This window comes from Lolium perenne, chromosome 4 (genome assembly GCF_019359855.2).
Source record: "Lolium perenne isolate Kyuss_39 chromosome 4, Kyuss_2.0, whole genome shotgun sequence".
NCBI lineage: Eukaryota > Viridiplantae > Streptophyta > Magnoliopsida > Poales > Poaceae > Lolium > Lolium perenne.
Genome location: NC_067247.2, coordinates 111,486,904 through 111,558,992, shown reverse-complemented (window position 1 = coordinate 111,558,992; position 72,089 = coordinate 111,486,904). Strand labels below are relative to the sequence as shown.

Here is a 72,089-nt window from a genome sequence, read left to right as displayed (position 1 = left end):
ACTCAACCTTGTATCTTCACATACTCACATATATATATCTTCATACCGATGATCTTGATGCCAATACACAAGATATACCTTTATCTTCATGGCATCCATACTTGAATCCAACACATGGAGAGCAAGTAGCACCTATGGAATATTCCTTCATATAAACTCAATGAAAAACATTAGTCCATAGGGGTTGTCATTAATTACCAAAACCACACATAGGGGCAATGTACCCTTACAATCTCCCCCATTTTGGTAATTGATGACAACCACAATAAGAGGGTTTATATAATGAATATTAGTGACAAGTACGCAACTTATCCGAGAATAAGTTGTATACAAGAGGTTGTATTTGATATGGTCAAGTAACACAAAGCTACTAGACATATCAAAACCGGCTCTACTCACACAACTACAATAAATGCAATGGATGTGAGTAGAACCAATATATATAGAGAAAACTCCCCCACAATGTATGCACGTGTGATGAACATGAATTCATTTCATACATTGTCAAGATTAACCTTTGGGATAGTTTCCACTATATATATACAACCATGCAAGACATATAAATATGGAATGCATGAGAGGAAAAACACTTAAGCACAAACCAAACTTAAGTATAAAACCATTCCCTTAAACCCTCTAAACTTCTCCCCCATTGGCATCGATTGTCAAAATGGGTGAAAAATTTAGAAGGCCAATATAATGTGAGTTCCTCCCCAAAGTGTGCACTTCTCATAATTTGAGTGGAATCAAGTGCACATATCCAATGACGAATACTTGAAGGAAATCAAACTATATTGAGGATCAAAGATTGCATAAAGATAACATGGTGAGGTGAGCTTCAACAAATAAAGCAAGCAATCAAAGATCCAATTGGACAAACAAAGATATCATGATAAGAGAGATATAGTGCTCTAAAAATAAGAAAGCTCCCCAAGGTTCGTGCACAATTTATAATGTTTGCATTTGAATACAATATGCACAAACATGGAATCCTCACTCCCTATATATCATTTAGAACACAACTAAGATAAAGAGAGTATGCTTATCAAGAACAACTTTAGTCCAACAATTACAAGATATGAGTGCATGAAGAAAATAAATAAACCAAGCACTCATAAATTTTCTTTACCAATAACACTAAAATCAAAAGGATAAGAAGATAGTTGGCAAAGAACAAGGATATCAAGGTGATGGATTAACGCTCTTATGTATATAAGTTTCTAGAGTGGACAAAATGATCCATAAAGAAACATGCACACACAAGAGGTTAACACAATAAATAAAACAAGATATCCAAGATGAAGTCATAAAATATACCAAAGGATGTTTGCTTAAGAAGCATATATAGCCTATGGCTCCAATTTTCACTTATGGTATATGAATGAACTTCAACCAAGTTAAACCTCAAAAACATCACAACTAACAATAAGGGAAGTAGAGCTAGTTGGAGTGTTTTGAGAAAGGCAACAAGTATCACAAATACGGATTTATTTCACAAATTCATCAATATTGCACACAAGAGCTCTTTGAGGAATTGATATGCAATAAATTGCTAGAGGGCATATTTGGGTGGGTGAATCATACACATGATATATATATATATTCCCAACATATGCATCTTCTCAAATTACTCAAATGTACAATAAGAAGTTTTACTTTAAAGATGATTTTTCAAGAACCGCAATATTTTCGAAATAAATAATTTCATGCCATGATACAACCTACAAGAGGTTGGATGCTATATGAGAATGCATGAATAAGATACTTGTTACCGAGATAGCAATGGCTTGATGTAGTAGATAAGAGTTCATCGATCATCCTAGCTTGACTCCAATTCTCATATGGTGACAACACCTTCCTTATAGATGAGACAAGCCTCCATTGCATCTCCAATGTACCTAAAAACATCATTCAAGTACATCTTGGTCCCCAAACTTATTGGTCCACATGGTTAGACTAACCACAATATATAGGACACACTCCATATAAACATGTGCATATTTAGATGAAATTTGAATTTCATGCACATCTTAGCCATTTAGGATTTGATGGAGTATATCATACATAATGGATCAAAAGAAAGCAAGCATGCTACAAGTATAAACAAATTACATATAAGCATGCACCAAAACTTTTAAAGATCCAAGAAAGATATACTTTGGACAAAACATCAAAAGAATTAAATAAGGCATAGAGGTGTCACAAAACAAATTTGTTGTCCAAATTATATCTAAGAAGCAAATCACAAAGATTTGTTCAACAAAGTTCAACAAGTGAACTAAGAAGAAACCATTGAGCATAGAGGATAAAATAAAGCAAACATGCTCAAAGATTTATCTCATTCAAGCTAATAAAATATGTAAGAAGGAATGAGATAGCAAACTCCCCAAAAGAGCAAGGTTCGAACAAATAAACCAAACCCTCACTTTTCACAATGGCACAATGTACCGTAAAGAAAAGGTATGTATTCCAAAACAAACACTTGATATGAATCAAGATGATTTATCAAAAGATTTTTCAAAGGGACAAGGAAGACATATGGGAGCTATAAAGATTTCTTGGAAATAAAATAAGGAAGTAAGAAACAATCCAAGGTGAAGATGATCCAAAAATTCAACCACATACAAGGTTATCAATTGTCAAAGACAATGAGTATATTGGAAATAATTTCCGGTGGAGTATTGACAATGATAGTAAGGATCAACTACACAATAAAAAGCATAGGATAAGTATATAGAATTAAGCACTATGCACGGATGAAGATTCTTGATAACTTCAACTAGTCACACAATCACGCACGGCAATGATTAGAATAACTTGAAGCAAACGGTGTCCCAAATAAGATATAGAGATATGTATTTGAGGAAAAACTGCACCAAGAATTTCATATTCAAACAAGAGCCCACAAGATGAGTAATAAAATATTTTATTAGGAATGGAGCTTGTTTGAGCAAACATGCCACCTAGGAGCAAGATAATTAAGAGCATCAACTCTAAGTGGCATAACCTCATATGTTCACATTTTCTAGGCTTGTGATATGTACAAAACATATTACTCCCCCATAATGTGATAAAACATTTCTTCTAAATAAGAGGCAACTAAAATTCAACTAGAGATGATTAATGGATATTTAGAATTTGAATTTCTCATGAGTATGGCACACCACATAGTGACTAGATAATCTTGCACTATCAATACTAAGTGGTGGTACCCATGTACACACATTTTAAAGGAAGAGAGATGCACAAAGCATATCACTCCCCCAAAATGGGATGTTCCATTAATCACTTCAAAGAGAGCCAAATAAGATATCATCAAGATGCATTAGGCTCAAAACAATACACAAGTATATGATGAGTCAAACAAACATACTTGAATACACAAGATAGGCAAGTAAGACACAACACATACATACACATATTTGGTACAAAACCAAACATGCAAAGGGGCAAGTAACTTACAATAAACATGAAGAGTTGAAGTATAAGTTACCGCAAAGAGGAACATTGGATATAAGATATAGATGATAATTGATACGTCTCCAACGTATCGATAATTTCTTATGTTCCATGCCACATTATTGATGTTATCTACATGTTTTATGCACACTTTATGTCATATTCGTGCATTTTCTGGAACTAACCTATTAACAAGATGCCGAAGTGCCGCTTGTCAAGTTTTCTGCTATTTTTGGTTTCAGAAATCCTAGTAAGGAAATATTCTCAGAATTGGACGAAATCAACGCCCAGGGGCCTATTTTGCCACGAAGCTTCCAGAAGTCCGAAGATGAAACGAAGTGGGGCCACGGGGTGCCCAAACCCTAGGGCGGCGCGGCCCCCCCTTGGCCGCGCCGGCCTGTGGTGTGGGGCCCCCGTGCCCCCTCCTGACTTGCCCTTCCGCCTACTTAAAGCCTCCGTCGCGAAACCCCCAGTACCGAGAGCCACGATACGGAAAACCTTCCAGAGACGCCGCCAACGCCGATCCCATCTCGGGGGATCCAGGAGATCGCCTCCGGCACCCTGCCGGAGAGGGGAATCATCTCCCGGAGGACTCTACGCTGCCATGGTCGCCTCCGGTGTGATGTGTGAGTAGTCTACCCCTGGACTATGGGTCCATAGCAGTAGCTAGATGGTTGTCTTCTCCCCATTGTGCTATCATTGTCGGATCTTGTGAGCTGCCTAACATGATCAAGATCATCTATCTGTAATTCTATATGTTGCGTTTGTTGGGATCTGATGAATAGAGAATACTTGTTATGTTGATTATCAAAGTTATATCTATGTGTTGTTTATGATCTTGCATGCTCTCCGTTACTAGTAGATGCTCTGGCCAAGTAGATGCTTGTAACTCCAAGAGGGAGTATTTATGCTCGATAGTGGGTTCATGCCTGCATTGACACCGGGACAAAGGATGTAAAGTTCTAAGGTTGTGTTGTGCTGTTGCCACTAGGGATAAAACATTGATGCTATGTCTAAGGATGTAGTTGTTGATTACATTACGCACCATACTTAATGCAATTGTCTGTTGCTTTGCAACTTAATACTGGAGGGGGTTCGGATGATAACCTGAAGGTGGACTTTTTAGGCATAGATGCAGTTGGATGGCGGTCTATGTACTTTGTCGTAATGCCCAATTAAATCTCACTATACTCATCATGATATGTATGTGCATGGTCATGCCCTCTTTATTTGTCAATTGCCCAACTGTAATTTGTTCACCCAACATGTTGTTTATCTTATGGGAGAGACACCTCTAGTGAACTGTGGACCCCGGTCCAATTCTCTTTACTGAAATACAATCTACTGCAATACTTGTTCTACTGTTTTCTGCAAACAATCATCTTCCACACAATACGGTTAATCCTTTGTTACAGCAAGCCGGTGAGATTGACAACCTCACTGTTTCGTTGGGGCAAAGTACTTTGGTTGTGTTGTGCAGTTCCACGTTGGCGCCGAATCCCGGTGTTGCGCCGCACTACATCCCGCCGCCATCAACCTTCAACGTGCTTCTTGGCTCCTCCTGGTTCGATAAACCTTGGTTTCTTTCTGAGGGAAAACTTGCTGCTGTGCGCATCATACCTTCCTCTTGGGGTTCCCAACGAACGTGTGAGTTACACGCCATCAAGCTCTTTTTCTGGCGCCGTTGCCGGGGAGATCAAGACACGCTGCAAGGGGAGTCTCCACTTCTCAATCTGTTTACTTTGTTTTTGTCTTGCTTAGTTTTATTTACTACTTTGTTTGCTTCACTAAATCAAAATACAAAAAAAATTAGTTGCTAGTTTTACTTTATTTATTATCTTGTTTGCTATATCAAAAACACAAAAAAAAATTAGTTACTTGCATTTACTTTATCTAGTTTGCTTTATTTACTATTGCTAAAATGGCCAACCCTGAAAATACTAAGTTGTGTGACTTCACAACCACAAATAATAATGATTTCTTATGCACACCTATTGCTCCACCTGCTACTACAGCAGAATTCTTTGAAATTAAACCTGCTTTACTGAATCTTGTTATGCGAGAGCAATTTTCTGGTATTAGTTCTGATGATGCTGCTGCCCATCTTAATAATTTTGTTGAACTATGTGAAATGCAAAAATATAAAGATGTAGATGGTGATATTATTAAATTAAAATTGTTCCCTTTCTCATTAAGAGGAAGAGCTAAAGATTGGTTGCTATCTCTGCCTAAGAATAGTATTGATTCATGGACTAAATGCAAGGATGCTTTTATTGGTAGATATTATCCCCCTGCTAAAATTATATCTTTGAGGAGTAGCATAATGAATTTTAAACAATTAGATACTGAACATGTTGCTCAAGCTTGGGAAAGAATGAAATCTCTGGTTAAAAATTGCCCAACCCATGGACTGACTACTTGGATGATCATCCAAACCTTCTATGCAGGACTAAATTTTTCTTCACGGAATTTATTGGATTCAGCTGCTGGAGGTACCTTTATGTCCATCACTCTTGGTGAAGCAACAAAGCTTCTTGATAATATGATGATCAACTACTCTGAATGGCACACGAAAAGAGCTCCACAAGGTAAGAAGGTAAATTCTGCCGAAGAAACCCCTTCCTTGAGTGATAAGATTGATGCTATTATGTCTATGCTTGCGAATGATAGGACTAATATTGATCCTAATAATGTTCCATTAGCTTCATTGGTTGCACAAGAAGAACATGTTGATGTAAACTTCATTAAAAATAATAATTTCAACAACAATGCTTACCGGAACAATTCTAGTAACAACTATAGGCCATATCCTTATAATAATGGCAACGGCTATGGTAATTCTTATGGGAATTCTTACAACAATAATAGGAGTTCACCCCCTGGACTTGAAGCCATGCTTAAAGAATTTATTAGTACACAAACTGCTTTTAACAAATCTGTTGAAGAAAAGCTTGGGAAAATTGATATACTTGCTTCTAAAGTCGATAATCTTGCTGCTGATGTTGATCTTTTGAAATCAAAAGTTTTGCCTAATGAAAATCATCATAATAAAATTGTTACTACAGTAAATGCCATCCAAGTTAGAATTAATGAGAATATAAGATTAATGGCTGAACTGCGTGCTAGGTGGGATAGAGAAGAAAATGAAAAACTAGCTAAAGAGAAGAATGTAGCTAAAGTTTGGACTATTACCACCACTAGTAATGCTAATGCTACACATGTTGCTGCACCTCCTACTAATAATAATAAAATAATTGGTGTTAGCAATGTTTCCACTTCTAATGCAAAGCGCGAGAAACTGCCTGAAACTGTTAAAACTGCTGAAATTGCCTGTGATAAAGCTGCTAAAATTTTTTCCAACATTGGGGATGATGATCCCATTGCTTTAGATTATAATGGTTTGAATTTTGATGATTGCCACATCTCTGAAGTTATAAAGTTCTTGCAAAAACTTGCTAAAAGTCCTAATGCTAGTGCTATAAATTTGGCTTTTACACATCATATTACAAATGCTCTCATAAAAGCTAGAGAAGAGAAACTAGAGCGCGAAGCCTCTATTCCTAAAAAGCTAGAGGATGGTTGGGAGCCCATCATTAAGATGAAGGTTAAAGATTTTGATTGTAATACTTTATGTGATCTTGGTGCAAGTATTTCTGTTATGCCTAAGAAAATTTATAATATGCTTGACTTGCCACCGCTGAAAAATTGTTATTTGGATGTTAATCTTGCTGATCATTCTACAAAGAAACCTTTGGGTAAAGTTGATAATGTTCGCATTACCGTTAACAATAACCTTGTTCCCGTTGATTTTGTTGTCTTGGATATTGAATGCAATGCATCTTGTCCCATTATATTGGGAAGACCTTTTCTCCGAACTGTTGGTGCTACTATTGATATGAAGGAAGGTAATATAAAATATCAATTTCCTCTCAAGAAAGGTATGGAACACTTCCCTAGAAAGAGAATGAAGGTACCTTTTGATTCTATTATGAGAACAAATTATGATGTTGACACTTCGTCTCTTGATAATACTTGATACACACTTTCTGCGCCTAGCTGAAAGGCGTTAAAGAAAAGCGCTTATGGGAGACAACCCATGTTTTTACCTACAGTACTTTGTTTTTATTTTGTGTCTTGGAAGTTGTTTACTACTGTAGCAACCTCTCCTTATCTTAGTTTAGTGTTTTATTGTGCCAAGTTAAGCCGTTGATAGAAAAGTTCATACTAGATTTGGATTACTGCGCAGAACCAGATTTCTTTGCTGTCACGAATCTGGCTGTTTTCCCCTGTAGGTAACTCAGAAAATTATGCCAATTTACGTGAGTGATCCTCAGATATGTACGCAACTTTCATTCAATTTGAGCATTTTCATTTGAGCAAGTCTGGTGCCATTTTAAAATTCGTCAATACGAACTGTTCTGTTTTGACAGATTCTGTCTTTTATTTCGCATTGCCTCTTTTGCTATGTTGGATGAATTTCTTTGATCCACTAATGTCCAGTAGCTTTATGCAATGTACAGAAGTGTTAAGAATGATTGTGTCACCTCTGAATATGTTAATTTTTATTGTGCACTAACCCTCTAATGAGTTGTTCTAAGTTTGGTGTGGAGGAAGTTTTCAAGGATCAAGAGAGGAGTATGATGCAACATGATCAAGGAGAGTGAAAGCTCTAAGCTTGGGGATGCCCCGGTGGTTCACCCCTGCATATATTAAGAAGACTCAAGCGTCTAAGCTTGGGGATGCCCAAGGCATCCCCTTCTTCATCGACAACATTATCAGGTTCCTCCCCTGAAACTATATTTTTATTCCATCACATCTTATGTGCTTTGCTTGGAGCGTCGGTTTGTTTTTGTTTTTTGTTTTGTTTGAATAAAATGGATCCTAGAATTCACCTTATGGGAGAGAGACACGCTCCGCTGTAGCATATGGACAAGTATGTCCTTGGTTTCTACTCATAGTATTCATGGCGAAGTTTCTTCTTCGTTAAATTGTTATATGGTTGGAATTGGAAAATGATGCATGTAGTTATTGCTATTAATGTCTTGGGTAATGTGATACTTGGCAATTGTTGTGCTCATGATTAAGCTCTTGCATCATATGCTTTGCACCCATTAATGAAGAAATACATAGAGCATGCTAAAATTTGGTTTGCATATTTGGTTTCTCTAAGGTCTAGATAATTTCTAGTATTGAGTTTGAACAACAAGGAAGACGGTGTAGAGTCTTATAATGTTTTCAATATGTCTTTTATGTGAGTTTTGCTGCACCGGTTCATCCTTGTGTTTGTTTCAAATAAGCCTTGCTAGCCTAAACCTTGTATCGAGAGGGAATACTTCTCATGCATCCAAAATACTTGAGCCAACCACTATGCCATTTGTGTCCACCATACCTACCTACTACATGGTATTTTCCACCATTCCAAAGTAAATTGCTTGAGTGCTACCTTTAAAATTCCATCATTCACCTTTGCAATATATAGCTCATGGGATAAATAGCTTAAAAACTATTGTGGTATTGAATATGTAATTATGCACTTTATCTCTTAATAAGTTGCTTGTTGTGCGATAACCATGTTCACTGGGGACGCCATCAACTATTCATTGTTGAATTTCATGTGAGTTGCTATGCATGTCCGTCTTGTCTGAAGTAAGAGCGATCTACCACCTTATGGTTAAGCATGCATATTGTTAGAGAAGAACATTGGGCCGCTAACTAAAGCCATGATCCATGGTGGAAGTTTCAGTTTTGGACATATATCCTCAATCTCAAATGAGAAAATTATTAATTGTTGTTACATGCTTATGCATAAAAGAGGAGTCCATTATCTGTTGTCTATGTTGTCCCGGTATAGATGTCTAAGTTGAAGAATAATCAATAGCGAGAAATCCAATGCGAGCTTTCTCCTTAGACCTTTGTACAAAGTGCATAGAGGTACCCCTTTGTGACACTTGGTCAAAACATGTGCATTGTGATGATCCGGTAGTCCAAGCTAATTAGGACAAGGTGCGGGCACTATTAGTACACTATGCATGAGGCTTGCAACTTGTAAGATATAATTTACATGATACATATGCTTTATTACTACCGTTGACAAAATTGTTTCATGTTTTCAAAATCAAAGCTCTAGCACAAATATAGCAATCGATGCTTTTCCTCTATGGAGGACCATTCTTTTACTTTTATGTTGAGTCAGTTCACCTATTTCTCTCCACCTCAAGAAGCAAACACTTGTGTGAACTGTGCATTGATTCCTACATATTTGCTTATTGCACTTATTATATTATTCTATGTTGACAATATCCATGAGATATACATGTTACAAGTTGAAAGCAACCGCTGAAACTTAATCTTCTTTTGTGTTGCTTCAATGCCTTTACTTTTAATTATTGCTTTATGAGTTAACTCTTATGCAAGACTTATTGATGCTTGTCTTGAAGTGCTATTCATGAAAAGTCTTTGCTTTATGATTCACTTGTTTACTCATGTCATATACATTGTTTTGATCGCTGCATTCACTACATATGCTTTACAAATAGTATGATCAAGATTATGATGGCATGTCACTCCAGAAATTATCTGTGTTATCGTTTTACCTGCTCGGGACGAGCAGAACTAAGCTTGGGGATGCTGATACGTCTCCAACGTATCGATAATTTCTTATGTTCCATGCCACATTATTGATGTTATCTACATGTTTTATGCACACTTTATGTCATATTCGTGCATTTTCTGGAACTAACCTATTAACAAGATGCCGAAGTGCCGCTTGTCAAGTTTTCTGCTGTTTTTGGTTTCAGAAATCCTAGTGAGGAAATATTCTCGGAATTGGACGAAATCAATGCCCAGGGGCCTATTTTGCCACGAAGCTTCCAGAAGTCCGAAGACGAAACGAAGTGGGGCCACGGGGTGCCCAAACCATAGGGCGGCGCGGCCCCCCCTTGGCCGCGCCGGCCTGTGGTGTGGGGCCCCCGTGCCCCCTCCTGACTTGCCCTTCCACCTACTTAAAGCCTCCGTCGCGAAACCCCCAGTACCGAGAGCCACGATACGGAAAACCTTCCAGAGACGCCGCCAACGCCGATCCCATCTCGGGGGATCCAGGAGATCGCCTCCGCACCCTGCCGGAGAGGGGAATCATCTCCCGGAGGACTCTACGCCGCCATGGTCGCCTCCGGTGTGATGTGTGAGTAGTCTACCCCTGGACTATGGGTCCATAGCAGTAGCTAGATGGTTGTCTTCTCCCCATTGTGCTATCATTGTCGGATCTTGTGAGCTGCCTAACATGATCAAGATCATCTATCTGTAATTCTATATGTTGCGTTTGTTGGGATCCGATGAATAGAGAATACTTGTTATGTTGATTATCAAAGTTATATCTATGTGTTGTTTATGATCTTGCATGCTCTCCGTTACTAGTAGATGCTCTGGCCAAGTAGATGCTTGTAACTCCAAGAGGGAGTATTTATGCTCGATAGTGGGTTCATGCCTGCATTGACACCGGGACAAAGGATGTAAAGTTCTAAGGTTGTGTTGTGCTGTTGCCACTAGGGATAAAACATTGTTGTTATGTCTAAGGATGTAGTTGTTGATTACATTACGCACCATACTTAATGCAATTGTCTGTTGCTTTGCAACTTAATACTGGAGGGGGTTCGGATGATAACCTGAAGGTGGACTTTTTAGGCATAGATGCAGTTGGATGGCGGTCTATGTACTTTGTCGTAATGCCCAATTAAATCTCACTATACTCATCATGATATGTATGTGCATGGTCATGCCCTCTTTATTTGTCAATTGCCCAACTGTAATTTGTTCACCCAACATGCTGTTTATCTTATGGGAGAGACACCTCTAGTGAACTGTGGACCCCGGTCCAATTCTCTTTACTGAAATACAATCTACTGCAATACTTGTTCTACTGTTTTTTCTGCAAACAATCATCTTCCACACAATACGGTTAATCCTTTGTTACAGCAAGCCGGTGAGATTGACAACCTCACTGTTTCGTTGGGGCAAAGTACTTTGGTTGTGATGTGCAGGTTCCACGTTGGCGCCGGAATCCCTGGTGTTGCGCCGCACTACATCCCGCCGCCATCAACCTTCAACGTGCTTCTTGGCTCCTCCTAGTTCGATAAACCTTGGTTTCTTTCTGAGGGAAAACTTGCTGCTGTGCGCATCATACCTTCCTCTTGGGGTTCCCAACGAACGTGTGAGTTACACGCCATCAATAATCCGTACGACTTGGCTTGGTAAAAATATAATATATGAAGATCCCTTAATTCTTCATGAAGTAGCCAAGTCTCCAATGCCCTCCACTTGTACCTATTGATCAAGTTTGAGATTGTTGGTCCCCAACCAAGTTGGGTCCTAAGAGGTTAGTCACAATAGGCTTGGCAACCCAAATGGTTCTTTTCTTGAAACCACTTTGAGTTCCAACAAACTTGGCAAACACATTGCCATCCTTATCCTTCCCTAGAGAATAATCATCATCAACAATTATAGGGTTATATAAGGTACCACCTAAGCAAGAAGAAGCAAAGTGCCCCTTCTCACGGCATAAGTAGCAAGTGTTCCACTTTATTTTCTTTATTGATTTCTTCTCTTGGGGAACAATATCTTGATTCTTCTTGGGAAGAGGCCTATCTTCAACTTGAGGTCGAGCATGAGCTTGACCTTTACCTTGTGGCCGTTTCCCTTGTTGTTTCTCACTCAAGTGCTTCTTCTTTTTCTTCAATGGGCATGATCTAACATGATGCCCTTCAACCTTGCACTTGAAGCAAACCAACTTGGCCGGATCATCGACTTTATCTTGGCCCTTCTTCTTGTTGCTCTTGCTCTTGGACTTGTTCTTGTTATTGGAGTTGAATCCAAGTCCACTCTTGTCATTGGGGGATTGTTGCACACTTAGCATCTTGTCAAGTGCGGATTTCCCTTCATGACGCTTTTCCAAATCTTTCTTCAAAGAAAGGACTTGGGCCTCGAGCTCTTTGATTTCCTCTACATGGTTAGTAGAAATACAAGTACTAGAGGAAGTGGAAGCTTCATTGTTAGAGCAACAAGGCAAAGCAAGTAATCCAACACAAGGTGTATCACTAGTTTGACTAGATGGATTACAAGAACTAGCACATGGCAATATAGCATTTGTAGTAGAGATTGTGCTAACATCCATATGAGGCTCACAAGATGTTACCTTAGTGATACTTGCCTCATGAGCTAACTTTAGCCCATCATAGGAAATTAGAAGATCATCATGAGAGCTTGAGAGCTTTTTATGACTTTCTTCCAATTCCCTATAATTGCTAGTTAGCAACTCAAGTTGAGCCCTTAGCTCAACATTATCCTTTAAGGTCGATGCTTCACAAGAATTAGAGTTAGTAGCACAAGCATCATCAATAGATTTTTCATTTTCAAGCTCATAGGATTCAATTTTTTGTGTAAGCATAAAATTAGTATGCTTCTCATCTTTTAGCTCATGCTTGAGGAGAGTGAATCTCATTTCCCCATTTTCAACATGGGACTCCAACTCCACTATGGTTTCCCTATATTTATACAAGGTATCCATAGAGTGTTCGAGATTAGCACGAGCTTCTTTATTACCACGAATAGAAGCATACACCATTGCCATATTATGCACCAAGGTATTATATTCTTCATTATTATCATCATCATCATTCTCATCATTAGAGGACGTGTTAGGAGTCAAAGTAGGAGATACCTTTGATCCATATGCCATAAGGCACATGTGCATACCGGAGGATGAAGATGAAGATATTCTTGAATCCTCATTTGAAATCATGTCTTGATCCATAGAGTGTTCGGTTTCCTCTACATTGTTAGTCAACAAACAACTAGAGGAAATATAAGCATTTTGATTATGGGAGCAAGACAAGGTAAGCATATCTTCATGAGATCTATGTAAGCAATTTACACATGATATGCAAGGACTATCAACACAAGCATGTAGGTCATTTTCAATGCTAGATGTGTTTAAGTCCAAAGAGGAAACATTACAATGGGATAGAGATGAAGAATCATCACTATTGAGCACAATATCAACATTGCAATTTTCCTCACCACTCACCATATCATTACCTCGTGTCTTGCTACACGTTGGTGAAGTGAAAGAAGATGATAACTCATCACGACCGAAGGTGGAAGCAACTTGGAGCTCTTCATGATGTGAAGGGGAAGAGAGCTCCTCGGAGTCACCACCGACCAATTGAGAAGTGGATCCACCAATCATTTCCTTAAGCTTGATCCACATCTCATGAGACGATTTTCGCTTTATATATATCAAGAACCTACGAAAATCGGGTCTCAAAGAGAATAAAAGCTCATTAGATACTTGAGCTTCAAGATGTAAGTTTTTCTCATCCTCTAAAGATAGATTTTGAGAATCCATCGGAGGAGAAAAACCGACATCTAGAAATTGCTCTATATGTGGACACAAGGTCCGAAGCTTACAAAGCAAGCAATTTCTCCACAAAGGATAATTTGTGCCATTAAAGACAATTGTGTCATTGTGCACTATACTAGCCGACATCTTTACTCTCAAGGCGGTGAAGCCTTAAACAAGGAGAGACCTTGCTCTGATACCAATTGAAAGATCGAGATGTCGCCTAGAGGGGGGGGTGAATAGGCAATTACAAACTCTTGCGGATTTGTCTTGTAAGAATGCGGAATTAAACTATCGTTTAGTTTACAAGCACAAATCTTAAATATGCTAAGCTCAACTAAGTGTAACAATAGCAACTAGAGCTAAGCAAGATAGGCACAAGATATATGTAGCACAAGTGATACCAAGATATATATACTTCAAGCACGATGGCTATCACAAGGAAAGAGAGCTCGGGTATAGAAATAACCGAGGCACGTGGAGACGAGGATGTATTCCCGTGTTCCCTTGCTTTGCAACAAGGTACGTCACGTTTGGAGGAGTGGAGGTCCCACGAAGGATTCCCCGCGCCACGAAGGCTCACCCTATTCTCCGAACCACACCCACGAAGGATAATGGCCCTTTCCTTATGGTTAGCTTTTCCTCCACTCCGGAGATGGCAAGCTCCACAACCACTTCACAAGCTCCACGAAGGAGAAGCCCGGGCCCCTTCACAATCTTCCACGAAGAGATCACCGGGACACCAACCAAGCCAACTAGGAGGTCACCCTCCAAGAGTAACAAGCTCACGGTCTCTCACTCGAACAAATCGTGGTGGAGAGCTCAACACTATGCAATGATGCAAAGCAAGAACACCGGAGGTGTTCAAGTCCTTCACACTCAAATCCCACCAAAGCAACGAATGCTAGGATGAGATTGGAGAGGAAGAACAAGGGGGAAAGTCAACTAAAGACTCCAAGATCTAGATCCCAAGAGATTCCCTCACTTAGAGAAGAAATGGTTTGGTGGAAGTGTAGATCTAGATCTCCTCTCTCAAATCCTCAAATATGAGCAAGAATGGTTGGAGGAATCAAGGGAGAGAGCAACTTCTTCAAATGCAACAATGGAGGTGAGAGAGAGGGGAAGAAGTTATTGCTCAAGGTGGAAGAAGGGCTATTTATAGTCTAAGGAGAAAAATAACCGTTGGGGAGAAAACCGGGTGAAAATCGGATAAAAAACGAGCTGAAAAAGAGCCCAGCCGGCCAGCAGGCCGGCCGACCGGATCCTGGGCCGGAGAGGCCGGTGGCCTGTCCGGTCGGACCGGCCCACCGACCGGGCGCGATGGATAGCGTGCTGGGCGGCGGAAAGGCCTCAGGCCGCGCGGGGGAGCGGCCCAGGCCGCGTGGGCGGCGGCGGCCCAGCAGCGCCGGGCGGCGCGGAGTGCGAGCCGCGCGGGGCGCGACGGGGGCGCAGGCCGCGTGGGCCTCCGGACGGAGTGGCGGCCCGGTCGATTTCCGGTTGGACCGGAGGGGGAGCTGGGCCAGGCTGGCGCGTGGGCCGGTGGCCACCCGGTCCGGTTGGCGCCCGGTGCGAACCGGGTGGGCCGGCGTGCGGCCCGGCAGGCCGGGCGGCAACCGGGTAGCCTTCCCTTTTTTTCTTTTTTTTTCTTTTTCTTCTTTTACCTTTTCTTTAATAACTATTGCTCCCGAACTCCGATTGACATGAAACTAATTTCGTTGGAAAGATAACAACAAATGCTATCCAATAGAAAGTGCAAACTCAAGAAACTGTAGGAGGGGATTTTATCATGAATATAAAAGGGTAGAACCTTATATCATGAATAACCGGTAAAATCGCCCAACCTCGAAAACGCAATAGAAGATGCATGCGAACTCCGTTTTCGATGAACTTGGGCTTGTTGTAAAGCTAGCAACAAGCTCAAGAACCTCACATAGAGAAACACCAAGAAGCAATAAGGATATGCAAAATATGCAAAGGATTGAGCTCCCTAAAACGATGTGATCAAGTTACTCAACCGAAAGCCCCTCTTAATAGTGCGGCTATCTATCCTATAATCCGGTCTCCCAACATCCACCTTGAGACCGGTAAAAGGAAAACCTAGCAAGGCCATACCTTTGCCTTGCGCATCCCGCTTGATCTTGATGATAACTCTTCAAGCTTCACTCAAGCCGGAATGCCTCTCTTGACCAATGTTGCTTCGTGAAGACTCACAAATGCTCCCCCATACACTATGATGGGAAAGCTCCATTGATCCACATCTTCACAAGTCCATTATCATCAAATGGACGGCAAGCTTCAAGTATGTGATTCACTTGAGACGCTCATCTTGAACTTGCCCAACTCAACCTTGTATCTTCACATACTCACATATATATATCTTCATACCGATGATCTTGATGCCAATACACAAGATATACCTTTATCTTCATGGCATCCATACTTGAATCCAACACATGGAGAGCAAGTAGCACCTATGGAATATTCCTTCATATAAACTCAATGAAAAACATTAGTCCATAGGGGTTGTTATTAATTACCAAAACCACACATAGGGCAATGTACCCTTACAATTGTAAGGTTCATACTAGATCTGGATTACTGCGCAGAAACAAATTTCTTTGCTGTCACAAATCTGGGACTAATTATCTGTAGGTAACTCAGACAATTATGCCAATTTACGTGAGTGATCCTCAGATATGTACGCAACTTTCATTCAATTGGAGCATTTTCATTTGAGCAAGTCTGGTTCCTCTTAGAAATTCGTCTTTACGAACTGTTCTGTTTTGACAAATTCTGCCTTTTATTTCGCATTGCCTGTTTTGCTATGCTTGATGGATTTTTCGATTCCATTAACTTTCAGTAGCTTTGTGCAATGTCCAGAAGTGTTAAGAATGATTATGTCACCTCTGAATACATAAATTTTAATTGTGCACTAACCCTCTAATGAGTTGTTTTGAGTTTGGTGTGGAGGAAGTTTTCAAGGATCAAGAGAGGAGGATGATACAATATGATCAAGGAGAGTGAAAGCTCTAAGCTTGGGGATGCCCCGGTGGTTCACCCCTGCATATTTCAAGAAGACTCAAGCGTCTAAACTTGGGGATACCCAAGGCATCCCCTTCTTCATCGACAACATTATCAGGTTCCTCTAGTGAAACTATATTTTTATTCCATCACATCTTATGTACTTTGCTTGGAGCGTCTGTTTGTTTTTGTTTTTGTTTTGTTTGAATAAAATGGATCCTAGCATTCATTTTGTGGGAGAGAGACATGCTCCGCTGTTGCATATGGACAAATATGTCTGATACGCGTACAGCACGCGTCCGTTGGGAACCCCAAGAGGAAGGTGTGATGCGTACAGCGGCAAGTTTTCCCTCATTAAGAAACCAAGGTTTATCGAACCAGTAGGAGCCAAGAAGCACGTTGAAGGTTGATGGCGGCGAGATGTAGTGCGGCGCAACACCAGGGATTCCGGCGCCAACGTGGAACCTGCACAACACAACCAAAGTACTTTGCCCCAACGAAACAGTGAGGTTGTCAATCTCACCGGCTTGCTGTAACAAAGGATTAGATGTATAGTGTGGATGATGATTGTATGCAGAGAACAGTAGAACAAGTATTGCAGTAGATTGTATTCCATGTAAAAGAATGGACCGGGGTCCACAGTTCACTAGAGGTGTCTCTCCCATAAGATAAATAGCATGTTGGGTGAACAAATTACAGTTGGGCAATTGACAAATAGAAAGGGCATGACAATGCACATACATGATATGATGAGTATTGTGAGATTTAATTGGGCATTACGACAAAGTACATAGACCGCTATCCAGCATGCATCTATGTCTAAAAAGTACACCTTCAGGTTATCATCCGAACCCCTTCCAGTATTAAGTTGCAAACAACAGACAATTGCATTAAGTATGGTGCGTAATGTAATCAATAACTACATTCTCGGACATAGCATCAATGTTTTATCCCTAGTGGCAACAACACATACATAACCTTAGGGGCTTCTGTCACTCCCCCAGATTCACGGAGACATGAACCCACTATCGAGCATAAATACTCCCTCTTGGAGTTACAAGCATCAACTTGGCCAAAGCATCTACTAGTAACGGAAAGCATGCAAGATCATAAACAACACATAGATTGATAATCAACATAACATAGTATTCTCTATCCATCGGATCCCAACAAACACAACATATAGTATTACAGATAGATGATCTTGATCATGTTAGGCAGCTCACAAGACCCGACAATGAAGCATAATGAGGAGAAGACAACCATCTAGCTACTGCTATGGACCCATAGTCCAGGGGTGAACTACTCACTCATCACTCCGGAGGCGACCATGGCGGTGTAGAGTCCTCCGGGAGATGAATCCCCTCTCCGGCAGGGTGCCGGAGGCGATCTCCTGAATCCCCCGAGATGGGATTGGCGGCGGCGGCGTCTCTGGAAGGTTTTCCGTATCGTGGCTCTCGGTACTGGGGGTTTCGCGACGAAGACTATTTGTAGGCGGAAGGGCAGAGTCGGGAGAGTCACGAGGGGCCCACACGCTAGGGCCGCGCGGCCAGCTCCTGGGCCGCGCCGCCCTACTGTGGCGCCGCCTCGTGGCCCCACTTCGTCTTCTCTTCGGTCTTCTGGAAGCTTCGTGGCAAAATAGGCCCCTGGGCGTTGATTTCGTCCAATTCCGAGAATATTTCCTTACTAGGATTTCTGAAACCAAAAACAGCAGAAACAAAGAATCGGCTCTTCGGCATCTCGTTAATAGGTTAGTGCCGGAAAATGCATAAATATGACATAAAGTATGCATAAAACATGTAGATATCATCAATAATGTGGCATGGAACATAAGAAATTATCGATACGTCGGAGACGTATCAGCATCCCCAAGCTTAGTTTTCGTCGTCCCGAGCAGGTAAACGATAACAAAGATAATTTTTGGAGTGACATGCCATCATAACCTTGATCATACTATTGTAAGCATATGTAATGAATGCAGCGATCCAAACAATGTAAATGACATGAGTAAACAAATGAATCATATAGCAAAGACTTTTCATGAATAGTACTTCAAGACAAGCATCAATAAGTCTTGCATAAGAGTTAACTCATAAAGCAATAATTTCAAAGTAGAGGTATTGAAGCAACACAAAGGAAGATTAAGTTTCAGCGGTTGCTTTCAACTTATAACATGTATATCATGGATATTTGTCAACATAGAGTAATATAACAAGTGCAATATGCAAGTATGTAGGAATCAATGCACAGTTCACACAAGTGTTTGCTTCTTGAGGTGGAGAGAAATAGGTGAACTGACTCAACAATAAAAGTAAAAGAAAGGTCCTTCAAAGAGGAAAGCACCGATTGCTATATTTGTGCTAGAGCTTTGGTTTTGAAAACAAGAAACAATTTTGTCAACGGTAGTAATAATGCATATATGTTATGTAAGTTATATCTTACAAGTTGCAAGCCTCATGCATAGTATACTAATAGTGCCCGCACCTTGTCCTAATTAGCTCGGATTACCTGGATTATCATCGCAATGCACATGTTTTAATCAAGTGTCACAAAGGGGTACCTCTATGCCGCCTGTACAAAGGTCTAAGGAGAAAGCTCGCATTGGATTTCTCGCTATTGATTATTCTCAACTTAGACATCCATACCGGGACAACATAGACAACAGATAATGGACTCCTCTTATATGCATAAGCATGTAGCAACAATTAATTTTCTCATATGAGATTGAGGATATTTGTCCAAAACTGAAACTTCCACCATGGATCATGGCTTTAGTTAGCGGCCCAATGTTCTTCTCTAACATTATGCAATGCTCTAACCATTTTAGTGGTAGATCTCCCTTACTTCAGACAAGACGAACATGCATAGCAACTCACATGATATTCAACAAAGAGTAGTTGATGGCGTCCCCAGGAACATGGTTATCGCACAACAAGCAACTTAATAAGAGATAAAGTGCATAAGTACATATTCAATACCACAATAGTTTTTAGGCTATTTGTCCCATGAGCTATATATTGCAAAGGTGAAGAATGGAAATTTTAAAGGTAGCACTCAAGCAATTTACTTTGGAATGGCGGAGAAATACCATGTAGTAGGTAGGTATGGTGGACACAAACGGCATAGTGGTTGGCTCAAGTATTTTGGATGCATGAGAAGTATTCCCTCTCGATACAAGGTTTAGGCTAGCAAGGTTTATTTGAAACAAACACAAGGATGAAGCGGTGCAGCAAAACTCACATAAAAGACATATTGTAAACATTATAAGACTCTACACCGTCTTCCTTGTTGTTCAAATTCAATACTAGAAGTTATCTAGACCTTAGAGAGACCAATTATGCAAACCAAATTTTAGCATGCTCTATGTATTTCTTCATTAATAGGTGCAAAGTATATGATGCAAGAGCTTAAACATGAGCACAACAATTGCCAAGTATCACATTATCCAAGACATTATAGCAATTACTACATGTATCATTTTCCAATTCCAACCATATAACAATTTAACGAAGAAGAAACTTTCGCCATGAATATTATGAGTAAAGCCTAAGGACATACTTGTACATATGCAACAGCGGAGCGTGTCTCTCTCCCACACAATGAATGCTAGGATCCATTTTATTCAAACAAAACAAAAACAAAAACAAACCGACGCTCCAAGCAAAGCACATAAGATGTGATGGAATAAAAATATAGTTTCACTAGAGGAACCTGATAATGTTGTCGATGAAGAAGGGGATGCCTTGGGCATCCCCAAGCTTAGACGCTTGAGTCTTCTTGATATATGCAGTGGTGAACCACCGGGGCATCCCCAAGCTTAGAGCTTTCACTCTCCTTGATCATATTGTATCATCTCTCTCTCTTGATCCTTGAAAACTTCCTCCACACCAAACTCAAAACAACTCATTAGAGGGTTAGTGCACAATCAAAATTTACATGTTCAGAGGTGACATGATCATTCTTAACACTTCTGGACATTGCACAAAGCTACTGAAAGTTAATGGAATCGAAAAATCCATCAAGCATAGAAAAACAGGCAATGCGAAATAAAAGGCAGAATCTGTCAAAACAGAACAGTTCGTAAAGAAGAATTTTATTGAGGCACCAGACTTGTTCAAATGAAAATGCTCAAATTTAATGAAAGTTGCGTACATATCTGAGGATCACTCACGTAAATTGGCATAATTTTCTGAGTTACCTACAGAGAATTTGGCCCAGATTCGTGACAGCAAAGAAATCTGTTTCTGCGCAGTAATCCAAATCTAGTATGAACCTTACTATCAAAGACTTTACTTGGCACAACAATGCAACAAAACTAAGATAAGGAGAGGTTGCTACAGTAGTAACAACTTCCAAGACTCAAATATAAAATAAAGGTGCTGTAGTAAAAACATGGGTTGTCTCCCATAAGCGCTTTTCTTTAACGCCTTTCAGCTAGGCGCGGAAAGTGCGTATCAAGTATTATCAAGAGATGAAGCATCAACATCATAATTTGTTCTAATGATAGAATCAAAAGGTAACTTCATTCTCTTTCTAGGGAAGTGTTCCATACCTTTCTTGAGAGGAAATTGATATTTAATATTACCTTCCTTCATATCAATGATAGCACCAACAGTTCGAAGAAAAGGTCTTCCCAATATAATGGGACAAGATGCATTGCATTCAATATCCAAGACAACAAAATCAACGGGGACAAGGTTATTGTTAACGGTAATGCGAACATTATCAACTCTCCCCAAAGGTTTCTTCGTAGAATTATCAGCAAGATTAACATCCAAATAACAATTTTTCAATGGTGGCAAGTCAAGCATATTATAGATTTTCTTAGGCATAACGGAAATACTTGCACCAAGATCACATAAATCATTACAATCAAAGTCATTGACCTTCATCTTAATGATGGGCTCCCAACCATCCTCTAGCTTCCTAGGAATAGAAGTTTCGCGTTCTAGTTTCTCTTCTCTAGCTTTTATGAGAGCATTTGTAATATGTTTCGTGAAAGCCAAATTTATAGCACTAGCATTAGGACTCTTAGCAAGTTTTTGTAAGAACTTTATAACTTCAGAGATGTGGCAATCATCAAAATCCAAACCATTATAATCTAAAGCAATGGGATCATTATCCCCAATGTTGGAAAAAATTTCAGCAGTTTTATCACAGGCAGTTTCAGCAGTTTTAGCAGTTTCAGGCAGTTTTTCGCGCTTTGCATTAGAAGTGGAAACATTGCCAACACCAATTCTTTTACCATTATTAGTAGGAGGTGCAGCAACATGTGTAGCATTAGCATTACTAGTGGTGGTAATAGTCCAAACTTTAGCTATATTATCTTCTTTTTCATTTTCTTCTCTTTCCCACCTAGCACGCAATTCGGCCATCAATCTTATATTCTCATTAATTCTAACTTGGATGGCATTTCCTGTAGTAACAATCTTATTATTATGATTTTCATGAGGCATAACTTTCAATTTTAAAAGATCAACATCAGCAGCAAGACTATCGACTTTAGAAGCAAGTATATCAATTTTCCCAAGCTTTTCTTCAATAGATTTGTTAAAAGCAGTTTGTGTACTAATAAATTCTTTAATCATAGCTTCAAGTCCAGGGGGTGTGTTCCTATTATTGTTGTAATAATTTCCATAAGAATTACCATAGCCGTTGCCATTATTATAAGGATATGGCCTATAGTTGTTACTAGAATTGTTCCGGTAAGCATTGTTGTTGAAATTATTATTTTTAATGAAGTTTACATCAACATGTTCTTCTTGAGCAACTAATGAGGCTAACGGAACATTATTAGGATCAATATTTGTCCTATCATTCACAAGCATAGACATAATAGCATCAATCTTATCACTCAAGGAAGAGGTTTCTTCGATAGAATTTACCTTCTTACCTTGTGGAGCTCTTTCCGTGTGCCATTCAGAGTAATTAATCATCATATTATCAAGAAGCTTTGTTGCTTCACCAAGAGTGATGGACATAAAGGTACCTCCAGCAGCTGAATCCAATAGGTTCCGTGAAGAAAAACTCAGTCCTGCATAAAAGGTTTGGATGATCATCCAAGTAGTCAGTCCATGGGTTGGGCAATTTTTAACCAAAGATTTCATTCTTTCCCATGCTTGTGCAACATGCTCATTATCCAATCGTTTAAAATTCATTATGCTACTCCTCAAAGATATAATTTTAGCAGGGGGATAATATCTACCAATAAAAGCATCCTTGCATTTAGTCCCTGAATCAATACTATTCTTAGGCAGAGATAGCAACCAATCTTTAGCTCTTCCTCTTAATGAGAAAGGGAATAATTTTAATTTTATAATGTCACCATCTACATCTTTATACTTTTGCATTTCACAAAGTTCAACAAAATTATTGAGATGGGCAGCAGCATCATCAGAACTAACACCAGAAAATTGCTCTCGCATAACAAGATTTAGTAAAGCAGGTTTAATTTCAAAGAATTCTGCTGTAGTAGCAGGTGGAGCAATAGGTGTGCATAAGAAATCATTATTATTTGTGGTTGTGAAGTCACACAACTTAGTATTTTTAGGAGTACCCATTTTAGCAATAGTAAATAAAGCAAACTAGATAAAGTAAATGCAAGTAACTAATTTTTTTGTGTTTTTAATATAGCAAACAAGATAGCAAGTAAAGTAAAACTAGCAACTACTTTTTTTGTATTTTGATATAATGCAGCAAACAAAGTAGTAAATAAAATAAAGCAAGACAAAAAAACAAAGTAAAGAGATTGGGATGCGGAGACTCCCCTTGCAGCGTGTCTTGATCTCCCCGGCAACGGCGCCAGAAAAAGATTTGCTGGCACGTAGTTGGCGTGGGAGTTAGAAGTCTTCTTTTCTTCAGTTTCCCGGCAACGGCGCCAGAAAAAGAGCTTGATACGCGTACAGTACGCGTCCGTTGGGAACCCCAAGAGGAAGGTGTGATGCGTACAGCGGCAAGTTTTCCCTCAGTAAGAAACCAAGGTTTATCGAACCAGTAGGAGCCAAGAAGCACGTTGAAGGTTGATGGCGGCGAGATGTAGTGCGGCGCAACACCAGGGATTCCGGCGCCAACGTGGAACCTGCACAACACAACCAAAGTACTTTGCCCCAACGAAACAGTGAGGTTGTCAATCTCACCGGCTTGCTGTAACAAAGGATTAGATGTATAGTGTGGATGATGATTGTTTGCAGAGAACAGTAGAACAAGTATAGCAGTAGATTGTATTCGATGTAAAAGAATAGACCGGGGTCCACAGTTCACTAGAGGTGTCTCTCCCATAAGATAAATAGCATGTTGGGTGAACAAATTACAGTTGGGCAATTGACAAATAGAGAGGGCATGACAATGCACATACATGATATGATGAGTATTGTGAGATTTAATTGGGCATTACGACAAAGTACATAGACCGCTATCCAGCATGCATCTATGCCTAAAAAGTCCACCTTCAGGTTATCATCCGAACCCCTTCCAGTATTAAGTTGCAAACAACAGACAATTGCATTAAGTATGGTGCGTAATGTAATCAATAACTACATCCTCGGACATAGCATCAATGTTTTATCCCTAGTGGCAACAGCACATCCATAACCTTAGGGGCTTCGTCACTCCCTGCATTCACGTAGACATGAACCCACTATCGAGCATAAATACTCCCTCTTGGAGTTACAAGCATCAACTTGGCCAAAGCATCTACTAGTAACGGAGAGCATGCAAGATCATAAACAACACATAGATTGATAATCAACATAACATAGTATTCTCTATCCATCGGATCCCAACAAACACAACATATAGTATTACAGATAGATGATCTTGATCATGTTAGGCAGCTCACAAGACCCGACAATGAAGCATAATGAGGAGAAGACAACCATCTAGCTACTGCTATGGACCCATAGTCCAGGGGTGAACTACTCACTCATCACTCCGGAGGCGACCATGGCGGTGTAGAGTCCTCCGGGAGATGAATCCCCTCTCCGGCAGGGTGCCGGAGGCGATCTCCTGAATCCCCCGAGATGGGATTGGCGGCGGCGTCTCTGGAAGGTTTTCCGTATCGTGGCTCTCGGTACTGGGGGTTTCGCGACGAAGACTATTTGTAGGCGGAAGGGCAGAGTCGGGAGAGTCACGAGGGGCCCACACGCTAGGGCCGCGCGGCCAGCTCTTGGGCCGCGCCGCCCTACTGTGGCGCCGCCTCGTGGCCCCACTTCGTCTTCTCTTTGGTCTTCTGGAAGCTTCGTGGCAAAATAGGCCCTTGGGCGTTGATTTCATCCAATTCCGAGAATATTTCGTTACTAGGATTTCTGAAACCAAAAACAGCAGAAAACAGCAACTGGCTCTTCGGCATCTCGTTAATAGGTTAGTGCCGGAAAATGCATAAATATGACATAAAGTATGCATAAAACATGTAGATATCATCAATAATGTGGCATGGAACATAAGAAATTATCGATACGTCGGAGACGTATCAATATCCTTAGGCTTTACTCATAATATTCATGGCGAAGGTTTAATCTTCTTCGTTAAATTGTTATATGGTTGGAAACGGGAAATGCTACATGTAGTAATTGGTAAAATGTCTTGGATAATTTGATACTTGGCAATTGTTGTGCTCATGTTTAAGCTCTTGCATCATATACTTTGCACCTATTAATGAAAAAATACATAGAGCTTGCTAAAATTTGGTTTGCATAATTGGTCTCTCTAAGGTCTAGATAATTTCTAGTGAAGTGTTTGAACAACAAGGAAGACGGTGTAGAGTCTTATAATGTTTACAATATGTCTTTTATGTGAGTTTTGCTGCACCGGTTCATCCTTGTGTTTATTTCAAATAAACCTTGCTAGCCTAAGCCTTGTATCGAGAGGGAATACTTCTCATGCATACAGAATCCTTGAGCCAACCACTATGCCATTTGTGTCCACCATACCTACCTACTACATGATATTTCTCCGCCATTCCAAAGTAAATTGCTTGAGTGCTACCTTTAAAACTTCTATCCTTCACCTTTGCAATATATAGCTCATGGGATAAATAGCCTAAAAAACTATTGTGGTATTGAATATGTACTTATGCACTTTATCTCTTATTAAGTTGCTTGTTGTGCGATAACCATGTTCCTGGGGACGCCATCAACTACTCTTTGTTGAATATCATGTGAGTTGCTATGCATGTCCGTCTTGTCTGAAGTAAGGGAGATTTACCACTAGAATGGTTAGAGCAAGCATAATGTTAGAGAAGAACATTGGGCCGCTAACTAAAGCCATGATCCATGGTGGAAGTTTCAGTTTTGGACAAATATCCTCAAACTCATATGAGAAAATTAATAATTGTTGAATGCTTATGCATAAAAGAGGAGTCCATTATCTGTTGTCTATGTTGTCCCGGTATGGATGTCTAAGTTGAGAATAATCAAAAACGAGAAATCCAATGCGAGCTTTCTCCTTAGACCTTTGTACAAGCGGCATAGAGGTACCCCTTTGTGACACTTGGTTAAAACATATGTATTGCAATGATAATCCAGGTAATCCGAGCTAATTAGGACAAGGTGCGGGCACTATGAGTATACTATGCATGAGTCTTGCAACTTGTAGGATATAATTTACATAACACATATGCTTTATTACTACCGTTGACAAAATTTGCAAAACCAAAGCTCTAGCACAAATATAGCAATCAATGCTTCCCTCTGCGAAGGGCCCTTTCTTTTACTTTTATGTTGAGTCAGTTCACCTATTTCTCTCCACCTCAAGAAGCAAACACTTGTGTGAACTGTGCATTGATTCCTACATACATGCATATTGCACTTGTTATATTACTTTAAATTGACAATATCCATGAGATATACATGTTATAAGTTGAAAGCAACCGCTGAAACTTCATCTTCCTTTGTGTTGCTTCAATACCTTTACTTTGAATTATTGCTTTATGAGTTAACTCTTATGCAAGACTTATTGATGCTTGTCTTGAAGTACTATTCATGAAAAGTCTTTGCTATATGATTCATTTGTTTACTCATGTCATTTACCATTGTTTTGATCGCTGCATTCATTACATATGCTTACAATAGTATGATCAAGGTTATGATGGCATGTCACTCCAGAAATTATCTTTGTTCTCGTTTACCTGCTCGGGACGAGCAGGAACTAAGCTTGGGGATGCTGATACGTCTCCGACGTATCGATAATTTCTTATGTTTCATACCACATTATTGATGATATCTACATGTTTTATGCACACTTTATGTCATATTTATGCATTTTTCGGCACTAACCTATTAACGAGATGCCGAAGAGCCAGTTGCTGTTTTCTGCTGTTTTTGGTTTCAGAAATCCTAGTAAGGAAATATTCTCGGAATTGGACGAAATCAACGCCCAGGGGCCTATTTTCACACGAACCTTCCAGAAGACCGAAGATGATACGAAGTGGGGCCACGAGGTGGCCAAACACTAGGGCGGTGCGGCCTGGCCCTTGGCCGCGCCGGCCTGTCGTGTGGGGCCCTCGTGTGGCCCCCTGACCTATCTCCTCCGCCTACTTAAAGCCTTCGTCGCAAAACCCCCAGTACCGAGAGCCACGATACGGAAAACCTTCCAGAGACGCCGCCGCCGCCAATCCCATCTCGGGGATTCAGGAGATCGCCTCCGGCACCCTGCCGGAGAGGGGAATCATCTCCCAGAGGACTCTTCACCGCCATGGTCGCCTCCGAAGTGATGAGTGAGTAGTTCACCCCTGGACTATGGGTCCATAGCAGTAGCTAGATGGTCTTCTTCTCCTAATTGTGCTTCATTGTCGGGTCTTGTGAGCTGCCTAACATGATCAAGATCATCTATCTGTAATGCTATATGTTGTGTTTGTTGGGATCCGATGGATAGAGAATACTATGCTATGTTGATTATCAATCTATTACCTATGTGTTGTTTATGATCTTGCATGCTCTCCGTTATTAGTAGAGGCTCTGGCCAAGTTTTTACTCTTAACTCCAAGAGGGAGTATTTATGCTCAATAGTGGGTTCATGCCTCCAATAAATCTGGGACAGTGATAGAAAGTTCTAAGGTTGTGGATGTGCTGTTGCCACTAGGGATAAAACATCGATGCTATGTCCGAGGATGTAGTTGTTGATTACATTACGCACCATACTTAATGCAATTGTCTGTTGTTTGCAACTTAATACTGGAAGGGGTTCGGATGATAACCTGAAGGTGGACTTTTTAGGCGTAGATTCATGCTGGGTAGCGGTCTATATACTTTGTCGTAATGCCCAATTAAATCTCACAATATTCATCATAACATGTATGTGCATGGTCATGCCCTCTTTATTTGTCAATTGCCCAACTGTAATTTGTTCACCCAACATGCTATTTATCTTATGGAAGAGACACCACTAGTGAACTGTGGACCCCGGTCTATTCTTTTACATCGAATACAATCTACTGCAATACTTGTTCTACTATTTTCTGCAAACAATCATCATCCACACTATACATCTAATCCTTTGTTACAGCAAGCCGGTGAGATTGACAACCTCACTGTTTCGTTGGGGCAAAGTACTTTGGTTGTGTTGTGCAGGTTCCACGTTGGCGCCGGAACCCCTGGTGTTGCGCCGCACTACATCTCGCCGCCATCAACTTTCAACGTGCTTCTTGGCTCCTACTGATTCGATAAACCTTGGTTTCTTACTGAGGGAAAACTTGCCGCTGTACGCATCACACTTTCCTCTTGGGGTTCCCAACGGACGCGTGCTGTACGCGTATCAAGGTCCGACGACGGGCAGGCTCGGAGGTAGAGTTGAAGGTTTTAGCTATCTGACCCCAAAAACTAGTGCCGGTCTTGCAATTACCGGTGACAGAGTCCTTGGAGTTAAAAATCCAAGCATGAACCTACCCTGAAATAGATATTGTAAGTGAAAAATCCAAGCAAGAACCAACCCCGAAATAAATATGTGATGGGTAAGTAAAGTACCAGTTTTTCCTCTTCCGCAGGTGTCCAGTCAAGCCTCTTTGCACGCGGTGGTACGATTGTTTCCGCGGCATTGGACTCGGAGCTTGGAGCACTGGCTTCAGGAGGTGGTGGAGAGTACGGACCATATGGCGCGTATGGATACGGAGGTGGAGGGTATGAACCGTACAAAGGTGGTGGGTAAGGAGGTACAGTGCCACTCCCGCTACCTGTAGGTGGAGCATGTGGAGGTGGTTGGGGGTATGGATACGGAGGCGGAGGGTATGAACCATATGGCGCCGGAGGTGGAGCGTATGGCCCATATGGCCCGGGAGCTGGTGTGCCGGAGGAGTATAAAACTCGAGGAAGCGGCGAAGAACCGACATTGGAGCGACGATGTGTCGGAGAGACATCATCTAGCTGTATTGGTGACCCGTCGGCACCCAAGAGATCCGTGAACGTTGTCAAATCTGGTGGAGTCCAACCGGACATGGTGGAGAAGATTTGAGAGAGTGAAGGAGATGAATGAGATGAAATGGGTGTGGAGTGAGTGAAACCATAGGGGGGTATTTATAGGGGGTGGGGATGAAATTTTAGGGTTTTTTTGGCTTTTTCGGATTTTTTGAACCGGCAACGACTACCCCAACGGCTAGCTGACGTGGACGAATCAGATCGCGCCACGTCAGCTAGCCGTTACACCCTCTCGCCCGCCTCTCGCCCGCCTCTAGCCCGCCAGTCGCCTCTCTCTCGCCCGCCTCTCGCCACCCTCTCGCCCCCAGCGCTACCGCCCCATGCTGCCAACGCTGCCGCCCCACTCTCGCCCGCCTCTTGCCTCCCTCTCGCCCCCAGCGCGGGCGGTAGTTGGGCGGTAGCGGGCGATACCGCCGGGCGCCCGCGCCACCGCCCCGCTGTCGCCCGCCTCTCGCCCCGCCTCGGGCGGTAGCGCCCACACTACCGCCTGCGTTGGCACCAGCCTTAGGGAAATAAGTGGATACCCAGGGGGACTACATACCCATGGATCTAGGGACCGTCCGATGCGGATGGATAGTTTTGAACGGCTAGAAACTAATCAGCTCTTAAATTCGTCCATGTACACAAGTTGCCATGCATATCACACATCATTGTACTTCACGCGCAAAATGGAAGGTGGCAGGGGCAGGCCGTGAGGGGTCTTGCAATGCATTGTACTAGTCCATTTAATGCAGTGTGAAATTCAAATGAGTGAATAGGCCCGTCAGGAAGATGTTCGGTTGTGAATGGTAGGCGCGTACTACAAAAGACCGCGGGCGCACTGTAGGAATAGGCTCGTTAGGAGAGAGGTTTGGTCGTCAATGCTAGACACGTACTATCAGGGCTAGGATTTTACCAAATATATAGCGGATTGAAGATCGTGGGCGGTATAAATAGGCTTGTCAGGAGAGAGATTCGGTCGTGAACGCTAGAAGCGTACTACCAAGGCCACAATTTACCAAATACAGTGCGTACCGAAGACCCTGAGCAGTAGAAATATGCCCGTTAGGAGAGAGGTTCGCTCGTGAACGCCAGACGCGTACTACTAGCGCCACGATTTGACCAAATATACGGTGGACCGAAGACCGCGAGCAGTACAAATAGGCCTGTCATGTGAGAGGTTCGGTCGTGAACTCTAGACATGTACTACCAGGGCCACGATTTTACCAAATACATTGCGTACCGAAGACCTCGAGCAGTACGAATAGGCCTGTTAGGAGAGAGGTTCGCTCGTGACACCGATCCGACCCCGAATCTGGACACTGATGCATGTGGTGCGATGGCAGGGGTGCAACACGCACATGGAGACTAAATTCACTCTCTTCTTGATACAAAATTTTGAAACATGATATTTTTAAGTTCAACTGCTAACACCATCGTCGGCATTCATGGGTCTCCATCATGCCTTCAGCTACACATGTAGTCATTTTTCTAGCTCATATTCATCATGATAGATTGTAGGTCGACACATTGGAAGATTTAAGAAGTGCAAACAGCTTCTGAATGTTGTGCACCAGGATTGGGATGCAGACATCGACTAGCAAATAGCTAAATTTCTCGATAGAAATAGGTAGGTTCAAAAACTTAAAACAGAGGCCGAGGTACTTATAGTCCTTTATTTTTAAACATATAAATATGTATTTTAATTTTTTTAAAAAAATCAGAAACAAAATTCTAGAGATAGACAATATTGTATGCTAAAATAATGGCAAATCTCAATACACACTAGTTCCAGCTATTTTTCCTTAGGGCATCTCCAGCGGCGCGACGCAAACGGATGCTGAGCAACTGTTTGCGTCCGCCGTGACCGAAAATGCGTCTGGCACCACCTTCAGCGGCGTGACGCAAAGTGACCGGGCCGTCCGCAGAGACGCAAACCTAACACATATTTGCGGCAGGTTTGCGTCTCTGCGGACGCTGCGCGGACGCGCAAAGTATCCGCTCTCGTCTCCACCAGGCCCGTCTGGCAGCGAGTCTGCATCGAGGGCATCACTTCGGCGGTCAGCGCTTCCGCGTCTGCGCCGAAGCCTTCGCCATCAATGGCGCGGCTGCCTGTTCTGTGCGCGCACTAGCGGGCGGCGGCTGGGCTTCTGCGCCGACTTCAATGGCATCGTACCCCGTGCGTGGCCGCCCTTAAAAGTCCACCGACCCCGTTCCTCCTTCGCCCACACCTCCAGTCGCACCACCACCGCCGCAGCGCCATGGGGAAGAAGAACGACTTCGAGGCCTCCAACAGCGGCAACAAGGGTACGCAGAGGGTGCCGTTGCCCGTCACGCTGGGGAGGCTGATGCATGGGAAATGGATGCCGTGCGAGGCCTGGTCGGGCGTACAACTTCCTGGCGGCTGGCGGCTCAGCTGCCACCGGGTGCCCATCCCCCCATACCTGTGTGCGAGCCTGATCAGACCGCGGAGATCCGACGAAGGAGGCGATACCTGCCGTCGGACCTCCGCGCCGATCCGGCGTATGCCATCGACTCTGAAAGTTGGCGTACCTATCTGTCGACCGAGACGGATAGGAGTAGGAGGGCGGGCTTATGGGCGATAGGGATTTTCCCTTCGACCGTCCACCGCCGACTCGTCCACGAAGACAGCAGGCGCCGACGCATCGTCAGCAGGCGCCGACGCGCGCGCAGTACAACGACGATGACGATGACCATGACAACGATGACGACTACGACGACGACCACGACTACATCGAGGCGCTCGCGTACCATAACGAGAAGGTCAAGGACGACAGCGATGACTACGTCGCGGCCGTCTTCCACGAATGGCAGCAGGCCATGGCGGAGGGCTGCAAATTTGGCTTCCCCGAGAACATGTTGGACGACGAGATGGCGAAGCTCGGCGTCCTCGTCTCCGAGAACGACCCACCTGTGCAGCCGCCACTGTCCCGCTACGCCACCGGGGTCATGCTGCCGGGCCTGTCGGAGGATGAAGCGCTTCGACTGGCGCTATAGGACTCGGCCGCGCCACAACCGCCGCCGTACAACCCCTGGGCTCCTCCTCCACAGCCGCATCCCTGGGCGCCTCCACCGCCGCCACAGCCAGAGCCCTGGGCGCCTCCACCTCCAACACCGCCGGCGCGCCCGGCGTATGCTCCCCGGTTTTCAACTGGCTGTGGACGGTACCGGAGCTCATCGTGCTCAACAGCGACGACGAGCAGCAGTAGGCGCACGCGTTTAGGGTTTAATTTTCATGTGTTAAACTATGTAAATTATGTTTTCATGTTAAAAAAATGATTCGGCCAAAAAATGCATCATGCCGCTGGAGCCACCCGACGTAAACGGACGCGCGGTCGATTTTGGCCATTTCGACCGACGTAAACGGACGCGCGCGGACACTTTCGAACTCTAAAATACATCACGCCGCTGGAGATGCCCTTAAAGCAAACAAAAGAACTACTAGTTCATTGGGGTGTTGGTCACAAAACACCGTAGATCGAGCAAAGAAAAGGACTAGTTGCCCGCTGCTGATTGCGGCTCCACGGCCATGGAAACACAAGAACGAAGAACCCCACCACGGGACAATCAAAGTGTATTTAGACTTCTGAGCCACCTGGCTGCATACGAGTCAGCGCCAATAGTTTTCTGACACACTTTCACTTTGTGGCTACTCCCTCCGTTTACAAATAAGTGTACACACGAGTTTTTCAAGATAAATTATGAAGTGGAGTAAAAAAATATGTTGAAAACATGCATCTTTTCTTTTTAATTGTTTCACCTTCAATTTCAATAAGCTAAGTGCATGTAGAAAACAAGAAAAATATGTGCTTAATATTATAGGATTTGATTTCCGTGCGATAAAAAAGAAGCAATTAAAGTACATTAGAAAGATATGAGTACACTCTTTTGTGGATAAAATTTAGAGCTAGATGTCCACTTATTTGAGGACGGAGGGAGTACTCACGAGACGTCGTGCAGACAGATATTTTTATCGGTACCATGCTGATAAAAAAAATAGTGGAGGAGGTCTAATGCTTTTTTTCCGAAATGAGGCCCAATTCTGCATACTATTTGAAACCAGCAGTTACAACAAGATCCTTACAACAAAGAATTAAACACATTTTTTGAAAAATTTAGCGTCATCTTTCTTTTGCATTCCTTGATGGTGTGTCGTGAGGAAAGCTCGATGCCATCTCTGGGCTTTATGAGTAGCAAATCCAGTGTCCGAAAAAGTTTGAAAAATCATGGTGCTTGTAGAAGTAGCAGATGGAAAGTTGTCGACGCACACCGGATGAGGATGTATGAGATCACATCCAAGGTATCCATGGGCTTACCAACACCCACCATCTCATCGGAGAGACTCTTGATCGATATCGTCCAGATAGGCTTGTCCCGTCTTATCTTCCTTGCAACATTTGTTCAACTTGGTGTGGAGATGCACCACTCGCAACTATGCATAAAACATATCCACTACAACCTTCCAAATCATCGCAGAATTTGTGAGGCCAACCATCTACGTGAGGACCTCCTTGGCCATGTTCCTAACAGGAACCCTAGAACGGTTTGGTCTTGCATGACCCAGCGCGCATCCTCGAGGTTGGAAATCTTCACCTCAACCCCATCCTTGTCCTTGGTCTCCAACTCCTTCCCCGGTTATGCCTATGATCCATCAAGGAAGCCAAACAACTTAGCTCGACTTTGACAAAGCGGAACATTGTCTCATGTTAACTTCTTCGAGAGGGCGATGTTGAGAGCCTATGTGCCGGACACCGAGGAGGAACACGATGCGTACGACATGATGCTAGCCGCTGTGATCTAGATGCGTTTGGAAGAACTACACTTTAATTCCATATCAAAACATATGGGACGCAGTAACCCTAACATAGGGCTGCATTGTGTTTATATATTGGACATGGGTACAAGATCCACCTCTATACGAGAGGGGTGTACACGGTACAAATACAACGTGAGTCCTATACAACAAGATATACAGGTATTTAACACAGACCATATACAAAACTCAAGATATAACGACATAACAATTATTACATGCGTTCCAAAATTTAAGTGTTTTTTTAATACCCTTCTAAATATGCTGACATTTTGGAACGAATGTAGCACTAAATAGCGTGTAGTTCATGTATAAACGTATACACTTTGGATGCACAGGTCTTAGACGACTAGACCCAACTCAATCGTCAGATCCCCCGATAGACGGCCCAGACATTGATCACCATCCAATCCCACCCTTTCGCGATCCTTTTGGGGCTTGCCCACACGCTCACAATTAATTTTCGGTTCGTTGGATATTCCTTAACTTGTAGACATGCATGAACCTAGCTAGCTGGAGGTACTACCACACAAAAAATGGTTTGGTGCTTTCGTGTGAAGTTCCGTGGTGTCTGGATTTGGGGTCCTATGAAGTCCATTAATTTTTAAACTACTCATAGTGGGAGTAACATAGTTAGTAATATCATACATCCTAAAACATTATGGATACATGACATGATAATAAATGATGAAAGAGAGTGAGGTGGTAACTAGCTATGTTAGAGTAAGTTTAATAGTATAGCCAACTGGTGGCTATAAGCAAGATATCATGTCATCAATAGCCAACATAGATCTAGAATGTACAACAAGTGGTTCTAAAAATGTACTACTTTATCAATATATGTCTGACCTTTTAGCCTCACAATGTGCCTAGGAGCACGTGATAGAGCTGGCTCTTGCATTAGACTAGTCACAATGGTAATAATTTATGATACTACCCCACAATATATAGTATCATAAGATATTATCATAGTATCATCACATATAATGTTTTGTAGAATCTCAATGCAAATTTATGTACATGATGTGTTTGCCACTAAGTTTTCTAGTTTTACGTGTTATGATACGGTATCATATTATGATACCACTCTCATCTCTCACCTCATTAATTGGTACGCCACATCAGATTTTTGCCAGCATGGCATGCATGATACTACTTATGATACCCCCATTCGGGCTAGTCTAAGAGCCAACTTAGAGCAAGTACAATAAGTCCTAGTTAGCTGAGTATAATGATTAAAATAGTATATTATTGCTTAGTTGGAGGAGAGAGAGAATGAGAGTGAGCTCTCATGCAAGAGTCAACTCTAGCACGTGCTCATAGGTACTTTGTGGGAGTGAAATATGGGTCATACATTGATAAAATACTACATTTTTATAGCTCGCTATTGTATATGTTGGCTCTAAGTTGGCTATAGATGACATGCTACTTGGTTTATAGCCAACAACTAGCTATACTATTGGAATTGCTCTTACCATGCATGTCATCGTAAACATGGGTGTTAGCACATCTCCAGCGTCGCGACGAAAACGGACGCTGAGCGACCGTTTTTGTCCGCCGTGACCGGAAATGCGTCTGGCACCTCCTGCAGGCGGGTGACGCAAAGTGACCGGGCCGTCCGCGGAGACGCAAACCTGGCCCAAATATGCGCCTCAGATGCGTCTCCACGGACTTCCGGAAAGTGTCCGCTCGCGTATGGCGGACGTTTCGTCGGGCTCGTCTGGCAGCGACTCTGCGTCGATCCGTCTTCTCAAACGCGCCAGTGACTGCCTCGCTTCGGCAGCCTGCGCCACGTTAATGGCGATGCATCGGCTGCCGAGCGGCCGCAGCCCACCTCCGCCAACCACGTTAATGGCGACGTCACGCGTCCCGCGGCCGCCGCATGCCTCTGGTCTATATAAAGGGGGCGCGCGTTCTTCTTCCTCATCCACTCCTCCAAAGAAACCCTAGCCGCCACAAAGCTCGACCGTAGCGCCGCCTAGGTGTTCCTGCGACGCAGCCAAACCCGTGAGGAAGTCCATGGCCGGTCCTGGTGGACGGCGAGGCGGTCGAGGCCGCGGCCCTGGGCGCCCCCGAGGTCGGGGAAGTGGCCGCTATGGTGGAGCAGCAACGGCCCCAAGCTCGACGTCGCATGCGCCCTCCTCATCTTCGCAGGACGACCGCTGCTTCGAGTTCCTCCTCCGCATCGACGACGACCCACTCGACATCAAGCTGCTTCCGGAAAAGTTCGCCGAGTTCTTCGATGGCGTCGAGCCGGCGCATTTGCAGCTACGGGGGGCCAGCTGCAACTTCTACCGCTGGCCCGTGGAGGCCCTGTTCGACGGGCAGCGCAAGATGTATCTGCACACGGGGTGGGACAAGTTCGCCCGTGACCCCGCGCTCGAGCCCGGCTGCCAGCTCACCTTCCTCTATGAGGGGGACGGCGAGATGATCTTCAAGGTGTTCGACGACACAGCCTGCCGCAGGCACTACCACACCGGCGAATCCAGCTCGGACACCGATAGGTAGAACTTAGAGTGTTCTTTCTTTGCAGTGAATCTGGCTACGGGCCAGACGAAGCCAGTAGTCGAGGTTTCTGGATGTTCTTCCTCAGTAGAACCAACAAGGGTACCGTCTCCTCCCGCTAGATTTTCTAGTTTGGGTGATTGGGTGTGCCCTCGAATGTTCTTTCTTGGCAGCGAACATACGGAAATCAACACAACTGGTTTCTTTTTTTAAAATGTTATATTTGTGTCAACCATGGTTCAAAATATGTGTTAGTTTGTGTAAACCATGTTCCAAACTATGTGTTAGTTTGTGTAAAATCATGTTTCAATATGTAATATTTGGAACTATGTTTAAATGGAGAAGAGGAAAAAAACAAGAAAAAAATAAATGCGTCGCTCCGCTGAAGCAGCCCCCAGACGCAAACGGTCGCGCGGACAAAAACGGTCATTTTAGCGTCCATAGCGCGACGCAAACGGATACTCGCGGACCATTCTTATGCCAGCTAGCATGACACCACAGCAACCTGCAGTTTAGTTTATAAAATTAGCAATAGTAATTTTTTGGGTCTATTTTCACAGGCATCCAGTACACTAGAGCACACGCACGCGTGGTACGGGCGAGTAGCCGAGGATACAGAACCTAGGCGCGGCATGGCAAGCCGTGCAATGACGTTGCTGCCACTGGACCCCGCCGCCATTATAAAGATTAAACGTGCCGTCTGCTGTATTTCAGACTTGAAAAGAAAAAGAAAGAAAAGAAAGATAATACGTACAGGGAGCTGTTGGACAGTTAATCATGGGCGCAGTGGATTGCAGAGTGGCAGAGGGTGTGGATCAAAAGCGTCCCGTCGAAATGACAGAACATGGGTCTGCTCTCCTGCCTGCATCCGCTCCCGCCCGGGCCCGGCCCTCTTTGACGGAGTAGTTGAGTTTAGTGCAGTTCTTTTTTGCGATTAGTTAGTGCATCTCTATCGACTTAGCTATTTTCGAATAATGTCTATTTCACTTCGTTTGGATCAGGTCTTGCACATTAAATTAGTTTTATTGCATTTTATGTTTATTTGGTTCGAGGAAGCCCAATGGTTCGATGCATTTCATCCGCCCGACCAGATTTTGTGTATCCAAATTTACAAAGTGGCCATACAAACAATCAAAATAGTGGTTCAAAACATAGCCAATTTAGTCAATCACATAGTGCACATAAATAGTAGATGTGCAAGTTAAAAAGGGGCAGAAGTTCGAATGAAATGAAATAAAATAGGATAGATGTGGGCGAGCACGCATCACATTCACGGCTGATGACTTGTTTCTTCTCGAACCATGCCCTTTAATCCGGATCCATGATGATCAAGTCGGCGAACATATCCAGTTCTCCTCTGCAAGCAACTTGTCCGTTCATCCTTTGGACCTCTATGGCTTGTTTGGTGATGTTGATGAAGGTGGCAGCGGTGGCCTCCTTCTCCCGGCGCCGCTTCTCGTCCCTCGATCTTGACAAAGGCATTTTATGTCTCGGCCATCATCATATTCAAGGTATCGCTCAACGTAAGTGCGGAAGCATCACACTTCAGATCGTCCTTGGTGGACTTGTGGCACCTTGGCCCAGATGGAAATGCATTCATCATCGGGGCTTTGTCTTCACCATCGGCGGCCACCGCTACACCGGCTTCGCCATTCTTGACACTGATCAGGTAGGCCTCAAAGCCTAGCTTCCACTTTGGAGCGTTCTTGACCACATGTCAACAGTGAACCATGTGGTAGCCCTTGCCTCATAATACTTTGAAGAAGTCCAAGGCCCAGGACACCTACACATATGCATATTGTAAGACCTTGGTGATATGCCAATGCATTTACATCGCACAAACAAAGCTGGTCGTCCCTTACCACATCGACAATGCAGCTGCCGCTCACTTTGCGCGAAACAATATGACCGATCTTTGCACACAACTTGTTTGTCTCTTGCTGGATGTACCCCCACCTCTTTTGGAGGGATAGTTGGCTATGCGGGTACTATATATGAATCCAGAACGCAACTAGTCGCCAACGTTCATGGAATTCTTGGTTGAACTTCCTTAAATACACATGGCCTTTTTGCTCGGCACCACATATATGTTCTTAGCTTATGGACAACCAAGAATTGCAGAGCATGCGGTGAACTTCGTTGTTGTAGCCAACAGACTTTTGGCTCGTGCCCTTCTTCTTTCCATCATCGGCATCCCGGCGGCGACCTCTGCCTCACCTTCCTCGAAGCCCTCTCCCTCGCCGTCGGCATCATCAAGCACGGGCATGTCTTGCTCCATAGGTTGGCCAAATTGAGAGAACAATGGGGGTCCATGTATGCCATACCCTTGTGTCTGAGTTTCGTTCCCAATGGCGTCTACCGGGAGAAATCCGCCGCCATGGAACATAGCCTCAATGCAAGCATCGTCGTGCTCAGCGTAGTATTCCTACGGATCATCGGGCATTAGAGGACTATAGAACAGACTAAAGGGACGTGAGGTCGGGCGAGCATACCGGTTCGGTGGGTGTCAGGAGGGGCTATTTCATTTCCTTGAACAGTTTGCGGGGGGAGGGGGATGGGGACTACTACCAGATACCCGCGAGGGTTGCAGCTCAGGTCCAGGAATGTGGCCCCGACAACTCCCTCGTAGTACGGGACATCTGGTGACGATGACCGAGAGATGGCGAGCCGGGAGAGCAACACTTGGAGCTGAATTGAGGGACACAACGCATATCTGGCAACAAAAGTGATGTGGGTCGTTGTAGAGGTGGCAGTGCGGCATGCGAACGTTAGAGGTAATCAAAGACGCATGGGTCGATTGAATCCTGCTTGCTGATCATGAGCATGGCCTCAGCGATGGCCCGAGCTATGAGTTGGCATTGGCCTGCACGGCCTCAACAGCTAACTGTGCCGTATTCGCCCGCACGACGACACGCCGATCCTTGCATTTCTTGATCTGTATCGCCCTCTCCTTCGTTGTCTGCTCCTTCTTCGGCTCTTTGGCCTTCCCTGCACTGCCTGCGTTGGCGGTCTTCTTTGGGGTTGGGTTTGGTGCGGGCTCTAGGATGTCGGGGGCATTGATGCGGCTTGGTCGACATCCACCGCAGGCTAGGGCTTGGCCTTAGTGAAATACGATTTCTTTTGGGTAGCTGGAGTAGGAGTGGCTTTTGTGCCTCTAGAGGCAGGTCATGTAGGTATAGGAGGAGGACGGCGCTGACTCGTTTGATGTTTGCACCGACGCATTTCAAGCACGAATTCGAGCCGCGAATATCTCTGCCCAAACAAATCGGTCATTTTGCATCGGGCTATTGGCCTGGGTTTTTTGCCTATTTCTTATCTACACGGACGTAAATGGTCACTCTAGCTGAATTTACGTTGGATCACTGAAGATGGCGTAGGCCCCACTCACTTCTCTCTTTTTTCACTCCCGGATTTTGATTTATGGGTGACTAGGACTAGGAGTGGTACATGGAGTTGGAGCCGTGTAGGAGCCACTCCACCGGTCTGAATTTGTTTTAGATCAATAGGGGTCACACCCCCAGCTCCATTTTATAGAAAAGAAGCCAAGTTCTTACAGGAAAGCAAAAACATCAAACCAAAGCTAAGGGAAAGAAAAACGAAAAGGTTTTCCTGGGGAGTATGACTGCCATCCCAGCCAACTCCGAAATACCAGCAAAACCTGAGAGAATTCTGTTTTTAAAGCTGGAAACGACGACTAAGAGAAAGTAACGACCTAAACCGAGTAGATCTATTACAGTTTTCAGGAGGGAAGATAGGATAACTGAAGCCCTAAATCCAGCAGAACCTCATCTTCATAGCACTTGCCCGACAATTCTCCTTCGTCAATCCTGGTTTTTAATCCCCCATTTGTTGAGAGCGATCAAGTGACCACATGGATCTTGTGGGATTCACCAGGGTTGTCCAGGAGGTAGGTCAGCTCGCTCTGCCTTCATAGCTTGAGTTCCAGGAAGATATCCAGTCGAAAGAAGGGCATTTCACCCCACTGGGAGGCAGAGAGGAGCTTTTAACTTGCTAGCAGCAGGTCCACAAATTGACCGTTTCTTCCAGACTCTAGATCTATGAAAAGTTTCATCCAATCTCGAAGTAGGAATAGAATCCTTCGCCACACCTGTTTCACATTGATCCAAGTAGTTTTATTAAACACCAGACTATTTCTATTCAGCCATAAACCCCAAAGAACAGCAGAAGAAGCAACATTAAAATGCTTGAATTTTTTATTACAGAGCCATTTTGCAGCAATGGATTCAAAGCTAGTAACATGCACTTCAAAAACTTCTTCAAACAGGTTCCAAATGGATCTAGATACCACACATTCAAACATAAGATGGTGAACTGATTCAAATTCAGAACACATCTAACAATTCATAGATTTTGGTATACCTCTAGCTCTCAGGTTATCTCTAGTCATGATCTTATTCTGAGAGAAAAGCCACATAAAAACTTGGATCCTAGGAGGGATCTTCAGGTTCCAAACAGCAAGCAGATAAATGGGTGTAACACCTCTAAAATTGATAATAGCATATAAAGAACTAGAAGAATAGACCCCAGATGAGTTGTATTGCCAGATAAGTTGATCCTCATCTTGGGAGAGAGAAATAGTTTTAGCAATCTCTAGCAGCTCATACCATTGAGCCATCACATCCTCTGTAAAAGTTCTTCTAAAAGTACCTATAATCTCATGACCATCCCAGATGTCAAAGATAGTTTTGTTTTGTTGGTTAGAAACAAAATATAAGTCCCAGAATTGAGTGGCCAAAGGAGAGTTGCCAAACCAAATGTCCTCCCAAAATTTTATGGATTTACCATTTCCGACATGCCATTTATATCCAAATTTCACTGCCTTAGAAGCCCACATCACCTTTCCAAAAAGTGGAAAGCTGAAGGTCATGACATGACAGGATGTTTGGATTTTTAGTATTATACTTAGCATCTAAAACTTTCTTCCACGGCGCACCTTTGATACGTCTCCAACGTATCTATAATTTCTGATGTTCCATGCTAGTTTTATGACAATACCTACATGTTTTGTTCACACTTTATATCGTTTTGATGCGTTTTCCGGAACTAACCTATTGACAAGATGCCGAAGTGCCTGTTCCTGTTTTCTACTGTTTTTGGTTTCAGAAATCCTAGTAAGGAAATATTCTCGGAATTGGACAAAATCAAAGCCCAGTATCTTATATTTCACGGAAGCTTCCAGAGAGCCAGAGAGGGACCAGGAGGGAGCCCTGGGGGCCCATACAAGGAAGACAGTGTAGAGTTTTATAATGCTTGCAATATGTTCTTATGTAAGTTTTGTTGTACCGGTTCATACTTGTGTTTGCTTGAAACAACCTTGCTAGCCAAAGCCTTGTACTGAGAGGAAATGCTTCTCGTGCATCCAAAACCTTGAGCCAAAACCTATGTCATGTGTGTCCACCATACCTACCTACTATGTGGTATTTCCTGCCATTCCAAGTAAATACTTCATGTGCTACCTTTAAACAATTCAAAACTTATCATCTCTTATTTGTGTCAATGTTTTATAGCTCATGAGGAAGTATGTGGTGTTTATCTTTCAATCTTGTTGGGAAACTTTCACCAATGGACTAGTGGCTTCATCCGCTTATCCAATAATTTTGCAAAAAGAGCTGGCAATGGGGTTCCCAGCCCCAAATTAATTAACCTTAATAGACACTCCTCCATGGTATGTGATTGATGGAAGGCACCCGAGGATTCGGTTAGCCATGGCTTGAGAAAGCAAAGGTGGGGAGGAGTGTCATCTAAATAAAACTAAAATAAAAAGACACTCCTTCATGGTATGAGATTGTTGGAAGGCACCCGAGGATTCGGTTAGCCATGGTTTGTGAAAGCAAAGGTTGGAAGGAGTGTCACCCAAAAATAAAAAATTTCATGGGAGCCGCTCTTTGAAGGTCTGTCTGGCAAGGGGGTAAGAGTGCCCACTACCATTCGTTGACAACAACAAACACCTCTCAAAACTTTACTTTTATGCTCTCTATATGATTTCAAAACTTGAAAAGCTCTAGCACATGAGTTAATCCTTGCTTCCCTCTGCGAAGGGCCATTCTTCTACTTTTATGTTGAGTCAGTTTACCTACCTCCTTCTATCTTAGAAGCAAACACTTGTGTCAACCGTGCATTGAATCTTACATACTTGCTTATTTGCATTCATCATATTACTTTGCGTTGACAATTATCCATGAGATATACATATTGAAAGTTGAAAGCAATTGCTGAAACTTAATCTTCCTTTGTGTTGCTCCAATGCCTTTACTTTGAATTTATTGCTTTATGAGTTAACTCTTATGCAAGACTTTTGATGCTTGTCTTGAAAGTACTATTCATGAAAAGTTTTGCTATATGTTATCTATTTGTTAGCAACTATAGATCATTGCCTTGAGTCACTTCATTCATCTCATATGCTTTACAATAGTATGATCAAGATTATGTAAGTAGCATGTCACTACAGAAATTATTCTTTTATCGTTTACCTACTCGAGGGCGAGTAGGAACTAAGCTTGGGGATGCTGATACGTCTCCAACGTATCTATAATTTCTGATGTTCCATGCTAGTTTTATGACAATACCTACATGTTTTGTTCACACTTTATATCGTTTTGATGCGTTTTCCGGAAATAACCTATTGACAAGATGCCGAAGTGCCAGTTCCAGTTTTCTGCTGTTTTTGGTTTCAGAAATCCTAGTAAGGAAATATTCTCGGAATTAGACGAAATCAAAGCTAAGTATCTTATATTTCACAGAAGCTTCCAGAGAGCCAGAGAGGGACCAGGAGGGAGCCCTGGGGGCCCCACACATGGTGGCGGCGCGGCCAGAGGGGGGGCGCGCCCCCCTGGTGTGTGGACCCCCCGTGGCCCCTCCGACTCCGCCTTTTCGCCCATATAAGCCTTCGTGACCTAAATCTTCGACACAGATTGACGAAATACCAGAAAACCTTCCAGAGCCGCCGCCATCGCGAAACTCCAATTCGGGGGACAGAAATCTCTGTTCCGGCACCCTGCGGGGACGGGGAATTGCCCCCGGAGTCATCTCCATCGACATCACCGCCATCTTCATCGCCATCGCTGCTCCCATGATGAGGAGGCAGTAGTTCTCCCCCGAGGCTGAGGGCTCTACCGTAGCTATGTGGTTCATCTCTCTCTTTGTGATCTAGTTGAATATCATCTATGTGCTACTCTAGTGATGTTATTAAAGTAGTCTATTCCTCCTCCAAGATGTAATGTTGACAGTGTGTGCATCATGTAGTACTTGGTATAAGCTATGATTGTGATCTCTTATAGATTATGAAGTTAACTATTACTATGATAGTATTGATGCGATCTATTCCCCCTTTCATAGCCTATTGTTGACAGTGTGTATGCTATGTTAGTACTTGGTATAATTGTGTTGGTCTATCATGCACTCTAAGGTTGCTTAAATATAAACTCCGGATGTTGTGGAGCTTGTTAACTCCGGCATTGAGGTGCTCTTGTAGCCCTACACAATGAATGGTGTTTGTTATACAACAAAAGAGTGTAGAGTAGTTTCAGTTATGATATCATTGTTAAGAGTGACCACTAGTGAAAGTATGATCCCTAGGCCTTGTTTCCAAACATCGAATCACCTTTTATTTACTGTTTTACTGCATGTTTATTTGCTGCCATATTTATTTCAGATTGTATTACCACTCATATTCATCCATATCACTTGCGTTTTACTATCTCTTCACCGAACTAGTGCACCTGTACATCTGACAAGTGTATTGGGTATGTTAGGAACACAAGAGACTTCTTGTATCGTAATTGTAGGGTTGTTTGAGAGGGATATCTTTGACCTCTACATCCCTGAGTTCGATAAACCTTAGGTGATCCACTTAAGAGAAACTTGCTGTTGTTCTATAAACCTCTGCACTTGGAGGCCTAACACTGTCTATAATAATAGAAGCGTGTGTAGACATCACACATGCATGTTGTTTATGGTAACCCCACCTCTCGTAGACTTGTACTGGTGAGAAGCGATTGTGTTTTTGGGAAGTGCTCCTGTGCAACTACTGAAAGCACCATGTCGTCAGAGAAATCCTATCATGATGAAGACGGCTTCCTCCTGGAAATAAACAACCTCTTCGGCGACACCCATGGGTGACCAGGTCAATGCAAATGTTGTTACTACACCGACTATATCGTATGTGATATTGTATTTTCTCTTTGAGATTTTGCTAGAGTTTCTTATTATAGCATTTAGAGTAGATCTGTGATGTATTAGTTCCCATGTCTAGTTTACTCATTGTTTTTATAATCATGCGAAGTCTACTATTTATTTGAGTTAAATAATATGATAATTTGCTTATCTTTCGAATAGGTTATGCTCCTGGCTCGCCATTGGTGGCTTGGTGAGGCATTCTGCTGCATATGATGCAGGCAAGTGTGACGTCAGGGCACATAAACCATTTAATGGCCACCCCGACATCAGTCTTGTAGGTGTAACGACAATTGTCGCCGGGATCGATGGTGTCTTCGGAGTAATCTTTCTATCCATCTTGTCATGTTTCGTTGAATAATTTGATAAAGTAAGATGTGCATCATTTTGATGGAGAGGACGAGATCGCAACCTCCTTTTAAGGGTGAGGTCGATCTTCATTAGGGGCCAAGAGTGTCTATGTCCTCTCATCACCCGATGAAATAGTAGACTAGATCGACGATGTAGATATGGAAGAGATATCAATCATCTATCTAAGTTAAAACCCTCAAACCACAAAGGTTACAAGTTTAACATAAATTGTGGATCCGGTGCTTGTGCAAGCACTTCCCCCTTTTTTCAGCGACAACACAAACAATTTGACACCTACACATGATGGCCAACTAGGCCCAACCCTTCCCAACCCTAATATTCACCCATATCTTTCACACCACCTCCTCGATGTAAGGTTTTCGTTGATTTTGAATTTGATGTACGTAGAAGATTTAACCCGTCTAGTGGACAACACGTTGGCCCTTAATTAACTGTCTAGCCCTAAATACTCCTGTGTAAACTCCATCGCCCCCATACACACACAAAATCACCTTTATCGTATCACTCTTTACCTTGGTTTTTCCTTTGTGGTGTCTTTGTCCATGCCACAAACCCCTTTCGACGATCTCGCATTCTTTGACTCTATTTCCTTTCCCACTCTCATGTTTCCAGCACCAACAATGGGGGAGAACAAACACATGGATGTTGGCAAGGATCTCACAATTGCATAGCCATCTAGTGTTTAAATGATGTGTCTCTACGGTATCAAATCCACGACTAAGAGGTTTACCAGATAAACACATATATTCGACCACAAGGAATAAAAATTGTATATCTCTTTTTTCCTCTCAAGAAATTTAAAATTGTCATGATAATAGCCATCACATTGCATTTAGGGTACAACCCATGATGTATATATGTGTGCATGTTGCTCAAAACATTGCTTTTCGGTGAGCATTTACTATGGGCCCAATTAATAGCATGGAATTGGCTACGAGAGAAGTTAGAAATTATTCATTTTCATGGTTAGAAATATGCCTTTAGATGTGAATAGCCATCAATCTGGGATAGTTAGCAATTGTGAATACGGCCATGACTAGATTGGATTTTCGTTTACATGGCAAGGACAAGACAAATATTTGTGGGTCCTACTTCGTGGTGGTTTCAAGGGCCAAAGGTGATCCTCGGCATGGAGAGGGTGGGGATCAGGGGGAGAACTGGAGTGCCACCAGAAACTCATCCATGTTAGATTCAACACAAGTTGGTTACCAAAAATACACACATCCAAAGTTTATTACAAATTGGTTACGGAAAATAAACACATCAAAATGTTATTACACTAATCGATCGAGAGTATACCCTCCCTCATGTACGATGTTAGGGCCAATGTAGCCCCTTTGTTGGGGCCACCGGAAAATCCCCCACACAAGGATTTCATTGTAATTTTTATTTTTGTTGGGATGTTTTGTATTGTTCGATGTTTCTCTTAAAGCAAGAGTTTTATTCTCAAAAAAAAAAAAAACGACCTCATTGTAAAAAAGTGCTATAGGGTCAGGTTTTGAGAACGACACATCCCGCAAGGAATACAACTTCGTCAAGCGTCAGCTCCAACCAGTGAGGTTAAATCAAGGACTTCTCACTCAAGCAGCAAGCGCTTGCTATCTACTATGCCTTAAGAAAACACCACACGTAACGTTGTCGGATTCAATCAGTGAATATTTGAGTTGCGCCATAGATGCCAGGTAGTACGGATTACGAAATGCACCTAGACACCATCTTTCCGTGTGCACCTAGAGAGAGGGAGCCCCAACTGCAATAGCAATATTAGCATTTCCACCGTCATGAACGGTCCTCCGGATGGAGAGCGACACAGCAAAAAGCATCCCCCACATGCACGCACACTTGCACTAGCAATTTGCTCCTATGTGTCTCTCTACTCCATAATTTCTGTATTACACGTTGTACTGATATAAATATCGGACGGCACTCTGACCCGCTAGCTAGTGGTCCTTGGTCTCTTCTTCTACTCCGTCATCTTCCTCATCCTCTCTCCCCTGCCGGCCTTCCCTTTCTTCTTTTGTTCTCGATATCTTGCAACGTCGGGAGGGGAAAAGAATGTCGGCACAGATCGCGCCGGCGGAGCATGTGTGCTACGTGCACTGCAACTTCTGCAACACAATTCTCGCGGTAATATGCCCCATCTCTCTCTCCTCTCTCTCTCTCTCTCATGATTCATGAGGAGATCTACAGAGAGAGATTAGTGGAGCTAATTCTGTAGGATTTGGCTACTTTCTTGCCGAATTTGTGTTTATCAGAGTTACTGGAAAAACGGCTAAGAGATTTATGAATGATTTTGATCCTCTTTTGTTTCGCTACGCCGTGCTCCTTTTGATTTGGCCGCAGCTGAGTTTTCTTATCCGTTTCTACTTGTTTCAAACGAGACTTCGAGGAAGAAAAAGAAAGTGAATGTCAGAACATGTCGTGGAAAATCGATCGAGCTGCTTCTCATCGAATCCATGAAAACCTAGCTATACCTGCTAATCGATTAGTCTCCTGAGCTAATTCACCTCTAGGTATGCTCATGTCATTTGTGGCCTTTGATTTGTCTGACTAATTTCTGAAATTGCATCCCCGCGCCCCCTTTTCTAATTCTTACTGGCCGGGTTTCTTGATGGAACTTGTTGTTAGATCATCGTTGAAATTGTGAAATTGTGAAGTTCATGCCTAGCGATCATGAGTCCATGACAAACTGTACTGTGATGTGTGCAGACTTCATGTAGTAGTACTTGTTATTTTTATTTTCCAAGAACAGCAGCCCTAACCTATTTCAATTGTGGTGGTTTGATTCTAACTAACTCTATTTGAAGACAATTATGGATTTTTTTCTACTTGAATATGCAACACAGAGCATGCAATAACAGTCATAACTTCGGTGTATGATCTATAAAGTTAGCAAGTTAAGTTATTGATCTAAATAGCAATGAAACGTTGTGTAGAGTGTTGCTATTCTTTATCTGAATCAAGTCATGTTTTTTTTCCAGGAAACCGATAGGCTTAAACTATTACACGCAATAGCTAGAACGTAAACTCTTTTATTTATTTATTTATTACTTGAACAGAGGAACAGTAGCATACTGTGTTAGCGAGTTGTCACCTAGAAATTCTGAGTAATGGATGCTTCCTGTCTTCCGCTCTCTCTCTCTCTCTATATATATATATATCTCCAGTTTGCAGTATGCGTTAATCTGGTTAAAATTGCTACTGGCAATGTGGAGCTTGTGCCTTGGTTTTTTTCCCTCTTTTTTGGGATTTTTGTTGTCCTTGGCATCGAATTAGTACTGTTTGTACTCTTCCTCTCAGTTTCTGCACCTTTATTGTTTGGTTCGTTCATAAGTACATATATATGCATGACACAAGTACTTGTGTGCTGGAGTAGTAATTATAGAAAGAAAAAAAGGGAAAAACTAGCTTGATGTACACTATGAACTTGGAGATTGAAGTAATGCCGTCTTGGTCTCTGCTAACCAAGATAAAAAGGAGATTCAGCTGATATATCTCCCACTCACCAAATGGAATGTTAAACTGATTATGCACAGTGCATCCTGAATTAATTAAACGAGATCTTGCCTTCTCTGGAACTGCAATGCCGTATTTGATCCTCTCTCTCTCTCTCTCTCGATCTCTCTCTCTCTACATCGAAGATCAAAAGGAGAGATGGATCTAGCCTTGTTGACAAACACACCTGCATCTGCGTGACCCACTAAGATGTACTATGCACAGTAGTGCATGCTGTGTGCTTGATCGTGAGCTAGTCTAGCTAGCGCGCGTGAAGTGCCTTCTGCATGAACCATCGCTGTCATCTTCCTCTCTTTCCTACAGTGTTTATAGGTGAGATCTTTAATCCTTTTTGCACTGAAGGGAGCATGGAGCAGACATGATGGTAGCGAGCATGGCAGGCCATGGCTAATATTCTTTTGAGAAGAACCCTCACCATACATAATACTGCACGCATCATTCTCTAAGAAATATTTTTCATATATTTTATCTGAAAATAAGCAATTCGAGATATGGACTGTGATTTGAGCCAAGTCCCTTTCATGGGAGCAAACACAATCATCTGCAGATGCATTTGGCTCACTTGCTTATACTACTCTTTCTTATGGGAGTGAGTGCCCAAAAGAAGGAGGTTGAGGAATCAAACAAAGTATAGCTAGAGCTACGACCAGCTGGTCCTTCTTCAGGTTGTGGTTGCAGAGCACCCCTGAAAAGAAAACGGCAAGAGTGCAGCCAATGAGCAGGCATCGGAAAAGGTTGCCCCAGTTCTGATTTGGTCCAGCAGAGCCCTGATAAAAGTCATGGAGAGCAACTGTTTTACAGCAGGCACGAGTTAATTAGAGAGAGAGAGAGAGAGAGAGAGAGAGAGAGAGAGATGCATATATGTGTGTAGATCTGCACCAGCCTTTTGAAAATGCTTGGTTGGAGTTTAGCTCTTTGGTACTTCACTCAGAGAGACCTGGTTATTTTTCTTCTTCTGTTTCTACCTTTTCCCTTCGTGTTTTCTTCTTCCTTGGATGAACTAAAAAACCTAATTGTGTCTCCTTGTGATCGATCTGCAGGTCAGTGTTCCCAGTAATAGCATGCTGAACATCGTGACCGTTCGTTGTGGGCACTGCACTAGCTTGCTTTCGGTGAACTTGAGAGGTTTAATCCAGTCACCACCACCTGTGCAAGATCATTCCCAGGTTAACATGCATCGTAATAATAGTTCATGAAAGATCATGTTTGCATGAAATTATCTCACCTAAAGGAAGGTTGAGATGTGTATATATAGCTGTATATATGATATTATATGGTGTTATTCCTAGCTTCCTAAGACAGCTGTAGTGGTTTGCTAATTTGATTTAATCACATTTAAAAACATTGTGTTATATTTATATTATTGGAGATAATACAGTCATGCCTACTGTTTGCATTATTTCTCTCTACTACTACCATAGAGGCTAGAAAGATGGTAAGTTTCACAACTGGAAGGGAGAGGTGCCAAACCATACACCTGGCTAGAGCCAAGCTTACCCTAACTCCTACTCTAGCTTATAGCAGAGAAAAGCCAGCATGCATCGGTCATGTCATGCTTCAACGCTTTATACAGTAAAGACAAACGGCAGCATGCACACTGTTCGCTCACAGGAAAGAGTTTTAATGCTCACATGCAAATACAAAAGTAGTACTACATCTCTAGTGTCGTGTACCTGATCGTATATTGTTATATTTTTTTGTGCGGGTATTTTGTTATTTTCTTTTATTGATTTTGAATAGCAATCTTGCACAGCTAGCTTGCGATGTTTATACATTCCAAATCCTCCCGTGAATATATGTTAGAAGTATTCTTCTGTTCTATGTCGATAATTAAATGATGCTTCAAGTCAATTAATGAATTAACTTTATAGTTTTGCTTGATGGCAGGAGAATCTCAAGGCTCACAATATCAGCTTTCGAGGAAATTACCCTGACTATAGCTCTTCTTCCAAATACCGTATGCCAATGATGTACTCAACCAAAAGTGACCCAGAACATATGCTACACATGCGACGTAAGATCATGCATATATATTTTGATATTTCACTTTAGTATGTGAATCGTAACTCTTGTTCTTCCCTCTTGATCAATTTGTATACATAGGTGAATTGCAGTACATGTGTATAGTCTTTTCTTTAGGAAAAATACAAAGTTACACCTTGAACTTTTGTACTCTCAAGCCAACTCATCAAACAGATACAAAAAACCATTTTGGTGGTTTTGAAAAGTGTTTTGCCACAAATATATAATGTTTTTTTTTCGCGAAAACGCAAAAACCTTGCGTTTCGATGCATTGATAGAAAAAGAAGGTTATATGTACAAGTCTAAGGGCGGATGAACACCACACCATACAACTCGACCCAAGAAACAGAAATGCTAATCTAGGGGAGCAAAAAGCGCATGCGCCCTGGGCACCCGTGTCCGCCCATTGGCGCGCCTCAACAAATATATAATGGGTTTCGCCAAACATGTGTCAGAAATTTATCCTGCGAAAAGTATGTATCCAAAAGTGAAGATTGCCACCTCAAGTTAGGCCAAACGGGGGAGATATCGAGCAGAGATGGTACTATTTTGCTGAAATTCTACATGCCAACTATAAATCAGCCACGTATTCGCCCGCAATATAAAAATGGGTTTGTTGTCTAGTTTTTCAAGTTCAAGATGTACTATTTGTAGGTTAGGAGTCCAACCATCAATATAATTTGCACCATTATCTGAGATTTTTTACAAGAAAATCTTTAAAATTGAGCACGGAAGAATAAACTTAATGCAAAGTACGATTGGTGTAGGTATTTACTATAGTAGTTTTTTTTGAAAGGTTACTATAGTAGTTTTTATTATGTATACATCTCACATTGCTTGGTATCTAATGAAAATAAAATGGACTCAAGTATAGAGAAAATGAATAGAGAAATGAAACTTAAATTTCCTATAAAATATTTTGTAGTACACTTTCATTAACTATTAAGTCCCATTAAGGACATGATCTGAATATCTTGATTCGTGCAAGTCCAAATGGATACAAGAAAAAAAAGTTACAAATTGATGAAAATATCTTAATAAATTGACTACCGTTATCCACTTTTAAATCACTGTGAGATATGGTCACCGACTTAGCTATTTATGTGTCGGGCATACCCCTTTGAGAAAATACATACCTCTTGCATGAATACATAAACTTGTCTTTCATGGGTAAAAACATTATACCGCTAGGCATAATCATTATTAAATAACTAACTTTGAGTTTCCATAATATCTAGTGATAATTATTAGGGATTAGTGTGTTTCTAGATATCTATTGTGTTACATCTTGATTAATTTTAGCAAAAGTATGTATGTCCTCCATCTTTGGTGCCGAAGTCTAGAAATGATCCTCAATTCTAAAACCAAGAAAACCAGCTCACTCGATTTGTAAAAACGAATTAATTTGGTTCCTTGTATTTTTTTGGAGTGGTTTTGGTGATCATGTGTCCTTGTTTTGACCAAAACCTAATATAATTAATGGCAAATTTTGACTGTTGACCTTGCCATATGTGCATGCATGTCAACACTTGGCTGATCGAAATCAAAACTAGGCCACTCATGCCAAAACCATAGAAATTTGCATGACGGATTAAGAGTATGCAGTTTTAGAAGCGTAAGGACATATAGTTTTTTTATTTAGGAGCATAGTATATTTCTACACTTACCAATTATAGTTTTTTCAAAGGGAGATACATTTATATCAAGATTCCAACAGTTTGGATAAAAATATATGTGTTTCCCTTAAATTTATGAGGATGAATCTTTGATACTGCAGCAGCTACCGAGAAGAGGCAGCGGGTTCCTTCAGCGTATAACCGATTTATTAAGTAAGTTTCAACCCAATTAATTGCAAGCTTGTACTAACAATAATTAAGCGGTATTGTCCTCTACTAACCATACGATTCTGACACATAAATTTCAGGGAAGAGATACGGAGGATAAAAACAAACAACCCCGACATAAGCCACAGAGAAGCCTTCAGCACTGCAGCAAAGAACGTTAGTACATGCTACGCATAACACCTATGTTGTACTACCACAGTTTTACATTTACAGGTCACAACTACTCCAGTTTCCACACTTGACCATAACCCATAGATTTCATATATAACAACAACTTTCATATGCATGCATGCAAAGGAGCCACAAATTAATAGCTAAATCACTCAGATAGAAATTGACGCATATGTTGCTCTCTCATTTGCCTGGCCAAAGCTTACATTACTGCAGATAACTCCATTTCTAGGGCATGTTTGGAATACAAATAGAAAAATTCCTGTAGATCTCAGTTTTTTGTCCCAAAGGGATTCTAGTGTTTCTCTGGACACAATTGATACGAAATACTACTGTTTAGTTTACATCTCTCTACTGATTTCTATTTCAGTGGGCGCATTTCCCTAACATACATTTCGGCCTAGCCTCCAGTGAGAGCAGCAAGAAGCTGGACGAGGCCATCGCGGCGCCTATCCCCCAGAAAGTTCAAGGTCTCTACTGAGACGAATATTCCTCTATGCATGATATTTCATATTGTAAGTAATTAATTTAAGGAAATCTAAGTTATTTCTAAATCAGTTTGTGAGTGGGTACGTGTAAGATCACTTGCGAGCGGCATGCGTGAAGTGAGAAAAAAAAAGCATATGGAAAGTGCATGCAGCTAGCTAGCTAACGCCCATGCATATGAAAGTCTTCTGAATAAATCCCTTGATCGATCACCCTGTTGTTATTTGGTTGCTTAAAAATAATTATCCTGTTTTTTATTATTTGGAACTGGTTTGAATAATGCCGAAATTAAATTCCTTCATCATCCGTAATGTTTTCAATGGCAATGTGTAAACGGGATTTCAAGGATAATCTTGTTTTTAGATCAACAGATAATTTATTCCTTACTAAGATTGACGCCGAACTCATCAATTGGTTGTGTTGAATATTCCATTGATTACTGCCTGTAGTTGATTCAACATTGAGCCATGCAAAATCGAAGAAACTCAATCGATTATGCATCGTATTGCTCATTAGTTACCTATTTAGTAATAAAATTATTCTGAGCTACATGTAAGATACCCCATCCGTTTGTAAACATAAGCCATGTTGTTTCTGAGAAAAAATGTAGCATGTAGGGTGTATCGCGTTGCATCACTTTTCTGGACAATTGTTTTATGGATTAGTTTACATTTTTTTATCTTATTCAAAGTTCTTCTCATGTCAATTGTCCGGGGTATTTCCTCCCAAACTTCGTGTATTTTTTTCCTCCGTGTGTGCATTCTTTAATATTCGTGGTAAAAACAATATGGCTTATATGAATGAACAAAAGGAGTAGATGGTAACCAAAACGTGTCATTTCGAATTAAGAATACTACTTAACTTAATATGCGTCTTTAGTTTAAAACCCCTTTAAAATAGAAAGTTCACCTAGCACTTATTGAAATGAGAATTAGTTTAATTCTCATCCGAATGAGATCGCCAACATTTGAAAATAAAATGTTAGTTGCAACCATGGTGCAACTGAAAAATACTGAGAAAATAGTTTAAAGCAAACACAAGTTAGTTTGAACAAGTATGAACAAGAAAAATTAACTACAATAATAGTGTAACTGAAAAATTCAGTTGCAACCATGGTGCAACAAAAATCTATCGATTGCAAACATTGTGCAACTAACTATCATGAATATCCGCGCTAATATCCAATGACCGTTACGAATATCAACGTCACTATCCAACGTATAAAGAGTTGATTGAGCTCTAAGTTAATTCTAATCTGACCACGAATTAGCAAAATTATTAGAAAAATAAATGACATTTCAGCAAACATACATTCGATCATAAATCAAGCCGTGAACATGTGGTTACACAATTTATATATTTGTTCTTCTTTCTATGTAACATGTATTAGAATTTAGAAGCAATAATTAACCTACAAATATACTCCCTGCGTTTCTTAATGTATTAAGACATACTATATTTTTATTCAAAAGTAAACGTCTTTTAACTTAAACCAATACAGTAGAAAAAAAAGTACTACAATGACCATAACATGTATTTTTATAATGTATTTTCTAAATATTGTAGATCCTTATATTTCGCCTATAAAGATTAATCAAACTTGCAATGTGTTGACTTTTGTCTATAAATATACATGTTTTATAGACCGGGGGTAGTAAAACTATTATGCTTGCATTTTTTATCTAGTTGATACCGTCAGGAGGCTTACTTTATCTTCACTTGAAAAAATGAATGTGATTGATTAATCTCTTCGAGAATCGAGACATGCACTCGTGCGCTGTATTGTCATGTTCACAGTGGACTGCGGGCGGCAATGACATGGTGCTTCGGCAGTCCACGCGCGCGCGCGCGTATGTATGATCGCATGCATGCGATCGTTCTGTGTCATGGCATGCACAGAAACACTACTATGTAACTGCTAGCCTTGTTTGAAAAATAGTTGCTACTAGCTGGTGCTTCTATTTTTTGAAAAGAAGTTTATAACTTTTCTGAATTTATTTATATCAAAATAATATAGAACATTTTTATTACTATGTTATTTAGTAAAGTTGGACAAAATAAATATATTTATCAATCCAAAGCCACCTTTTTGGCGATATCTTTCACTACACCTACAAAACAAGAACATGATCGGAGCCATGTGCCCCAAGCTCACACCGAGACACACTATCTAATTGAGAGACCTCACCAAGCCACCCAACTCAGCTCAGAGCACAAACTGGTCATGTCATCATCTTCCGTTAACCCATATTTTGGAGAGCTCAACGGATTGGCCTTGACGCCGGATGAACGGCATACAGAGCGCCATCCCGTATCCATCGTTTCAGACCCACTTAGCCACGTGGAGGGGACCTGCGGGCATGTACACTACCAAGCGCTTGCAAAGGCGCTTCAAAAATCAGATCCCGAGTCCCGACCATGCTGAAGCGTCTGTAGCTAGCCCAAGTTTTTCTTATGTTTTTCTCAAGCAGCCGCCTTCATTCTCTGTGTCGATGCTGAAAAAAGAGCTGGGATTTCCTTGGTAACTGCAGAAATTGTTTATTCTCTAGCACCACAAATTAAGCGCCGCGTCGTACATGTCCTTAGACTATTTATGTACTGGAGAAATTAATCGATGGAATCTCTAGCTCTGAGTTCTCGACCGAGTATTCATCTCACAGTACGTCACAGAGATCACCGACTGTGGGCTACACGTATGCATGCTTCTTAATTGCCATTATATCGCCAGCTTTTATTTGCATCGTTTCCAGAATGAGCAGAGATAAGAATTGCAGCGACTGATAGTATCTGCGTTGAAATTGAATGTGCGTGAGCCAGAGAGTGGTACCACCGCACCAAGCTACGTTCCATAAAAGGGAGTTAAACACAGTCATTTGGCATGTGCATGCACCAGTCAATTGAGTTAGATGGATGTTGCAAAGCAACGTATAAAGTGACACCTGCGTCGACATGCTCTGACCTAGCATCCTGGGCCTCAACAGAGCTGACATGAAAGTCCCAACTGAACTGCTCATCTTCGGCCCATCTCTGCTAGCCCATCATACGGATTTGGTGTCCTCCTAATGAAATACGGCCTCTGCATCAGAGCATGCTAACTTTTGTGTGTAGGCCTATTAGTCAGAACATGCTAAAAAAACACTCACACAGTCAGGGACTCAGGGTGTGACGTTCGGTTTCAGCCCAAAGTTCGGGTTGGGTAATTTGATTTTTTAAGTACATGTTATGAGAATGACACCTGAAATTTAGCCGGAACTTTTATAAGAACCTGATAATTCGGGGTCCCAAAATTTCGGGTGAGAGTCCACCTAGAGGCGACGGATGGGTTGCGACGATACACCACATCGTCACGACTCCTCGATGGCGGGATAAGAGGGAGTAGAGGGAGGCGGGTGACGTAGCGGTGATAGTGCACCTTGCTGCTTCCAAGCAATGGCGGCGAGAAACAATGGGTTGGTAGACCGCATTGCAGCGGGGGATGATGGTTGGAGATGAGAAGATACATTCCTATGGATGTACGGCTGCTCTGCAGATTGGTTGCTCGGCGACCGTTGAGGTGCAGGGGTGCTGGTGTGAGGGTGCAAGGCAGTGTTGTGCAGTTGTGTGGCTATTGGGTTGCTTGTTGAGCCTGTATGAGATTTTCACTTATTGGTATGAGATAAACTAGCAATTTTTCGGTTGGGCTGCTCCGCGGCACATTTATTTAGGATCATTTAGGCACTTCGTGTTTCGTGATCGAAAACCTGAATTTTTTAATAAATTTTGGGTATTTAGATGGCAATCCAAGAAAGTTCTCAGATTTTTTCGTGTTTGTGGCATCTCAAATCTCAAATCTTCAAGAGCCAGACTAATCAAGTATGCCTCGATGGTGAAAGATGTACATTATGTGTTGCCTGCTTTCCACACTTACCGGACTACAATGATGGAAGTTTCAAGTGAAGGTTGAAAGGACGAGATGTATCCTAGAGGGGTGGGTGAGTAGGCGTTTAAAAACTCTTACGGATTTGGCTTGTAAGAATGCGGAATTAAACTATATTTATTCTACAAGCACAAATCCTAAATATGCTAGGCTCAAGTAAATGCAATAACAACAGCTAGAGCTAAGTAAGATAGACACAAGGTATATATATGAACAACAAGTGATAGCAAGATATAATAGATACTTCAACCTCGATGGCTATCACAAAGGAAAGTAAGTTCGGGTATAGAAATAACCAATGCACGCGGAGACGAAGATGTATTCCCGTGTCCTCTTCCTTTGCACGAAGATACATCACGTTTGGAGAGGTGGGGGTCCCACGAAGGATCCCCCAACGCAACAAAGGCTGATCTTCTTCTCCGGGCCAAACCCACGAAGGATAATAGCCCTTTCCTTAATTATGGTTAGCTTTTCCTCCACTCCGGAGATGGCAAGCTCCACAAAGGAGAAGCCCGGGCCTCTTCACAATCTTTCACGAAGAGGTCATCGGGACAGCAACCAAGGCAACTAGGAGGTCACCCTCCAAGAGTAACAAGCTCACGGTCTCTCACTCGAACTAATCATGGTGGAGAGCTCAACACTATCCTATGATGCAAAGCAAGAACACCAAAGGTGCTCAAATCCTTCACACTCAAATCCCACCAAAGCAACAAATGGTAGGATCAGATTAGAAAGGAAGAACAAAGATGAAATCAACAAATAACTCTAAGATCTAGATCCCAAGAGTTCCCCTCACAGAGAGGAGGAATGGAGGAGTTGTAGATCTAGATCTCCTCTCTTAGATCCCTCAAGAATGAGCAAGAATTATGGGAGGAATCAAGAAATAGGGCAAGTTCTTCAAAGTCAACAATGGAGGAGAGAGAGTTGAAGAACTTACCCAGGCCAGGGTGGAAAAAGGCCTATTTATATCCTAAGAAAAAAGAGAGTCGTTGGGGAATAAAACGGGCAGAAAAACGACCTAGCCGGCCAGCCAGCCGGTCCACCGGGCTGGGCGCCAGACAGGCCGACGCACAGACCGGCAGCGCCGGACGACAGGCCGGACGGGGTGCAGCAGGCTGATGGTGGCCAAAAGAGCCCAACCGGCAGAGGGGCCGGTCGACCTGGCGCTGGGCCGGCCAGGCCGGGGGCCGGACCAAACCGGACCGTGCGCTGGGCCAGATCTGGGCGAAGATGAAAACATTTCTGGACTGTGCCCGTTTGGCACCGGCGCCAGGGCCGGTGCGCACCGGATGGGCCAGTGGCAGGCCTGGCGGTGCCGGGCGGTGCGCCAGAGTGCTTTAGGCCAAAACCTTTTTCTTTTTCTTTAAAATAGAAAATGCTCCTGAACTCCGATTGACATGAAACCAAATTTGTTGGAAATATGGTGACTCCTGACAGAATATTTTTAGATGATTCTAGAGAGGGAGTCTCCCACCGTCAAGAACCGGTGAAGACGTTCAAACTCGAAAACGCAATAGAAGATGCATGCAGGTTTCGTTTTCGATGAACTTGGGCTTGTTGTAAAGCTAGCAACAAGATCAAGAACCTCACACAGAGAAACACCAAGAAGTAATAGGGATATGGAAAGTATGCAAAGGGTTGAGTTCCCAAAGACGATGTGATCAAGTTACCCAACCGAAAGCCCCTCTTGATAGTGCGGCTATCTATCCTATAACCCGGTCTCCCAACAACCACCCGGAGACCGGTAAAAGGAAAACCTAGCAAGGACATACCTTTGCCTTGCGCATTCCGCTTGATCTTGATGATAACTCTTCAAGCTCCACTCAAACCGGAATGCCTTACTTGATCATTGTTGTTTCGTGAAGACTCACAAATGCTCCCCATACAGCATGATGGAAAATCTCCATTGATGCACATCTTCACATGTCCATTATCACTAAATGCACGGCAAGCTTCAAGCGTGTGATCCTCTTGAGATGTTCAACTTGAACTTTCCCAACTCAACCTTGATGACGATCACCACTTGATGCCATCCTCTCATAGACTATACTAGGAAATTTTGGCACGGCGACACGCCGCGCTTGTGTTGTCATATTTTTTTCTATGTTGCAATAATCAGAGTAGAGAAAGTGGTTATATCTAGCATAAAAATAACACAGTAGGTAATTATACATAGTAGGAAGGTGATTAGACAGTTATATACAGGTAGAAGCCTACTCTAGATAATTATAGATGATCTTCTAGGTAACTAATATTACATGACTGCTAGAGTGTTTATCCCAGTGGTAGTACGTAAGGTAGTTGTATTATGCATTGTGATCTCAGTAGCAAAAGTTGACGGAATGGTTTCTTGATGAGGAGTCTCCACCTGGTTGTTTTTTTTATCTTGTGTAGTCGATCTTTTTTGCCACATCGAGTGAAGCCTTGATGTTTCCTGCAATAAGAATAGGATATACGATTACCCTTCTCTTATTGTCTTGTATTATTTCTATAAATGACAACTATATTGGATACTTACTTGGCGAAGCTAGGATTTCTGCTAGTGGTGGCCAGGTTGTAAACTTAGTGAGCTAATGAAGTTTACTTGGAGATATAAAACAGAGCATGAGTTAATGCGTTCTTTCTCGTCTTGCCTTCTATGGTGGAGCTTGATCCTGGTAAAAGAAATAGTATATGATGTTAGATAGGTTATCCAAAGACAATTCCTGTAACCATTTTACATATGTTAATATTTACCTCTCTTATGTCAGAATCAGCTATCTCGATTGTATCTTTGGTATGTTAGAATCAGCAGTCTCGGTATGGTGGGTCTATCAGCTCACACAGATGCTTCATTGATGCTTACATTCTTGAAATCAAGAGCTGCATGCGTGACTTCAGCAACGACAACACATTTTGCCTATTATGTTGGTAATGGCAGGAGCGACGAAATCGGCTCGTCCTCTAGTAGTTGCCACAAGAAGAATGGCATCTTTGCCTGTGAGAGTAGTTCCCTTGTCACCCAGGAATATGAACAGGCCAAACACTGTCTTCTTTTCGTCATTCGGTTCAACATTTGTTGCATTGACTAAAGCTTGAATGAGAAATGTTTTAATCTATATATGATAGATAGGGCATTTGTAAGCATTTCCATTTGGATGCGTTTTTTCCCAACAAATTTTACATCAACGGAACCACCAATCATGTTGGTTGTTCACATCTGTAACCACTATTTTTAATTTCAAGTGTTGCCCATGTAGGTTAGAGTGATGTTATGTTTATCTACATGCTAATGCAGGATGGTAGCTTAGTATCTTCGTGTTCCACAGTGTATATCTGCAGAAACCGAGTTGTGTCTTATTTGTAAACAGCTAGAATGTAGTGCATAACACATTTTACCTCTAGTGCAGAATGTACGTTTCAGGAATTGGTATGTTGACGTGCCAACACAACACATAAGTGTTTTTGAAACCTAATATTCCTGCAATAATATAAGTGATGTGCGAGTAGCAAGCTCAATCAATATTTGTCGTGTCAGTAGCGATTTGAAATTCAGATACCTGAAACTGGGCAACCGTCATGCCTAGGAATAGCTGAATTATGCTATCTTGATCTCAAAAAAAAGAATTATGCTATCTTTAGAAGAGGCTACATGATGGCCTTCCACATCAAAATTCTCTGTGTGCTCTCCGCATAGAGTAACAATTTTGTGTCTGCCACTGAACAAAAGTGCACACAATCAGTATGCATCCATTTTCATTACGTTTTGCTGAAGTATTGCTACCTATACTGAGAAGCATACTCCCTCCGTCCACAAATAAGTGGACATCTAGCCCTAAACTTTGTCCACAAAAGAGTGTACTCCTATCTTCTCAATGCACTTTAATTACTTATCTCTCATCGCACGGAAATAAACCCAATAATATTGAGCATATGTTCTCCTTGTTTTCTACAAGCACTTAGCTCATTGGAGGTGAACTAATTAAAGAGGGAGATGCATCTTCCCAATGCATTTTTTACTTTACTTCATAATATATCTTGAAAACCCCGCACGTACACTTATTTGTAGACGGAGGGAGTACCTTGCATCTTTGAAGTGGATATGTCTCTTGGGTTGTTGATTCAACTTTGGTGGAATGATGTCTATCAACATTTTCACCCGTCCAACATCTGAAATTAGTAGCAAAAGAGAAGATTAAGCAGATACAAACATATATATAGAGAGCAATACAAAAAGGACAGGGTGCATTGACATAAAACTTGACAGAATGGTATTGTCCCCTATGCGTGATTGCAGAGCATCAATGATTTGGCTTTGTATGCAAACAGAGGAAAATTTTCAGAATACAGAATGGCTTTGACGTGATTGCAGAGCATCAATGACTTGGCTTTGTATGCAAACAGAGGAAAATTTTCAGAATACAGAATGGCTTCGATAACCTTTGTGCGTTGGGTAAAATCTGCGCTTCGTACATCAGCAACAATAAAAGATTCGAACATGTAGATCGAATCTTCTTTAGGCTGCTCTCTGAACTGGTCTATTCTATTATCTGGCGCACATCCCTCAATTGTCTTGCCCTGAAATACCAGTTAAAGCTGGATGTATATTTCATGTACTACATAGATGTGAGTGCGGTAAGTGGATGTGTAGTCACACTTGTTGGCAAGAAAAAATAGGTGTTTAGGTACTGTGTTTGTGAATGCTGATAGCTGAATGAAGTGTCTGAATGTTCAGTAAGGTACCTCTCGCTCAACGACAATGGAGTCGAGTTCGAACAAATTCTGCTGAGTCGGCTGATCCATGTACTCCCAGATTTGGTTGACATGGACAACGACCTTCCATTGAAACCTTCGCTGAGACAAATCCTTCAGAAAGGATGTCTGCATGGTTCTCCTCTTGGTTCCTCTGCAAAGAAACACTTCCGGTGATGGTAGACATAGAGTAAGTACAAATTGCTGGTCTAACAATGCAAGAATCAATTGAAAGTTAGTCAACTAAAATGGATACTGGAGAAATGAACAACCTGGGCTGACCCACAGATCAGAACAAAAAAAAAAAGAACCGGTAGAAAGGAGAGGATAAAAATATCTAAGTTCATGGACAGATCAAATGGGGAAAAGTGCAGTAAAAAGATGACAAAAGGAAACACGCATGAATGGCAGTACACAAAATCTACCTCAGTTTCACCAAGGGTTAACGGAGGTGAGGACATGGAAAGAAGGTTCTTAGGAAGAAAATTAAAGGAAGAACCTCCTAGCCCTGCTGATTGTTCTGCAAAATAGAGATACATAAAAAAATTAGTACAGTAATAGAAACATGGATATTTAGAGGTGCATGTTTGACTAATTTCACAGTCGATGCACTCATGCACATAGTAACTGACGGAGCGCTAATCTGAATCCAGATCCGGAGATGAACACACAAAAGGGGAGCAGAAAATTAACCAGGCCTTTGGAGTGATGCAAATCGTGGATGGAGAACTCTAGACAGATGTGTACATGAACATGCCTCTCCTCTCTTACCTACACCTGCGGGACAACAACGCACATGGGTGGGGATTGAGGAAAGCGGTGCACTGATCATATTGGCTGCAGGAGACGATTTGCATCCACCAAACTTGTCAAAGAGAATAGTTAATGTCTATCAAAAGGAGCAGCAGCCGCGCCTCCCCTCTGCTCTCCTCCGGTAGTCCGGTGGTACTGATCCCTTCTGGTCCACCATGTGGAGGAGGTGGACTCCGCTTGAGTATGTCGAGACGCGATACTTGGCTGGACGTGTCGGAACGCCTCCACACCACACAGGAGTTCCGTCGTCAAACCTCGGGCTCCTCCACCACGCCGGCACGCACGTTGATGGCACCCTCGGCAGGCAACAGAACGGCCAGGGAGAGAGAAACCTTCGTGAGGAGCTGCAGCCACCTCGCCCCCCCCCCCCCCACCGCCACCGGCGACAGAGAAACTCGGCATGCGAGGAGGAGGAGGCCGTCGGCTCCTCGGCGAACGATGGGAGCGACAGCGGTGGAGTTTTTTTTAACTTCGTGGATGAGATTTTTTTTTTTTTTGCGATTACTTCGTTGATGAGATTGGGGAGGAAGAAACAGCGATGACATTGGAGAGGGAAGGCCTAGATTGTTCGGTCCGGTAAGTCCTCACCGCTTATCAGGCCGCTGATGGCACCACTTTTATCGGGCCGCTGATGGCACCACTTTTATCGGGCCGCTCGTGTAGCACCGCTTTGAGTACACCGTTTAGATTAAATCAAATGATAGTGCAGATTAAAAGCACTGTGGATGTGAAATTTTTTCATATACAGTAACTTAAATAGCTAAGATACATTTTCATCATTTTCCCTAGAGCCCAACAGGCCATGCAAGCTTTCCATGATGCGTTGAGAGATTGTGAGTTGGAGGACATGGGGTATGTTGGTGATCTATTTACCTGGAGAAGAGGGGAATTGTGGAAAAGATTGGACAGAGGGGTAGTAAATGAGCAATGGAATAATATTTTTCCGTTTGCTAGTTTGATCAATAGTGAAACAACAAGATCGGACCATCAGTCTTTATTAGTGGACACTGAATATCTGTCCAATACTCATGCAATGAGGGACAGTCCCCGCAGATTTGAGGCTAGGTGGCTCCAGGAAGATATGGTTGAGGAAATGGTTAAGTCTGCTTGGAAAAGGGCTAAAGCAAGAGGCGAAAATATATCGTTGATGCAAAAATGCAGTGATGTTCATTCAGAATTACATAGTTGGGATAAAGAGGTATTGAGGGGGCCTGCTAGAAGATTGAAAGAATTAAAGAAGGACCTTGAGCAACTTAGAAGGGGTGCAATGACAGATGCGGCTTTGGCGGCGCAAAAAGAAATTCAATTACAGATTGAGTTAACTCTGAAAAAAGAGGAAATTTTCTGGGTTTAACGAGCACGTGCAAATTGGCTGAAGCATGGAGATAGAAATACAAATTTCTTTCACAGGTTTGCATCAAAACGGAAAAAACAAAATACCATCAAATGCTTAGTTGATGATAACGGTATAAGACATGAGGACAAAGATGCTATGTACAATGTGGTATATGACTATTTCTCTGGATTATTCTCTTCGGAGGTTGAGGAGCCAGATGAAGCGGTTTTTGTTGATGTCCAAAGACTAGTCACTGAAGATATGAATAGAGGTCTTTTAGCTCCATTCTCTGCGGAGGAGGTGAAGAAGGCTTTGTTCAGCATAGGGGATCTTAAGGCCCCGGGTCCGGATGGCTTACATGCAGTGTTCTACAAGAGATTCTGGGATATGTTGGGTGATGACTTGATAAAAGAGGTTCTGCATGCAGCAAACAATATCATAGTGCCTGATGGATGGAATAGTACAACCATAGTTTTGATTCCAAAAATCGAGAACCGGACAAGGTAACACTAGTTTAGGCCAATTAGCTTGTGTAATGTGGTATATAAAGTTATATCCAAAATGCTATCAAATCGGCTGAAGAGGTATTTGCCTGATATCATTAGTGATCATCAAAGTGCTTTTGTTCCGGGAAGATTAATTACTGATAATATTTTAGTTGCACATGAGAGTATCCATGCTATGAAGAAAAAGAAGGGCAAAACATGGCTATGTGTTGTGAAGCTTGATATGCACAAAGCATATGACAGGGTAGAATGGAGTTATCTGAGTAAAATTATGCTGAAGATGGGATTTGATAGAAGATGGGTGGATATGATCATGGCCTGTGTTTCCTCAGTAAACTATAATGTTAGATTCAATTCAATGGAAACAGATGTATTTATACCATCGAGAGGCTTAAGACAGGGGGACCCTCTGTCACCATATCTTTTCCTATTGGTGGCTCACGGTTTATCTAGAATGTTGAAGGGGGCGGAAATGAGAGGAGAGTTGGAAGGGGTGCGGGTATGTCGTGAGGCACCAATGGTGTCGCACTTTCTGTTCGCTGACGACTCTTTGATTCTGATTAAGGCAGATAGAAAGAATGCGCTTAAATTGAAGGATATTCTTGATAGCTATTGTGCTAGCTCAGGCCAAAAACTTTCTGAAAGCAAGTCAAGTATTTTCTTTAGTCCAAATACTATTGTTGAAGAGAGGATGGAGGTTTGTCAGATTCTGAATATAATGACTGAGTCTCTGAATGATAAATATCTGGGTTTACCGGCGATGGTGGGAGTAGATAAGAGTGAGTGTTTCAGACACCTGGTGGATAGAGTTCTTGCAAGGATAAGTGGGTGGAAGGAGAAATTGCTGAGTTTGGGAGGTAAAGAAATTCTTATAAAGGCTATTGCTCAAGCGATAACAGTGTTTGCGATGATGGTTTTCAAGATTACGAAAAACATATGTAAAGGAATATCTGACGCCATCTCTCAATTCTGGTGGGGCGATGAGGAAGAGCAAAAACATATGCATTGGAAGGCATGGTGGAAACTATGTATCCCAAAGAAAAGTGGAGGTATGGGTTTTAGAGATTTTACAATGTTTTAACTTGTCTATGTTGGCTAAGAAGGTTTGGAGGCTATTGAGTGAACCTGATTCTCTATGTGCAAGGGTGTTGAGGGCGAAATATTATCCAGATGGTCAGTTACTTAATGCAAATCTGAAGAGTGGTAGTTCTTTTACTTGGCAAAGTATTCTGGCAGGGTTGGAGTGCTTTAAAAAGGGTTGCATCTGGAGGGTTGGAGATGGAAGCCAAATTGATATATGGAAGGATAACTGGATACCATCAAGCCATAATTTGAAGATCATGACTCCGAGAGGCACGAACTTTATTACCCGAGTCTCAGATTTGATAGATCCCGTTAATGATAAATGGGATGAAGATCTGATCCAAGACATTTTTTGGCCAATTGATGCCCACCGAATTTTGCAAATTCCCCTTACCCCAGATAGGGAGGATTTTGTGGCGTGGCACTACATTAAGGTGGGTCTCTTTTCGGTACGATCTGCATATTATTGCCAATGTAATTACAAATTTGGTAGAGGAAATAGGAATGAGAATATAGCTGAAGGAGCAAATAATCCAGTGTGGGAGAAATTGTGGAGTCTTGAAGTTCCTAGCAAAATCAAAATATTTGGATGGCGAGTTCTACATGCTATGATCCCATGCCGTGGAGTTCTGGCAAATCGGCATGTAGGAAATCTAGGGGGTTGCCCGTTATGTATGACAAGATGTGAGGATATCAAGCATATGATATTTTCTTGTCCAAGAGCAAGAGAAGTTTGGGGCTGTCTTGGTTTGACTAGCAGGTTGGACAGTGTTATTAACATAGACAGATCGGGCTCTGTAGTGGTTGAGGAGATCATATGTCGTGGAGGGCGCCTGTCTTCCATTGATAATGTGGGTTTTGCTGAGCTTGTGCGTATTGCAGGCTGGTATATATGGTGGGAGAGAAGACAAAAGGTTCATGGTGAAAACATTCAAACTCCTCTGCGATCAGCTATGTCAATTATGGTGCTAGCAAAAAATTATATAAATGCTTTAAAGAAACCTGATGTGAAACAAAGAGAAGGTTGGAAAAAACCACTTGAAGGTATGGTTTTGATTAATGTTGATGCAGCTTTTGATGTAGATTCTGGAAAGGGTGCAACAGGAGTAGTTATTAGAGACTGTACTGGAGGTTGTATAGCATGTTTACAAACCTTCTTACCACATGTGGTTGATGCACCCATGGCTGAAGCTTATGATTTTCGAGATGGCTTAACTTTGGCACAGCAAATTGGTATCCAGAATTTTATGGTACAAACTGATTGTGCTCAAGTGGTGGAAACTATGAAGAATGGAGGTTTTTCGGCGACTTCATCTGCAGCCATTTATGATGATTGTATGATCCTTTGGAGTGGCTTCAGGAATGTATATGTTGAGTTTTGCAATAGGGAAACAAATCAAGTAGCACACGAGCTTGCTAGACATTCTTGTAGTTCTGGTAGGTCGTGTACTTGGATCGATGAACCCCCTAGTTTCATGCTTAGCAAGCTCGTGGATGATGTAACCTTATTGGGATGATGGGCAGTGGGTACCAGACGCACTCTTTTCCTTCCAGGGTACCTAAGGGGACTGGGAGGTTTTTAATGAGGCGGCCTACTGTCCTTTTAATAGAAAATGTTTCAAAAAAACTTGAATAGCTAAGATTGAAGCAAAGGGGTCAGCTTTAATATATAGTATATAATAGTATAATCAGATCTCACTTTTGATGCATTCCCATGAAAAGATACCTAACCCACATAGACAACATAAGGGCACATATATGATGGGTTAATTCATAAATCATAATTGACAAGACTTACCATACCACATGACTTCACGTGGCACATTCTTCATGCTTCATGTGTTGACCAAAGTTGAATCTATTCTTCACTCTTTGTATTGGTCAACCTTGTATCTTCTCATGCTCTAACATACTATCTTGATCATTCATTGCTTAACACATAAGCTAGAGCAATAAGTTCCACATAAGAATTCCATCTTCATTTCTTCTTCTTGATCATATCACATATATATCTTCAAATCGATGATCTTGATTCCAATACTCAAGGTATATCTTTATCTTCATGGCATCCATACTTGAATCCAACACATGGACTACAAGTAGTACCTATGGAATATTCCTTCATATAAACTCAATGAAAACATTAGTCCATAGGGGTTGTCATTAATTACCAAAACCACACATAGGGGCAATATATCCTTACAAAGGTAATAAACCACCCAAACAAAAACCCTTTGAGAAGTAGCTTCCAACAATGTGATTCATACTAACAGGTGTTATTTCGATGGATTGGCTTAATCACGAAAGTTCGATATTCCTTTTTTGTTTTATTAAGAAATCAATGGTAATTCATGGATACACACACCATACGACTATTGGGCTATGCACACCTTACCGACACTTGTCGTCACACGTAGGGGGAGGGTCCCTAGACAGAATGAAAGGTAGCTCTATAGCCTTTGGCAAAAAGGGGACATATGTTATATAAAATGTTCAAAATTGAAACAAAACAAGCTAAGCTGAGGTAGCACACTGTCTAGCCTTTGGCGTGGGCTGGTTGTAGATCTGCCCCTGATCACATGCATACATACTTTTACATAACGTCTACTAAAAACTGCATTCTAGGCAACTCACACCGATGATATTTTAAATTCCTTTATTAATTTTCTAATAACCACTAGTTATTTATAAGTTTGAAATCTTTCTATCAACTTATTTATATCGCTTCCTCTATATTGGAGTCTATATTGTATGAGATTGATAAATATCACTACGAGTGATCACCTAAAATGTTCTTGCCTTCTCATCCATTCTGTTTGGGTCCACGAGTATGATCTGAGCATCATCCTCCCTCTTCTTGTCCAGTCTCTCTCCATCATGCTTCAACTTTAACTCTTCAAGGGAAAGCATATGCTACTTGAAAGTAGTACTAGGAAGTTCGCGGCGCGGCGCACGCCGCGCTCGTGTTGTCTATTGCGTGGCATTCTTTTCATAAAACGACGATTTATAGGTTTAAGAGTGCGGGATTCCTTTTCAAAAACAGCTGAAGAAACATCTAAAACTGGACTGCGCCCTTGGTATCAAGATCGTTGGTTACAATTTTGTAGAAATAATACAATATTCGGGTTGCTGAAGTACCGCGAAGTGCTAGTGAAATAGGCGGCAGATGGTGGAGTGCTTTTGTTTCTAGATCGTTGGTTAAAATATTGTAGAAATAAACCAAGGTTCTGATGTACCGCAAAGTGCCGGCGAAATGGGCAGCAGATGGTGGATTGCTTTTGTTTTCGGTGTTGCTACAAAAGGAAATGGTAGTATTTCTCCGGCCGAAAGAGGCAACGGGTGATGGAGTAAATCTATCTTTCTAAAGTTACCGTAGAAGAAGGCCATCCATGTGAAAATGTGACTTATGGTGAAGTAAGTATAGTTTTTCGATGTTACCGTAGAAGAACACAACGGTTATTTTCCCCGAGTAAAAGAGGGGGCGGATGTTGGATTTTACTTTGAATCACCGTTCAAGAATTATACAGCACTAAGAAAATATCAGCTAATTACTCTCCAGAACCACGGTTGAGGCTGAAGGTTTGTGTAAAAACTATTACCCTTATGCGTCGTTGCAAAATGACGGTGAAGAAATATGCGGCCATAAATAATTATTAGTAGGTAGTTAGCAGCGCGTTTCATAGTTAACAATGCTCAAGATATCGTGCGCCGCGCTCGTGTTGTCTATTGCATGGCATTCTTTTCATAAAACGACGATTTATAGGTTTAAGAGTGCGGGATTCCTTTTCAGAAACAGCTGAAGAAACATCTAAAACTGGACTGCGCCCTTGGTATCAAGATCGTTGGTTACAATTTTGTAGAAATAATACAATATTCGGGTTGCTGAAGTACCGCGAAGTGCTAGTGAAATAGGCGAAATAATACAATATTCGGGTTGCTGAAGTACCGCGAAGTGCTAGTGAAATAGGCGGCAGATGGTGGAGTGCTTTTGTTTCTAGATCGTTGGTTAAAATATTGTAGAAATAAACCAAGGTTCTGATGTACCGCAAAGTGCCGGCGAAATGGGCAGCGGATGGTGGATTGCTTTTGTTTTCGGTGTTGCTACAAAACGAAATGGTAGTATTTCTCCGGCCGAAAGAGGCAACGGGTGATGGAGTAAATCTATCTTTATAAAGTTACCGTAGAAGAAGGCCATCCATGTGAAAAGGTGACTTATGGTGAAGTAAGTATAGTTTTTCGATGTTACCGTAGAAGAACACAACGGTTATTTTCCCCGAGTAAAAGAGGGGGCGGATGTTGGATTTTACTTTGAATCACCGTTCAAGAAATAACTCGATCTTTGGCGACGGAAAATGCAGTGTTGAGCAATCAGCCTCATTTATTCAATCCTATTTGACCTCTTTTATGCAGGTTAAAAAATCAGAGCTGGATCTGGACATCAAAGGGAAGAAAGCAGTAAACCAAATTATTGATAGCATGCCACATCAAGCAAAAGAGCCACGCACAACCTGGACGAAACCAGCAGAAGGCTGGTATAAACTCAATGTTGATGCCGGCTTCTCCCATGAATCAAACAATGGATCGTGGGGTGCTGTTCTACGTGACCATGAGGGAAAAGTGGTGCTTTCAGCGTGGGGAATAATACCGTATTGTCAATCAGCTGAAATAGCAGAAGCAATTGCAACTTTAGAAGGAACGAAAGCTGTGTTACCTGTTGCAGCTATCCCTGTGATTTTAGAAAGTGATTGTGCAACAGTAGTAAACGAGTTGAAGATGGAGGGCACAAGCAAGTCTCCCATGTCGTTTATCCTCTCAGAAACCAGAGGCATGCTACTCCTCCTGCCGGAGTATAAAGTTAAAAAAGTAAGTAGAACTGGAAATTTTGTAGCGCACGATCTTGCTTGTTTTGGTCGTTGTGTGTGGAGTGGGGATGTGTTAGTGAGTGCAATTCCTCCCTGCGCGGTTGAATCAGCTCAAAGAGATTGTAATTCCGGATGTAACCAAGACACTGTTTAAGTAATACACACCCAAGTTTTCAAAAAAAAAAAAAAAGAATTATACAGCACTAAGAAAATATCAGCTAATTACTATCCAGAATCACGGTTGAGGCTGAAGGTTTGTGTAAAAACTATTACCCTTATGCGTCGTTGCAAAATGACGGTGAAGAAATATGCGGCCATAAATAATTATTAGTAGGTAGTTAGCAGCGCGTTTCATAGTTAACAATGCTCAAGATATCTACTGGAAAATTGCTTTCTAGAAAAATATAGGTAGTTGCCGCCTTGCAAAAAAATACTGCCAAAATTAATGATCTATTTTTCAGAGTTGACACCGGAAAATTACTGTTGACGTTTATGAATTGCACTGAGAAATTGTTTTGGAAATTATAGGCAGTTACCGCCTTGCAAAAAATAAGTGATATATTGTTAACACGGTAAATTATTACAAAAGCTAACAATTTTAACCGACTATCTACTATCAAAGTATTTAAATATTTCTATCGTTATAAATTAATAAGAAAACCGACGATCTAATGTGAGAAATTACCATCAAATTCTTTGAAAAATAGTATGAGAAATTTAAAATCCGAAAAAGAAAAAATGGTGCATTGTTCATGTGCACTGTTCATGCACGTTAATAGTGACGAAAGCAATAAGGGAGCAGCGAAGGTCGTCGGCCTTTATATATAGTAATAATGGAAGAAAATATTTTGCATCTAAAATTAGAATTCTAGTGTCTCAAAGAAGGAAAAAAAGAAAAAGAAAACCACATTGTGGTAGTCCACGTGGTGAACTTTGATTAGAGGAAAATGAACATCAACAGTGCATGCACATGGAACAATGTGGTGCAAGCAAATCCCTTTAGTTTTAATATATAGTATTATTGCACGTCTCCAATGCCTCCATTTGGGTCTCATATTCATCATGCTTCTAATTCAACGTCACCAACTTATCCTACTTGTTATTCATTCGAGTTAACTTGATCATCGATTATATAGTTTCAGTAATTAACCATCCTCTTCTGTACCTTGATCATGTCAACAAGCTTCTCCACCGTGGAACTAAGTCACCAATCTTTGTTTCTCTGTCGAGTCTCTCCTTGACCTTCCTACTGTATTAAGGCCTCTATGTGTGTGTAACCAGAGCGTACATGACTCCTATGTCTCCCTTCATAGTCATCACCATCATCACCATCACCACCACGACTACCACTACCGCCTCCACACCCATCATCATCATCATCATCATCAACAGCAACAACATAACTATTGAGGGGGAGGCGATTGAGAGTGTCGTCTCTCTGTTGGTGCCTCATCATTCCTTACCTCCCATTTATAACTATTCTTGATGAAGGCCCAATAGTGGTGGAAGGTAAATGCTACCTTTTACACTGTGCAATTTAATTAGCACAAAGGTTTCAAAATAGTAATAGAGCATATCAAGATCAATAATCTTTAATTTGGAATTGACCTGGAGGTGTGTGCTCAGCCTACACAACACATTTT

General features: G+C 42.0%; 1 protein-coding gene and 1 long non-coding RNA gene across 5 annotated transcripts; one reads left to right on the top strand and one right to left on the bottom strand.

The window, feature by feature from the left end:
* Nucleotides 1-47,071: 47,071 nt before the first annotated feature.
* On the top strand, nucleotides 47,072-53,459 carry LOC127302985 (protein YABBY 2). 3 transcript variants are annotated; one of them, XM_051333720.2, is made up of 6 exons: nucleotides 47,072-47,287; nucleotides 49,717-49,842; nucleotides 50,564-50,690; nucleotides 52,476-52,527; nucleotides 52,623-52,755; nucleotides 53,084-53,459. In XM_051333720.2, the coding sequence occupies exons 1-5, from the start codon at nucleotides 47,216-47,218 to the stop codon at nucleotides 52,717-52,719; spliced, it is 474 nt and encodes a 157-aa protein (XP_051189680.1). In that variant the 5' UTR covers nucleotides 47,072-47,215; the 3' UTR covers nucleotides 52,720-52,755; nucleotides 53,084-53,459. The 3 variants fall into 3 exon arrangements, with proteins under 3 accessions (XP_051189680.1, XP_051189679.1, XP_051189678.1); XM_051333719.2 differs by having other exon boundaries at nucleotides 47,074-47,287; nucleotides 52,479-52,527; nucleotides 52,623-52,698; XM_051333718.2 differs by having other exon boundaries at nucleotides 47,078-47,287; nucleotides 52,623-52,698; nucleotides 53,084-53,411.
* A 5,824-nt stretch (nucleotides 53,460-59,283) lies between these two features.
* On the bottom strand, nucleotides 59,284-62,892 carry LOC127298414 (uncharacterized). 2 transcript variants are annotated; one of them, XR_007849739.2, is made up of 9 exons: nucleotides 62,618-62,892; nucleotides 62,272-62,366; nucleotides 61,838-62,013; nucleotides 61,535-61,672; nucleotides 61,177-61,264; nucleotides 60,494-60,813; nucleotides 59,852-60,092; nucleotides 59,634-59,769; nucleotides 59,284-59,549 (listed from the first exon to the last, which is right to left on the bottom strand). It is a non-coding gene; the product is annotated as an uncharacterized lncRNA (long non-coding RNA). The 2 variants fall into 2 exon arrangements; XR_007849740.2 differs by lacking the exon at nucleotides 61,535-61,672.
* Between the last annotated feature and the right edge of the window lie 9,197 nt (nucleotides 62,893-72,089).

What these genes read in the sequence shown, in the direction of transcription:
- LOC127302985 (XM_051333718.2), top strand. Translation starts at nt 47,216, where the DNA reads ATGTCGGCACAGATCGCGCCGGCGGAGCATGTGTGCTACGTGCACTGC. An exon ending in CTGTGCAAGATCATTCCCAG is followed by an intron (nt 49,843 to 50,563) that starts GTTAACATGCAT and finishes GCTTGATGGCAG; the next exon opens with GAGAATCTCAAGGCTCACAA. An exon ending in TCAGCACTGCAGCAAAGAAC is followed by an intron (nt 52,699 to 53,083) that starts GTTAGTACATGC and finishes TTTCTATTTCAG; the next exon opens with TGGGCGCATTTCCCTAACAT.